Raw genomic sequence first — 72089 nt, 5'->3', positions numbered from 1 at the left:
GCTGTACACGGACGGACCATAGACTGTATAAAAAGAATGGATAGCGTTACGCCTCTAGACTCTACAGACCGTAAATGAAGCCAATTGTTCAGCAATCTCAAATTCAATTTAAAATTGATTTAAAAAAAAGATTTGTATCACTTTTAAAATAAATGGGACCATAATTTACCAAAACACATATCATGGTGATTCAAAGAAGACTTTAAACTAGTGACTGGAAGCATATCGTATTTATGACAATGCAGATTACGGTAATAAAATCCAGTGTAAAGTTTGGCAACAACCCATCCGCTTGAATGGAGCTTAATTGCTTCTGACACCAGCAAGGGTGGAACAGCGAGACTACAGGCCATTCATATGAACTGTCACTTCCTATACAATCTGGGAACCCATCGCCAACTGAAAATGAAAAACAGCGCCCTCTGCTGTTTGTTCTATGTCTGTTGGCTCTGGGAGGACGAAAACGTAGAGCCAGAGCGCAAGGAAACCGGTGTTTTGTGTATGCCTTCAGCGCATCACTTCCGGTTGGTGCGACTATGTTTTCATTCCCACTAACAATATTTCTACACGGAACACTAACACCACTTCTCCCAGAGAACATGGATCGTTTTGGTTATAAGCCCACTTGTTTCTATGATGAAAGAGTAAGTTAAAATGTAAATATCTTTCCGTGGTTTTGTCTGCTCCGCGGACGCTATTGTTAAATTAGTTTCGGTTTGTTTCGAGGGGGGAAGGATAGACGGACACGTGAATCCCGCCCACTACATTTGATTGGGTAAAGCGCGGCCCGCTTCCTGATCTGAAGGCACGCCCATGCGCACTTGTTATGACGAACCTCCCCGACAGATTCCAACGCAGTGCAGAATCTGTTCTTGAGAGATTACTTCCTATATAGCCTCAATTTACAACTCGGGTGCTAGACGGACGGACGGACCAGCAAACCAATTGGGGGGGAAAATAACCCACAAAGTTTTAGATTGCCTAAAGTGAGTTTGCCACAGAGTAGATAGTAGACATGAAGCAATGCTAAAACAGAAAAGGGAACGTTTACTCAAAGTTAAACATACCTATATTATACATTAAAAAATACAGGTTGTCAAAACATTGTATTGTAGGCTAACTATCAGCAATGCAGCCAGTCAGGGTGTAACTGTGCAGTGTTCACTCATCTGTGTCCACAGAATAATTGAAGCCCACTTTGTAAAAAATGGTAAAACATTTATAAGTATCTCCCCATTGGGGACCTCCCACATTGCATGAATGCAGGTATAAGGATTTGGCACATTCTGGAGCTAATCAATATATATATATATATATATATATATATATATATATATATATATATATATAGTAGATATATATATATATAGTAGATATATATATATATATATAGTAGGGGTCCCGGCTTCCTCTGTCCCTCTTGAGAAGCCCATGGAATAAATGAAATGGCATAGACCCCTTGTATATTGTCGTTGTGGAGTGGAAACTTTATACGTCCAAACGGTTCCTTTTTTTGATAATTATATAAAATGAATAAACATTTCAAATTAGTGAAAAAACAAGATCAAAATGCAACACTTGTTGAGCTTGTATATCTGCTATTTTCACTACTTTTTTGTCACACTCTTGTATCATGGAATGTGTCTCCCTCCCCTCTCCTCTGTGGACTTAATTGAGTGAGTGCTTCCACCTGGGCAGCCAGCTGTGGTGCATCTAAGTTGACGAGACTCTGTGAGTATATAAAGAGAGGGTTTCACTAAGTTTGGTGGCTGTATCCTCACCAGCATGTTCTGTTCTGCCTTGTTTAGGAGATTTGCTCCTGTTTGTGTACTATCCCTGTTCAGTGAATTGTCAAAAGAACGGAATTTCGGATAACTGCAATGAACAGTGTTCATTAAAGTTATGAGATTACATTTTCCCCCTCTGTAGGAGGGTTAGGCCTATCTTTGTACATTACTGGTATAGAGTTGTCATTTTCTGTAGGGTCCTACTCTTTCCTCCCCGGGTGTGAGAGACGTGCCATGTTCATAGATTGTTTCCCATGCTGGGTATTCTTTTTTTTTTTCTTTATTCAGAAATGTAAACGGCATGAGGTACAGCCAGACAATTAAGGCTAAAAGGATAAAACAAAACAAAACTGGTGGCTTGTTTCCATTGTGGTCCCATGTAATTCAATTCATCAACAAAATAACAATACATGTCATCAACAAATACAATAACACTATGTATATAGGAGAATGGAAAAGGGGGGGGGGGGGAAGTCAGCAGTGAATGACACCTTTCTATGGGAAATTACGTTTGCGTCCCCTTTAGGTCTTCTACAGATAGTTTCTCAGGCTAGTTTTTAAAGAAACCAGTGATTAATACCTTTTAATGGGTGGTGTAGGGGAATTCCACATTCTGCATGGCAGAGCAGTAGACCCATGTTTGTTCTATATTTGGGCAGTATCAGATCTACAAGCTTTGTTTGCTGCACATTTCCAAAACACTCTGGAGAGGGATTAGACAGTGTAGTGAGTCTAAGGGAGGGCAGTGGTTGTCAAACTTTCATGTCAAGCTCTCTGAAATTAATGTCTGCAGACCCTCATCTGAAAATATGATGTGCCAGGGACCCCCCATAAGAGATTTGCCTTAAAATGTTTCAAACATATTCCAATGTGTTTTAAATGACGTCATTCCCGGGTCTATTCTCCTCTGAAAGTCAAAGCACATTCATAGGTTGGTGAAGAGCGTAATCGCTGAAAACACCAAGATGAACTTAAAGTAGCTGATCTACAAGCTCACAACTATTTTCTTTTTAATTAGTGTATTTCAGGGAAGGTGTGACTGCATAAGTCAGCCATCACCCACCCTAGACAGTTTAAATCAATGGTTTCCAAACTTTTCAGCTCGAGTATGTGTCCTGGGAGCCAAACAAAAACAATGAGAACCCATAAATGAACTACTTCAGCCTACTACTTAATTTACTACTACTGTATTTAATTGTGAAAAGCTCACAATGTGTCACATTACGACTCGTTGAGCCTGTAGATCTGAAGCCATGTTATCGTCACTCTCTGTCAAATAAGCAATCTTGCCAACTGTAATCACATAAACCACAAATGTGGCTGAAGAAAGACTAGACTTACAGTACAAACCACAATGAGGTGACATTATGTTTGACAGTGTACTGTAACTACATGTGTAACCCAGGCTTGAAATGTTCCTGCCTGTGGTTAATCAGTTTGAATTTTTTTTTCTCTTCTTGGGGGTCCCTGGCACAAAACATATTCAGATTGGAGGGTCCAGGGCCAAATATATATATATATATATATATCAATTTAGAAAGAATCAGGCCTCAGGTCTTAATGGGTTAAAGGTCAGAATAAGCTCACTCAGTGCCACATGAGAACAGCTGATCGCCGCGGTGCGTACATGAGGCACGTATCGCAGTCAAATGTTCAATGTCCCTCTGATGTTCAAGGTCTTTATTAGTGTCCCAAGAGGGCAATTAGGTTTACAGCAAAGAGGTAGTGGTTTAAACATACAAACAGTACAGGACAACAACAGACGTGAAACACCATAGCATAAACAGAGACCTGGGCGCATCTAGTGCAAATAGAATAGACAATAAAAATATAAAAAAATAAAAATAAAGGCTACATCCAGAAAAAGTGCTACGATATAAATATAAAGTGCCGGCATAAAGTGCTTATTCGTCCACCATCATCATCAATATATCATCATTTACCTGTTACTGGCAGCATTGGCAGCACGAATCGAGGCAGAGACAAAAGAGTAGAGATGGTCCGATCAATCGGCCATGGATCGGAACGGCCCGATATCAATGAAATTAATTTAATCGGTCATACAGATAAAAAGGTGAATTAACCGATCCGATCATGACGTATATATATATATATATATCAAGGGTTTGATACCACTCCGGATCCGAAGGTGGCGGTGAAACGCTGGCTGAAAACCAGCCGCCTTAAAAAAAAAGGAAAACGTGTGTTTGTTTGTTATGCTGTCGCAGCGCTGCTCTGCTGCACGCACGCTGGTTTGAAAATGTCCGCGGTGTGGAAATTCTTTAAAGTTTGTGAGACCGATGTGACACAGGCTATCTGCAACATATGCGAGGGTAAAGTACCTCGTGGGGCAGGGGTGGCGAACTGGGTCGAACCTAGTGTTGGCGGATGTGAATTCGGAGCAGCGGAGGAATCCGTAGAACGCCAGGAGGAATAGGGACTCGAGCGTGGAGTTGGTGAGTGGGTCTGAGTGACCGGAATGGAGGACGGTGATGCAGTCGGCGAGGATGTTGTCTGTGAGGGGTTGGCGGCTAGGAGGGTGGTGAGGCTCGTGGCGTTTGATGCCTTTGAGCAGCAGTGTGACGTGCGGGTGCGCGTGAAAGGGGTGAGCGGCGCCGGTGATGAGTTTGACAACGAAATTGATGCCGGATAGGTAAACTCGGATGGTGGATGAGTGCATGGACTGGCAGTAGTGGCAGTGGCTGACGTATGAGGTGAGAGTGGCCAGGTCTAGTGACGGGAAGTGCAGGGTGAAGGTGGCATGGAACAGCTGGAAGTTCTTCCAGGCAGTCCAGTAGGTGGACAGTGAGGATGGGGCAAGAGACTGGAGGATGGCTTGTTGTGCGTGGTGGATGAGATGGCCGAGCGGGTGATTCAGGGGAAGGTCATGTGCGAATATGGAGGTACCGGAGTGGGATGAGAGTCTGCTTCTGGAGCCAAGTGCCTGAATTTCTGTAAGAGAAAACGAGAGAGTGAGTCAGCGATGGTATTGAGGTGACCGGGGACGTGGGCGGCGCGGATGATAAAATTGTGAGTGACAGTGATCCAGGTGAGTCGACGGAGGAGTGCCATGATGGGGAGTGAGGAGGAGCGACCTTTATTTATGATGTTGACGGTGGCAACTATTTTTAACAAACATCAACAGACAAAAAACAGATGAAAATCTAAACAGCATTTCAGTGATATGCTTCACTTCACCGTCCAACTGAGCAGTAAACGGTGACTTTAAATGCACCATGCAGCATTAAATGATGTGTATATCATCCTAATGATATCAATATATACACAGAGCTGGAAATATGAATCAGCAACTTTGTGGAGAGTGGGAAAGGCAAATAAAAAGGAACGTACATTTCTGATTAATCATCTGTAACGCCTGTGGCCTGTGATTTCTGCACTGGGAGGAGACTGAAAGCTGTGAAGACTCGTCTTCAGTGTCTGGTCTCTCACTATCCTCACTATCAATCTCCTGACTTTAAGAAACACAAGCTGGTCAAAGCGAGCTTCAGGAGAACATCTGCTCTCATCACAACAAGTTGAGTGAGCTTTTCTGTCGTACCGATCAGCAGTGTATCTGTTCTCTGTGCTCCGTGGAAGAACACAAAGGTCACGATACGATCTCCGCTGCAGCAGGACGTACTGAGAGACAGCATCCAGCAGAGAATCCAGGAGAGAGAGAGAAAGACATGAAGATGCTTCACCAGGAGGTGAGGACAGTGACACCATCTTTACTGAGCTCATCTCTTCCATGGAGAGAAGACGATCTGAGGTGAGGGAGCAGATCAGAGACCAGCAGGAACGTGAAGTGAGTCGTGCTGAAGAACTGAGGAGGCGTGTGGAGCAGGAGGTCACTGAGCTGAGGAGGGGACACACTGAGCTGGAGCAGCTCTCGCTCACAGAGGATCACATCCATTTTCTACAGCGTTACCCCTCCTCCCTCTCAACGATCAGTGATACACTGGATGTGTAAATGTCCGTCCTCTGAGATACTTCGAAGATGTGACCAGCCGTCCGGGCCATATCTGCAAGACAAATGGTACCAAGAAGGTGTATGAATACAAGAGGAAAACAACATATTAATATAGATTATTAACCACTTTAAGACCCTGTTATACTTCATCATACGAAGAAAAAAATAGCTGATCTACAAGCTCACAAAGCAGGCTGAGAGAAAAACAATAAAGAAACGATTCTGGACTTGTGACATGAGAGACAGAACAGAAGTGTGATCTACTTGAGGTCACACAACTCAGCAGTGTGTCCAGTTGAATATGGAAGCCTAAATCCAACATGGAGGTTGTGTGAGAACATGGTGTGGACTGTGTGGAGGAGAGTCATGGTGTCAGACACACTGTAGAAGGACAGAGTACCTGCACTGTGGTCCAGGTATACTCCTACAGTGGAAGCGAGCGGCTGCGGACCCTCGTGCTGGGGTGAGGCGAGCGGCTGCCTCTGGCGCAAATGGTCTGGCGCAAATGGTCTTTTAAGTCCTTTAGAATGTCCCTCATCTTGGACATGGTCCTGGTCTCATCTACAAAGCAACTCTGAGGACGGTCATTGCTCCTGACTGGGTGTGTAGAGTCACTTGAGGGGAAGGAGGTGTAACTCCGTAGAAAATCGATGTGATCCTCTGTGAATTTGAGCTGCTCCAGCTCAGCGCCTCTCCTCTTCAGTTCAGTGACTTCCTGCTTCACCAGCATAGTTTGTTGTGCAGTACGACTCACTTTACGTTCCTGCTGCTCTATGATCAGCGCCCTCAGCTCAGAAAAGATGGTTTCACCTTCCTCCACTGTTTTGCCAGCACAGTGGTTGATGCACTCCACCTCCTTTTGAAGCACCTTCAGGTCTTTCTCCCTCTCCTGGATTCTCTGCTGGATGTTCTGCTGACTCGTATCGAGGTCTTTCTGTCTCTCAGTACGTGCTGCTGCAACTGAGATCATATCGTGACCTTCGTGTTCTTCCTTGAAGCACAGAGAACAGATAAACTGCTTATCTGTACGACATAAAAACTCAGTCAACTTGTTGTGACGAGAGCAGATGTGATCCTGGTGAAGCTTGCTGGAGGCTTTGATCAGCGTGTGGTTCATTAAGGAAGGAAATTGATTGTGACTCAGGATGTGAGTGTCACAGTATGAGGCCAGACACTGAAGACAGGTTTTCACAGCTTTCCTCCTCCCAGTGCAGAGAGCACAGGCCAAATCTCCATCTCCAGGTTCAGCGCCAGGAGGAACAGCTTGGTTTTCTGTTGATAGATTGATACATATGTATTTATCAATCTGATAAACATGCATTTCATTTGTATGTGCCTGTATATACCCTCATATTTGGTAGTCTATAGGGCATACCATCAAGGGTCATGATGAAATGGACATACTCTGTCCTGCCAGAGAGATAGGACTTGAACCAGTCCAATGCTGAATCACTGAGTCCGATGGTGGAGTGAAGGAGGGTGAGAGGGATGCCATGGTCGACGGTGTCAAACGCCGCGGAAAGGTCCAGGAGGATGAGCAGAGAGGGGGAGCCATCATCGGCTGCCATTAGGAGGTCATTTGTGACCCTAACCAGGGCGGTTTCCGTACTGTGGGCGGAGCGAAAACCAGATTGAAATGTTTCATAAAGATTGTTGAGGTTGAGATGGTTTTGCAATTGTATGGATACTACTTTCTCCAGAATGTTAGAGAGGAATGGGAGATTTGAGATGGGCCTGTAGTTGGTCAGAATGTCTGGGTCTAGGGAGGGCTTTTTGAGGAGGGGTGTTAGAATGGCAGTTTTAAGAGTGGGTGGAATGTGGCCGGTCCGGAGAGAGAGGTTGATGGTTTTGGTGATCAGGGGACTTATTGCAGAGATGCTGAATTTGACTAGGGCGGTGGGAATGGGATCCAGGGCACAGCTAGAGGGCTTCATCCTTCCAACAATATCCTCAACCTCCTGCTGCGTGGTGTTGGAGAAGCAGGAGAGCAGGTGGGAAATCCCAGACTGTGGGACAGCAGTTGGGACAGGTGGAGTGACGGGGCCGGAGAGGAGAGAGCGGATGTTTTCTACCTTGGTCCTGAAGAAGTTGAGGTAGGTATTGCACTGTTCCTCTGTGGTGTTGGTGTGTTTAGGCAATGTCCGTCCTCTGAGATACTTCGAAGATGTGACCAGCCGTCCGGGCCATATCTGCAAGACAAATGGTACCAAGAAGGTGTATGAATACAAGAGGAAAACAACATATTAATATAGATTATTAACCACTTTAAGACCCTGTTATACTTCATCATACGAAGAAAAAAATAGCTGATCTACAAGCTCACAAAGCAGGCTGAGAGAAAAACAATAAAGAAACGATTCTGGACTTGTGACATGAGAGACAGAACAGAAGTGTGATCTACTTGAGGTCACACAACTCAGCAGTGTGTCCAGTTGAATATGGAAGCCTAAATCCAACATGGAGGTTGTGTGAGAACATGGTGTGGACTGTGTGGAGGAGAGTCATGGTGTCAGACACACTGTAGAAGGACAGAGTACCTGCACTGTGGTCCAGGTATACTCCTACAGTGGAAGCGAGCGGCTGCGGACCCTCGTGCTGGGGTGAGGCGAGCGGCTGCCTCTGGCGCAAATGGTCTGGCGCAAATGGTCTTTTAAGTCCTTTAGAATGTCCCTCATCTTGGACATGGTCCTGGTCTCATCTACAAAGCAACTCTGAGGACGGTCATTGCTCCTGACTGGGTGTGTAGAGTCACTTGAGGGGAAGGAGGTGTAACTCCGTAGAAAATCGATGTGATCCTCTGTGAATTTGAGCTGCTCCAGCTCAGCGCCTCTCCTCTTCAGTTCAGTGACTTCCTGCTTCACCAGCATAGTTTGTTGTGCAGTACGACTCACTTTACGTTCCTGCTGCTCTATGATCAGCGCCCTCAGCTCAGAAAAGATGGTTTCACCTTCCTCCACTGTTTTGCCAGCACAGTGGTTGATGCACTCCACCTCCTTTTGAAGCACCTTCAGGTCTTTCTCCCTCTCCTGGATTCTCTGCTGGATGTTCTGCTGACTCGTATCGAGGTCTTTCTGTCTCTCAGTACGTGCTGCTGCAACTGAGATCATATCGTGACCTTCGTGTTCTTCCTTGAAGCACAGAGAACAGATAAACTGCTTATCTGTACGACATAAAAACTCAGTCAACTTGTTGTGACGAGAGCAGATGTGATCCTGGTGAAGCTTGCTGGAGGCTTTGATCAGCGTGTGGTTCATTAAGGAAGGAAATTGATTGTGACTCAGGATGTGAGTGTCACAGTATGAGGCCAGACACTGAAGACAGGTTTTCACAGCTTTCCTCCTCCCAGTGCAGAGAGCACAGGCCAAATCTCCATCTCCAGGTTCAGCGCCAGGAGGAACAGCTTGGTTTTCTGTTGATAGATTGATACATATGTATTTATCAATCTGATAAACATGCATTTCATTTGTATGTGCCTGTATATACCCTCATATTTGGTAGTCTATAGGGCATACCATCAAGGGTCATGATGAAATGGACATACTCTGTCCTGCCAGAGAGATAGGACTTGAACCAGTCCAATGCTGAATCACTGAGTCCGATGGTGGAGTGAAGGAGGGTGAGAAGGATGCCATGGTCGACGGTGTCAAACGCCGCGGAAAGGTCCAGGAGGATGAGCAGAGAGGGGGAGCCATCATCGGCTGCCATTAGGAGGTCATTTGTGACCCTAACCAGGGCGGTTTCCGTACTGTGGGCGGAGCGAAAACCAGATTGAAATGTTTCATAAAGATTGTTGAGGTTGAGATGGTTTTGCAATTGTATGGATACTACTTTCTCCAGAATTTTAGAGAGGAATGGGAGATTTGAGATGGGCCTGTAGTTGGTCAGAATGTCTGGGTCTAGGGAGGGCTTTTTGAGGAGGGGTGTTAGAATGGCAGTTTTAAGAGTGGGTGGAATGTGGCCGGTCCGGAGAGAGAGGTTGATGGTTTTGGTGATCAGGGGACTTATTGCAGAGATGCTGAATTTGACTAGGGCGGTGGGAATGGGATCCAGGGCACAGCTAGAGGGCTTCATCCTTCCAACAATATCCTCAACCTCCTGCTGCGTGGTGTTGGAGAAGCAGGAGAGCAGGTGGGAAATCCCAGACTGTGGGACAGCAGTTGGGACAGGTGGAGTGACGGGGCCGGAGAGGAGAGAGCGGATGTTTTCTACCTTGGTCCTGAAGAAGTTGAGGTAGGTATTGCACTGTTCCTCTGTGGTGTTGGTGTGTTTAGGCAATGTCCGTCCTCTGAGATACTTCGAAGATGTGACCAGCCGTCCGGGCCATATCTGCAAGACAAATGGTACCAAGAAGGTGTATGAATACAAGAGGAAAACAACATATTAATATAGATTATTAACCACTTTAAGACCCTGTTATACTTCATCATACGAAGAAAAAAATAGCTGATCTACAAGCTCACAAAGCAGGCTGAGAGAAAAACAATAAAGAAACGATTCTGGACTTGTGACATGAGAGACAGAACAGAAGTGTGATCTACTTGAGGTCACACAACTCAGCAGTGTGTCCAGTTGAATATGGAAGCCTAAATCCAACATGGAGGTTGTGTGAGAACATGGTGTGGACTGTGTGGAGGAGAGTCATGGTGTCAGACACACTGTAGAAGGACAGAGTACCTGCACTGTGGTCCAGGTATACTCCTACAGTGGAAGCGAGCGGCTGCGGACCCTCGTGCTGGGGTGAGGCGAGCGGCTGCCTCTGGCGCAAATGGTCTGGCGCAAATGGTCTTTTAAGTCCTTTAGAATGTCCCTCATCTTGGACATGGTCCTGGTCTCATCTACAAAGCAACTCTGAGGACGGTCATTGCTCCTGACTGGGTGTGTAGAGTCACTTGAGGGGAAGGAGGTGTAACTCCGTAGAAAATCGATGTGATCCTCTGTGAATTTGAGCTGCTCCAGCTCAGCGCCTCTCCTCTTCAGTTCAGTGACTTCCTGCTTCACCAGCATAGTTTGTTGTGCAGTACGACTCACTTTACGTTCCTGCTGCTCTATGATCAGCGCCCTCAGCTCAGAAAAGATGGTTTCACCTTCCTCCACTGTTTTGCCAGCACAGTGGTTGATGCACTCCACCTCCTTTTGAAGCACCTTCAGGTCTTTCTCCCTCTCCTGGATTCTCTGCTGGATGTTCTGCTGACTCGTATCGAGGTCTTTCTGTCTCTCAGTACGTGCTGCTGCAACTGAGATCATATCGTGACCTTCGTGTTCTTCCTTGAAGCACAGAGAACAGATAAACTGCTTATCTGTACGACATAAAAACTCAGTCAACTTGTTGTGACGAGAGCAGATGTGATCCTGGTGAAGCTTGCTGGAGGCTTTGATCAGCGTGTGGTTCATTAAGGAAGGAAATTGATTGTGACTCAGGATGTGAGTGTCACAGTATGAGGCCAGACACTGAAGACAGGTTTTCACAGCTTTCCTCCTCCCAGTGCAGAGAGCACAGGCCAAATCTCCATCTCCAGGTTCAGCGCCAGGAGGAACAGCTTGGTTTTCTGTTGATAGATTGATACATATGTATTTATCAATCTGATAAACATGCATTTCATTTGTATGTGCCTGTATATACCCTCATATTTGGTAGTCTATAGGGCATACCATCAAGGGTCATGATGAAATGGACATACTCTGTCCTGCCAGAGAGATAGGACTTGAACCAGTCCAATGCTGAATCACTGAGTCCGATGGTGGAGTGAAGGAGGGTGAGAAGGATGCCATGGTCGACGGTGTCAAACGCCGCGGAAAGGTCCAGGAGGATGAGCAGAGAGGGGGAGCCATCATCGGCTGCCATTAGGAGGTCATTTGTGACCCTAACCAGGGCGGTTTCCGTACTGTGGGCGGAGCGAAAACCAGATTGAAATGTTTCATAAAGATTGTTGAGGTTGAGATGGTTTTGCAATTGTATGGATACTACTTTCTCCAGAATTTTAGAGAGGAATGGGAGATTTGAGATGGGCCTGTAGTTGGTCAGAATGTCTGGGTCTAGGGAGGGCTTTTTGAGGAGGGGTGTTAGAATGGCAGTTTTAAGAGTGGGTGGAATGTGGCCGGTCCGGAGAGAGAGGTTGATGGTTTTGGTGATCAGGGGACTTATTGCAGAGATGTTGAATTTGACTAGGGCGGTGGGAATGGGATCCAGGGCACAGCTAGAGGGCTTCATCCTTCCAACAATATCCTCAACCTCCTGCTGCGTGGTGTTGGAGAAGCAGGAGAGCAGGTGGGAAATCCCAGACTGTGGGACAGCAGTTGGGACAGGTGGAGTGACGGGGCCGGAGAGGAGAGAGCGGATGTTTTCTACCTTGGTCCTGAAGAAGTTGAGGTAGGTATTGCACTGTTCCTCTGTGGTGTTGGTGTGTTTAGGCAATGTCCGTCCTCTGAGATACTTCGAAGATGTGACCAGCCGTCCGGGCCATATCTGCAAGACAAATGGTACCAAGAAGGTGTATGAATACAAGAGGAAAACAACATATTAATATAGATTATTAACCACTTTAAGACCCTGTTATACTTCATCATACGAAGAAAAAAATAGCTGATCTACAAGCTCACAAAGCAGGCTGAGAGAAAAACAATAAAGAAACGATTCTGGACTTGTGACATGAGAGACAGAACAGAAGTGTGATCTACTTGAGGTCACACAACTCAGCAGTGTGTCCAGTTGAATATGGAAGCCTAAATCCAACATGGAGGTTGTGTGAGAACATGGTGTGGACTGTGTGGAGGAGAGTCATGGTGTCAGACACACTGTAGAAGGACAGAGTACCTGCACTGTGGTCCAGGTATACTCCTACAGTGGAAGCGAGCGGCTGCGGACCCTCGTGCTGGGGTGAGGCGAGCGGCTGCCTCTGGCGCAAATGGTCTGGCGCAAATGGTCTTTTAAGTCCTTTAGAATGTCCCTCATCTTGGACATGGTCCTGGTCTCATCTACAAAGCAACTCTGAGGACGGTCATTGCTCCTGACTGGGTGTGTAGAGTCACTTGAGGGGAAGGAGGTGTAACTCCGTAGAAAATCGATGTGATCCTCTGTGAATTTGAGCTGCTCCAGCTCAGCGCCTCTCCTCTTCAGTTCAGTGACTTCCTGCTTCACCAGCATAGTTTGTTGTGCAGTACGACTCACTTTACGTTCCTGCTGCTCTATGATCAGCGCCCTCAGCTCAGAAAAGATGGTTTCACCTTCCTCCACTGTTTTGCCAGCACAGTGGTTGATGCACTCCACCTCCTTTTGAAGCACCTTCAGGTCTTTCTCCCTCTCCTGGATTCTCTGCTGGATGTTCTGCTGACTCGTATCGAGGTCTTTCTGTCTCTCAGTACGTGCTGCTGCAACTGAGATCATATCGTGACCTTCGTGTTCTTCCTTGAAGCACAGAGAACAGATAAACTGCTTATCTGTACGACATAAAAACTCAGTCAACTTGTTGTGACGAGAGCAGATGTGATCCTGGTGAAGCTTGCTGGAGGCTTTGATCAGCGTGTGGTTCATTAACAACACATCCACTGCCAAGGGCTAATCTCATAATGTACTCACCAGTGCCAAGGTGTTTTTGTTGTTTTTTTGTTTTTTTCATGTCGCCATAGATCTTGTTAAAATCCTTAAGATTGAGCGCTACACAGTCTGTTTACATCCGCGAGATCTCCCTGTATCTCCCAGTGAAAACCACGTGTCAAACGGGGCATCCATGTTTGAGTTAGAGCGGATTACGTTAAACAGTGAAATGCGAGGAGAAAAAACTACAGGAAGAGAATTGAGTTTCAGTTTCGTCTGTAGAATGGGAGCGGGCGTGATCGTGAAAACCGGATCCCAAATAATTCTATTTCCTGTCATCAAACCGGAAACGGAAGTGGATCAAAAAAATTCCGAAAGTGCACCCGGACCGCGCATGCGCGAAAAGACCGCAGCCCGTAGGGCTACGGTCTCGGCGCTTAACAGTTGGATTTAACGGCCCGTAGGACTACGGTCTTGGCAGTTAATGTGTTAAGGAAGGAAATTGATTGTGACTCAGGATGTGAGTGTCACAGTATGAGGCCAGACACTGAAGACAGGTTTTCACAGCTTTCCTCCTCCCAGTGCAGAGAGCACAGGCCAAATCTCCATCTCCAGGTTCAGCGCCAGGAGGAACAGCTTGGTTTTCTGTTGATAGATTGATACATATGTATTTATCAATCTGATAAACATGCATTTCATTTGTATGTGCCTGTATATACCCTCATATTTGGTAGTCTATAGGGCATACCATCAAGGGTCATGATGAAATGGACATACTCTGTCCTGCCAGAGAGATAGGACTTGAACCAGTCCAATGCTGAATCACTGAGTCCGATGGTGGAGTGAAGGAGGGTGAGAAGGATGCCATGGTCGACGGTGTCAAACGCCGCGGAAAGGTCCAGGAGGATGAGCAGAGAGGGGGAGCCATCATCGGCTGCCATTAGGAGGTCATTTGTGACCCTAACCAGGGCGGTTTCCGTACTGTGGGCGGAGCGAAAACCAGATTGAAATGTTTCATAAAGATTGTTGAGGTTGAGATGGTTTTGCAATTGTATGGATACTACTTTCTCCAGAATTTTAGAGAGGAATGGGAGATTTGAGATGGGCCTGTAGTTGGTCAGAATGTCTGGGTCTAGGGAGGGCTTTTTGAGGAGGGGTGTTAGAATGGCAGTTTTAAGAGTGGGTGGAATGTGGCCGGTCCGGAGAGAGAGGTTGATGGTTTTGGTGATCAGGGGACTTATTGCAGAGATGTTGAATTTGACTAGGGCGGTGGGAATGGGATCCAGGGCACAGCTAGAGGGCTTCATCCTTCCAACAATATCCTCAACCTCCTGCTGCGTGGTGTTGGAGAAGCAGGAGAGCAGGTGGGAAATCCCAGACTGTGGGACAGCAGTTGGGACAGGTGGAGTGACGGGGCCGGAGAGGAGAGAGCGGATGTTTTCTACCTTGGTCCTGAAGAAGTTGAGGTAGGTATTGCACTGTTCCTCTGTGGTGTTGGTGTGTTTAGGCAATGTCCGTCCTCTGAGATACTTCGAAGATGTGACCAGCCGTCCGGGCCATATCTGCAAGACAAATGGTACCAAGAAGGTGTATGAATACAAGAGGAAAACAACATATTAATATAGATTATTAACCACTTTAAGACCCTGTTATACTTCATCATACGAAGAAAAAAATAGCTGATCTACAAGCTCACAAAGCAGGCTGAGAGAAAAACAATAAAGAAACGATTCTGGACTTGTGACATGAGAGACAGAACAGAAGTGTGATCTACTTGAGGTCACACAACTCAGCAGTATGTCCAGTTGAATATGGAAGCCTAAATCCAACATGGAGGTTGTGTGAGAACATGGTGTGGACTGTGTGGAGGAGAGTCATGGTGTCAGACACACTGTAGAAGGACAGAGTACCTGCACTGTGGTCCAGGTATACTCCTACAGTGGAAGCGAGCAGCTGCGGACCCTCGTGCTGGGGTGAGGCGAGCGGCTGCCTCTGGCGCAAATGGTCTGGCGCAAATGGTCTTTTAAGTCCTTTAGAATGTCCCTCATCTTGGACATGGTCCTGGTCTCATCTACAAAGCAACTCTGAGGACGGTCATTGCTCCTGACTGGGTGTGTAGAGTCACTTGAGGGGAAGGAGGTGTAACTCCGTAGAAAATCGATGTGATCCTCTGTGAATTTGAGCTGCTCCAGCTCAGCGCCTCTCCTCTTCAGTTCAGTGACTTCCTGCTTCACCAGCATAGTTTGTTGTGCAGTACGACTCACTTTACGTTCCTGCTGCTCTATGATCAGCGCCCTCAGCTCAGAAAAGATGGTTTCACCTTCCTCCACTGTTTTGCCAGCACAGTGGTTGATGCACTCCACCTCCTTTTGAAGCACCTTCAGGTCTTTCTCCCTCTCCTGGATTCTCTGCTGGATGTTCTGCTGACTCGTATCGAGGTCTTTCTGTCTCTCAGTACGTGCTGCTGCAACTGAGATCATATCGTGACCTTCGTGTTCTTCCTTGAAGCACAGAGAACAGATAAACTGCTTATCTGTACGACATAAAAACTCAGTCAACTTGTTGTGACGAGAGCAGATGTGATCCTGGTGAAGCTTGCTGGAGGCTTTGATCAGCGTGTGGTTCATTAAGGAAGGAAATTGATTGTGACTCAGGATGTGAGTGTCACAGTATGAGGCCAGACACTGAAGACAGGTTTTCACAGCTTTCCTCCTCCCAGTGCAGAGAGCACAGGCCAAATCTCCATCTCCAGGTTCAGCGCCAGGAGGAACAGCTTGGTTTTCTGTTGATAGATTGATACATATGTATTTATCAATCTGATAAACATGCATTTCATTTGTATGTGCCTGTATATACCCTCATATTTGGTAGTCTATAGGGCATACCATCAAGGGTCATGATGAAATGGACATACTCTGTCCTGCCAGAGAGATAGGACTTGAACCAGTCCAATGCTGAATCACTGAGTCCGATGGTGGAGTGAAGGAGGGTGAGAAGGATGCCATGGTCGACGGTGTCAAACGCCGCGGAAAGGTCCAGGAGGATGAGCAGAGAGGGGGAGCCATCATCGGCTGCCATTAGGAGGTCATTTGTGACCCTAACCAGGGCGGTTTCCGTACTGTGGGCGGAGCGAAAACCAGATTGAAATGTTTCATAAAGATTGTTGAGGTTGAGATGGTTTTGCAATTGTATGGATACTACTTTCTCCAGAATTTTAGAGAGGAATGGGAGATTTGAGATGGGCCTGTAGTTGGTCAGAATGTCTGGGTCTAGGGAGGGCTTTTTGAGGAGGGGTGTTAGAATGGCAGTTTTAAGAGTGGGTGGAATGTGGCCGGTCCGGAGAGAGAGGTTGATGGTTTTGGTGATCAGGGGACTTATTGCAGAGATGTTGAATTTGACTAGGGCGGTGGGAATGGGATCCAGGGCACAGCTAGAGGGCTTCATCCTTCCAACAATATCCTCAACCTCCTGCTGCGTGGTGTTGGAGAAGCAGGAGAGCAGGTGGGAAATCCCAGACTGTGGGACAGCAGTTGGGACAGGTGGAGTGACGGGGCCGGAGAGGAGAGAGCGGATGTTTTCTACCTTGGTCCTGAAGAAGTTGAGGTAGGTATTGCACTGTTCCTCTGTGGTGTTGGTGTGTTTAGGCAATGTCCGTCCTCTGAGATACTTCGAAGATGTGACCAGCCGTCCGGGCCATATCTGCAAGACAAATGGTACCAAGAAGGTGTATGAATACAAGAGGAAAACAACATATTAATATAGATTATTAACCACTTTAAGACCCTGTTATACTTCATCATACGAAGAAAAAAATAGCTGATCTACAAGCTCACAAAGCAGGCTGAGAGAAAAACAATAAAGAAACGATTCTGGACTTGTGACATGAGAGACAGAACAGAAGTGTGATCTACTTGAGGTCACACAACTCAGCAGTGTGTCCAGTTGAATATGGAAGCCTAAATCCAACATGGAGGTTGTGTGAGAACATGGTGTGGACTGTGTGGAGGAGAGTCATGGTGTCAGACACACTGTAGAAGGACAGAGTACCTGCACTGTGGTCCAGGTATACTCCTACAGTGGAAGCGAGCGGCTGCGGACCCTCGTGCTGGGGTGAGGCGAGCGGCTGCCTCTGGCGCAAATGGTCTGGCGCAAATGGTCTTTTAAGTCCTTTAGAATGTCCCTCATCTTGGACATGGTCCTGGTCTCATCTACAAAGCAACTCTGAGGACGGTCATTGCTCCTGACTGGGTGTGTAGAGTCACTTGAGGGGAAGGAGGTGTAACTCCGTAGAAAATCGATGTGATCCTCTGTGAATTTGAGCTGCTCCAGCTCAGCGCCTCTCCTCTTCAGTTCAGTGACTTCCTGCTTCACCAGCATAGTTTGTTGTGCAGTACGACTCACTTTACGTTCCTGCTGCTCTATGATCAGCGCCCTCAGCTCAGAAAAGATGGTTTCACCTTCCTCCACTGTTTTGCCAGCACAGTGGTTGATGCACTCCACCTCCTTTTGAAGCACCTTCAGGTCTTTCTCCCTCTCCTGGATTCTCTGCTGGATGTTCTGCTGACTCGTATCGAGGTCTTTCTGTCTCTCAGTACGTGCTGCTGCAACTGAGATCATATCGTGACCTTCGTGTTCTTCCTTGAAGCACAGAGAACAGATAAACTGCTTATCTGTACGACATAAAAACTCAGTCAACTTGTTGTGACGAGAGCAGATGTGATCCTGGTGAAGCTTGCTGGAGGCTTTGATCAGCGTGTGGTTCATTAAGGAAGGAAATTGATTGTGACTCAGGATGTGAGTGTCACAGTATGAGGCCAGACACTGAAGACAGGTTTTCACAGCTTTCCTCCTCCCAGTGCAGAGAGCACAGGCCAAATCTCCATCTCCAGGTTCAGCGCCAGGAGGAACAGCTTGGTTTTCTGTTGATAGATTGATACATATGTATTTATCAATCTGATAAACATGCATTTCATTTGTATGTGCCTGTATATACCCTCATATTTGGTAGTCTATAGGGCATACCATCAAGGGTCATGATGAAATGGACATACTCTGTCCTGCCAGAGAGATAGGACTTGAACCAGTCCAATGCTGAATCACTGAGTCCGATGGTGGAGTGAAGGAGGGTGAGAAGGATGCCATGGTCGACGGTGTCAAACGCCGCGGAAAGGTCCAGGAGGATGAGCAGAGAGGGGGAGCCATCATCGGCTGCCATTAGGAGGTCATTTGTGACCCTAACCAGGGCGGTTTCCGTACTGTGGGCGGAGCGAAAACCAGATTGAAATGTTTCATAAAGATTGTTGAGGTTGAGATGGTTTTGCAATTGTATGGATACTACTTTCTCCAGAATTTTAGAGAGGAATGGGAGATTTGAGATGGGCCTGTAGTTGGTCAGAATGTCTGGGTCTAGGGAGGGCTTTTTGAGGAGGGGTGTTAGAATGGCAGTTTTAAGAGTGGGTGGAATGTGGCCGGTCCGGAGAGAGAGGTTGATGGTTTTGGTGATCAGGGGACTTATTGCAGAGATGTTGAATTTGACTAGGGCGGTGGGAATGGGATCCAGGGCACAGCTAGAGGGCTTCATCCTTCCAACAATATCCTCAACCTCCTGCTGCGTGGTGTTGGAGAAGCAGGAGAGCAGGTGGGAAATCCCAGACTGTGGGACAGCAGTTGGGACAGGTGGAGTGACGGGGCCGGAGAGGAGAGAGCGGATGTTTTCTACCTTGGTCCTGAAGAAGTTGAGGTAGGTATTGCACTGTTCCTCTGTGGTGTTGGTGTGTTTAGGCAATGTCCGTCCTCTGAGATACTTCGAAGATGTGACCAGCCGTCCGGGCCATATCTGCAAGACAAATGGTACCAAGAAGGTGTATGAATACAAGAGGAAAACAACATATTAATATAGATTATTAACCACTTTAAGACCCTGTTATACTTCATCATACGAAGAAAAAAATAGCTGATCTACAAGCTCACAAAGCAGGCTGAGAGAAAAACAATAAAGAAACGATTCTGGACTTGTGACATGAGAGACAGAACAGAAGTGTGATCTACTTGAGGTCACACAACTCAGCAGTGTGTCCAGTTGAATATGGAAGCCTAAATCCAACATGGAGGTTGTGTGAGAACATGGTGTGGACTGTGTGGAGGAGAGTCATGGTGTCAGACACACTGTAGAAGGACAGAGTACCTGCACTGTGGTCCAGGTATACTCCTACAGTGGAAGCGAGCGGCTGCGGACCCTCGTGCTGGGGTGAGGCGAGCGGCTGCCTCTGGCGCAAATGGTCTGGCGCAAATGGTCTTTTAAGTCCTTTAGAATGTCCCTCATCTTGGACATGGTCCTGGTCTCATCTACAAAGCAACTCTGAGGACGGTCATTGCTCCTGACTGGGTGTGTAGAGTCACTTGAGGGGAAGGAGGTGTAACTCCGTAGAAAATCGATGTGATCCTCTGTGAATTTGAGCTGCTCCAGCTCAGCGCCTCTCCTCTTCAGTTCAGTGACTTCCTGCTTCACCAGCATAGTTTGTTGTGCAGTACGACTCACTTTACGTTCCTGCTGCTCTATGATCAGCGCCCTCAGCTCAGAAAAGATGGTTTCACCTTCCTCCACTGTTTTGCCAGCACAGTGGTTGATGCACTCCACCTCCTTTTGAAGCACCTTCAGGTCTTTCTCCCTCTCCTGGATTCTCTGCTGGATGTTCTGCTGACTTGTATCGAGGTCTTTCTGTCTCTCAGTACGTGCTGCTGCAACTGAGATCATATCGTGACCTTCGTGTTCTTCCTTGAAGCACAGAGAACAGATAAACTGCTTATCTGTACGACATAAAAACTCAGTCAACTTGTTGTGACGAGAGCAGATGTGATCCTGGTGAAGCTTGCTGGAGGCTTTGATCAGCGTGTGGTTCATTAAGGAAGGAAATTGATTGTGACTCAGGATGTGAGTGTCACAGTATGAGGCCAGACACTGAAGACAGGTTTTCACAGCTTTCCTCCTCCCAGTGCAGAGAGCACAGGCCAAATCTCCATCTCCAGGTTCAGCGCCAGGAGGAACAGCTTGGTTTTCTGTTGATAGATTGATACATATGTATTTATCAATCTGATAAACATGCATTTCATTTGTATGTGCCTGTATATACCCTCATATTTGGTAGTCTATAGGGCATACCATCAAGGGTCATGATGAAATGGACATACTCTGTCCTGCCAGAGAGATAGGACTTGAACCAGTCCAATGCTGAATCACTGAGTCCGATGGTGGAGTGAAGGAGGGTGAGAAGGATGCCATGGTCGACGGTGTCAAACGCCGCGGAAAGGTCCAGGAGGATGAGCAGAGAGGGGGAGCCATCATCGGCTGCCATTAGGAGGTCATTTGTGACCCTAACCAGGGCGGTTTCCGTACTGTGGGCGGAGCGAAAACCAGATTGAAATGTTTCATAAAGATTGTTGAGGTTGAGATGGTTTTGCAATTGTATGGATACTACTTTCTCCAGAATTTTAGAGAGGAATGGGAGATTTGAGATGGGCCTGTAGTTGGTCAGAATGTCTGGGTCTAGGGAGGGCTTTTTGAGGAGGGGTGTTAGAATGGCAGTTTTAAGAGTGGGTGGAATGTGGCCGGTCCGGAGAGAGAGGTTGATGGTTTTGGTGATCAGGGGACTTATTGCAGAGATGTTGAATTTGACTAGGGCGGTGGGAATGGGATCCAGGGCACAGCTAGAGGGCTTCATCCTTCCAACAATATCCTCAACCTCCTGCTGCGTGGTGTTGGAGAAGCAGGAGAGCAGGTGGGAAATCCCAGACTGTGGGACAGCAGTTGGGACAGGTGGAGTGACGGGGCCGGAGAGGAGAGAGCGGATGTTTTCTACCTTGGTCCTGAAGAAGTTGAGGTAGGTATTGCACTGTTCCTCTGTGGTGTTGGTGTGTTTAGGCAATGTCCGTCCTCTGAGATACTTCGAAGATGTGACCAGCCGTCCGGGCCATATGTGCAAGACAAATGGTACCAAGAAGGTGTATGAATACAAGAGGAAAACAACATATTAATATAGATTATTAACCACTTTAAGACCCTGTTATACTTCATCATACGAAGAAAAAAATAGCTGATCTACAAGCTCACAAAGCAGGCTGAGAGAAAAACAATAAAGAAACGATTCTGGACTTGTGACATGAGAGACAGAACAGAAGTGTGATCTACTTGAGGTCACACAACTCAGCAGTGTGTCCAGTTGAATATGGAAGCCTAAATCCAACATGGAGGTTGTGTGAGAACATGGTGTGGACTGTGTGGAGGAGAGTCATGGTGTCAGACACACTGTAGAAGGACAGAGTACCTGCACTGTGGTCCAGGTATACTCCTACAGTGGAAGCGAGCGGCTGCGGACCCTCGTGCTGGGGTGAGGCGAGCGGCTGCCTCTGGCGCAAATGGTCTGGCGCAAATGGTCTTTTAAGTCCTTTAGAATGTCCCTCATCTTGGACATGGTCCTGGTCTCATCTACAAAGCAACTCTGAGGACGGTCATTGCTCCTGACTGGGTGTGTAGAGTCACTTGAGGGGAAGGAGGTGTAACTCCGTAGAAAATCGATGTGATCCTCTGTGAATTTGAGCTGCTCCAGCTCAGCGCCTCTCCTCTTCAGTTCAGTGACTTCCTGCTTCACCAGCATAGTTTGTTGTGCAGTACGACTCACTTTACGTTCCTGCTGCTCTATGATCAGCGCCCTCAGCTCAGAAAAGATGGTTTCACCTTCCTCCACTGTTTTGCCAGCACAGTGGTTGATGCACTCCACCTCCTTTTGAAGCACCTTCAGGTCTTTCTCCCTCTCCTGGATTCTCTGCTGGATGTTCTGCTGACTCGTATCGAGGTCTTTCTGTCTCTCAGTACGTGCTGCTGCAACTGAGATCATATCGTGACCTTCGTGTTCTTCCTTGAAGCACAGAGAACAGATAAACTGCTTATCTGTACGACATAAAAACTCAGTCAACTTGTTGTGACGAGAGCAGATGTGATCCTGGTGAAGCTTGCTGGAGGCTTTGATCAGCGTGTGGTTCATTAAGGAAGGAAATTGATTGTGACTCAGGATGTGAGTGTCACAGTATGAGGCCAGACACTGAAGACAGGTTTTCACAGCTTTCCTCCTCCCAGTGCAGAGAGCACAGGCCAAATCTCCATCTCCAGGTTCAGCGCCAGGAGGAACAGCTTGGTTTTCTGTTGATAGATTGATACATATGTATTTATCAATCTGATAAACATGCATTTCATTTGTATGTGCCTGTATATACCCTCATATTTGGTAGTCTATAGGGCATACCATCAAGGGTCATGATGAAATGGACATACTCTGTCCTGCCAGGGAGATAGGACTTGAACCAGTCCAATGCTGAATCACTGAGTCCGATGGTGGAGTGAAGGAGGGTGAGAAGGATGCCATGGTCGACGGTGTCAAACGCCGCGGAAAGGTCCAGGAGGATGAGCAGAGAGGGGGAGCCATCATCGGCTGCCATTAGGAGGTCATTTGTGACCCTAACCAGGGCGGTTTCCGTACTGTGGGCGGAGCGAAAACCAGATTGAAATGTTTCATAAAGATTGTTGAGGTTGAGATGGTTTTGCAATTGTATGGATACTACTTTCTCCAGAATTTTAGAGAGGAATGGGAGATTTGAGATGGGCCTGTAGTTGGTCAGAATGTCTGGGTCTAGGGAGGGCTTTTTGAGGAGGGGTGTTAGAATGGCAGTTTTAAGAGTGGGTGGAATGTGGCCGGTCCGGAGAGAGAGGTTGATGGTTTTGGTGATCAGGGGACTTATTGCAGAGATGTTGAATTTGACTAGGGCGGTGGGAATGGGATCCAGGGCACAGCTAGAGGGCTTCATCCTTCCAACAATATCCTCAACCTCCTGCTGCGTGGTGTTGGAGAAGCAGGAGAGCAGGTGGGAAATCCCAGACTGTGGGACAGCAGTTGGGACAGGTGGAGTGACGGGGCCGGAGAGGAGAGAGCGGATGTTTTCTACCTTGGTCCTGAAGAAGTTGAGGTAGGTATTGCACTGTTCCTCTGTGGTGTTGGTGTGTTTAGGCAATGTCCGTCCTCTGAGATACTTCGAAGATGTGACCAGCCGTCCGGGCCATATCTGCAAGACAAATGGTACCAAGAAGGTGTATGAATACAAGAGGAAAACAACATATTAATATAGATTATTAACCACTTTAAGACCCTGTTATACTTCATCATACGAAGAAAAAAATAGCTGATCTACAAGCTCACAAAGCAGGCTGAGAGAAAAACAATAAAGAAACGATTCTGGACTTGTGACATGAGAGACAGAACAGAAGTGTGATCTACTTGAGGTCACACAACTCAGCAGTGTGTCCAGTTGAATATGGAAGCCTAAATCCAACATGGAGGTTGTGTGAGAACATGGTGTGGACTGTGTGGAGGAGAGTCATGGTGTCAGACACACTGTAGAAGGACAGAGTACCTGCACTGTGGTCCAGGTATACTCCTACAGTGGAAGCGAGCGGCTGCGGACCCTCGTGCTGGGGTGAGGCGAGCGGCTGCCTCTGGCGCAAATGGCCTGGTCTTTTAAGTCCTTTAGAATGTCCCTCATCTTGGACATGGCCCTGGTCTCATCTACAAAGAATCTCTGAGGACAGTCATTGCTGCTGACTGGGTGTGTAGAGTCACTTGAGGGGAAGGAGGTGTAACTCCGTAGAAAATCGATGTGATCCTCTGTGAATTTGAGCTGCTCCAGCTCAGCGCCTCTCCTCCTCAGTTCAGTGACTTCCTGCTCCACCAGCATAGTTTGTTGTGCAGTACGACTCACTTTACGTTTCTTCTGCTCTCTGATCAGCTCCCTCAGCTCAGAAAAGATGGTTTCACCTTCCGCCACTGCTTTGCCATGATGGGGAGTGAGGAGGAGCGACCTTTATTTATGATGTTGACGGTGGAGGAGCGGCAGTCGCGGAACTGCCGGTGGAGGAGCGGCAGTCAACTTCTTTTTCCGCCGATAAAGTATAGTTTTGGACCATGACGGAGCCGCGCCGAATCAGCAGACCTTGAGGCCAAGGAGTCGCGCCCGAGCGCCTCCAGGCGCGAGTGCCCGCGACGACCGGCCGATGGTCTGCTATTCGACTAAGCGGCGTCCGAGTTATGTACCGATAGGCACAGAATCGTAAATAATATTAGTGGGGACTGCGTTACACAAACGCAGCACACTCCCAAAGCTGACGCCACCGGCAGCTCCAGCCGGCGCCGCAGCAGCCGCTGCCGGAAAATGCACTCGCTGTCCCTCCATTCCTCAGCGAACCATCTGCCTTGATAATACCCTCCGTAGCCTACGGAGGGGGCGGCGTCTGTGAACAGTTGGAGGTCCTCTGGTGAGGAGTGGAAATCGTCATAAAAGAAACTGATTCCGTTCCAATTCTGCAGTAAGTTGTGCCAGAGGCGGAGCTCCATTTTGCATTCCGGGGTGATGGTGACTTGGTTATGGAGGGCTGGAACGGAGGAGGCTAGTGAGAGGAGGTGAGAGATGAATGAACGGCCTTGGGGGATGATGCGGGTGGCGAAATAGAGGTGACCTAGAAGTGAGAGGAGTTGCTGCTTGGTGCACGAGTAGGTGTCTGCGAAGTTGGCAATGATACGGGTGATCTTGTGTAATTTTTCCAGGGGGAGTGAGGCTTGGAAGGTGATGGTATCTATGTTAATGCCGAGGAACTCGAGGCTAGTGGCGGAGCCCTCCTTTTTGTCCTCGGCAAGGGGAACGCCGAGCGCCGTGAAGGCTGTTCTGATTGCGAGCAGAGTGCGTGCAGATGATGGGAAATCGACGGATAGGAAGTCGTCTAGGATGTGGACGAGGAATGGGATTTTGTAGTTGTTCAGGAGAATCCAGCAGAGCAGCTATGACAGGTTGTCGAACAGCTTAGGGCTGCTTTTGCAGCCGAAGGTGAGTCTGACGGCGAAGTAGTACTTCCCCCTCCAGCAGACTCCGAATAGGTGCCAGGAGTCTGGGTGGAGGGGGAGCACTTTGAAAGCCGACGTAATGTCGGCTTTGGCAAGCCAGGCCCCGCGGCCGGCTAGACGGATGAGGGAGATGGCGTGAGCGACTGTGGAATATTGGAGGGAGAAATCTGAACTGGGGATGAGGCTGTTGATACTGGGGACTGAGGAACCGTGGGGGGATGAGAGGTCTATGATTAGCCTTTTGTTGTTGTTTCTGTTGGTTTCTTTCGTGATTAGGGTGTTGACGGTGTCCGGGTCGGTTATGGCGGATTGTAGGTTATTACAGGTGTGGGATGTGTCTGGGAGTGTGATGAGGCCGGGGGAGAAACCGTGGTTGAGGCCGTCTATGAAGAGCCGGATGAAGGTGGGATCTGGGTTGGTGGGAGGCAGCAGAGGGTTTAAGCAGAGAGGCTAGGTCTATATCCATACCCTGGAGGATCTGGTTGCGGAGTGAAGCGGAGACTGGAATGGGGTTGGCGGCGATCCAATCCAATCCAATTTATTTATAGAGCACATTTAAAACAACAGTGTTGACCAAAGTGCTTCACAAAAAATGAACAAACAATAAAAACACAGTAATCACAATAACTCACAGTCATAATACAGCAATAAAAACAGAAATAGGCATAAAGGGTTAAAATATAGCATTAAAAAAAAGGGGAAAAATTCGAGCTTAAATAAAAACTCACTCCGGATTAAAAGCTTGAGAATAAAAAAGTGTTTTAAGACGTGTTTTAAAAACAGAAAGAGAGGGAGCCTGTTTGATGTAGAGGGGAAGTTGAATCCAGAGCTTCGGGGCAGCTACGGAGAAGGCTCGATCCCCCCTATGAACCAATTTGGATCTAGGGACCACAAGTAGTAATTTATCTGCTGATCTCAATGATCGTGTGGGGACATAAGGTTTGAGAAGGTCAGAGATATATGATGGAGCTAACCCATGACGAGATTTAAAAACAAACAATAAAATCTTAAAAGTAATCCTAAAACGCACAGGGAGCCAATGGAGTGTGGAGAGAACAGGGGTAATGTGGTCACGCCTTCTAGTGCCTGTCAGAAGGCGCGCAGCAGCATTTTGCACCAGCTGTAATCTGTGGAGGCCACTCTGGCTAACCCCCAAATAAAGTGCATTGCAGTAGTCAAGGCGGGTGGTGATAAAAGCATGAATAACTTTTTCAAAATCAACTAACGATAAAAAAGGCTTAACCTTTGATAAAATCCTAAGTTGGAAGAAAGCTGATTTTAAAACAGTTTATTTGCTTGTCCATTAAAAAGTCGCTGTCCATTTTTACGCCTAAGTTGGTTACAGTGGGTTTCAGATAAGGTATCAGAGGGCCCAGGTCTAAATCGGAAGGATTTGTTGCAGCACTGGGTCTAAAGATAATAATTTCTGTTTTGTTTTCATTTAAGTTTAAAAGATTTAAGGACATCCAGGCTTTAATATCAGCAAGACATTTTAGTAGCTGACTCACAGGGGTAGTGCTGTTTCGCTTTATGGGAAAGTATATTTGGGAGTCATCCGCATAAAAATGGTAGGACATGCCATGCTGTCTTAAAATTGATCCGAAGGGAAATAAATACAGTGCAAAAAGTATGGGCCCCAATATTGAACCCTGGGGGACTCCAGAAAGGAGGGGGGCAGAGGATGACGTGGAGCCACCAATGTTTACTGTGAAGCTTCTCCCAGTGACATAAGACCTAAACCATTCCAGTGCTGTGCCCTTAATACCTACACCGTGCTCAAGACGTGAGATTAGGATAGAGTAATCGATTGTGTCAAAGGCAGCTGTAAGGTCTAAAAGCAATAAAATGGCAAAGTCGCCAGTGTCTGTCGTTGTTAAAAGGTCATTAAAAACTCTTAAAAGTGCTGATTCTGTGCTGTGGAGTGCTTTAAAACCAGATTGGAATTTCTCAAATATACTGTTATTATCTAAAAAGTCCTGTAATTGTAAAAGTACAACTTTCTCTAAAATCTTTGAGATAAAAGGAAGTTTAGAAATGGGTCTAAAATTTGAGAGGACTGCTGTGTCTAGATTAGATTTTTTAATTAGAGGCTGTACTACTGCCTGTTTAAAATGTGTGGGTACAATACCAGAGGCAAGACTGCTGTTTAAAATACACTGAATTTTGGGTCCAACAGTGTCCCAAACTTCTTTAAGAAGGCGTGGTGGAATTATATATTATATATATTATATATACAGGCTGACGGTTTTCGCTTGGAGACAATGGTATTGAGGGAGGCAAGGGATACAGCTTCGAAATGATTAAAAACAGCGGTGGAGGTAAAAGTGGTGGAGGGGTTAAAAGAAGGTGGCGTGATATTTGCTCTAATTGTTGTGATTTTATCAACAAAAAAATTTAAAAAGGCTTCGGCGGTCTCAGACGAGGACTCAGTACAGTTTGCTTGGGGTGGATTTAAAAATAAATTGATTGTGCTAAAAAGTACACAGGTTTTATGACTGTTATTTGCAATGATTCCCGAAAAGTGCTTTGTTTTCTCCACCTTAACTATCGACTGGTAACAGCGCCAGCTTTTCTTTAAAATAGTATATGACACTTTTTTCCATTTACGCTCGGCTCTCCTGCACTCCTGCCTTGCAGCTCGAGTGGTGGCATTTAACCATGGTTCTGATTGGGGTTTGGGACGCATGATTTTTAAGGGGGCAACTGTGTCAAGAATGGTTTGACAGGTAGACAGAAATGAGGAGGCTAGCTCCTCAGCGCCAAGAGGGGAGGAGTTTAATGGCCCTGGGGGGCCAGTATCCCAGGCCCTAGTAAAAGCAGCACAGAACCGCCTGCGCGCAGGAGGACGCTGTTTTAAGATTTTACATGGGAGAGATAACTCAAATAAAATAGGCATATGATCTGAATAGGTGGCATCATAAATCTTAACATTGGAAACAGGTAAACCACAAGTTAAAACCAGGTCGAGTGTGTGCCCATGTTCATGAGTGGGACCAGATACTGACTGTACAAAATTAAAAGCCTCAATAACATTTAAAAATTCTTTCACTTGTGGGTTTGTAGGGCAACAGACATGTAAATTCAGATCTCCTGTAATTAAAACCATGCCATATTTGGGCATAATCTCGGCCAGGAGCTCAGAAAACTCATTTATAAAGTCCTTATTGTATTGAGGAGGGCGATATATGACTACACACAATAATGGATGAGAGTGGCCGAGCTCAAACATGTTTGCCTCAAAGCTGTTAAAAGAAATAGATGAAATTTGTTTACACTTAAAACTGTTCTTAAAAACTGTTGCGACTCCACCTCCTGTTTGGCCCGTAGTTCTTGGAGAGTTAAAATAGGTGCAGTTTGCTGGTAAAAGTTCGGAGAATGCGCTGGTGTCGCCATCACTGACCCATGTTTCGGTCAAAAATAAAAAATCTAGTTCATTTGAGCAGAAAAAGTCAAAATAAAAGTATTGTTTGCTACAGATCTGGCATTTACCAGAGCAAACCTAGTGGGGGGGTCGGGAGGGGGGTGGGCATTATAACTTGGACAGTGGGCAATGACAACCTGAAGCAAGTTGGCATTAACTACCCCCCGGATTTGAGATGGGGCAATAGACCTCTGCCCCATAACAGTAGAAATTGGAAAAAGTGGCTCTGCAAGGTGATGTGTGAGTGTGTATGGGTGATCAGGGGGCATGGAAAGACTAATATTTATTTGGCGTCAAGTGTCAATGTTGGTGAGGTGGCAGGAGATTTTACTGGCCAGGGTTTTTAAACCCTCATCATTAGGGTGTAAATTGTCACGGTATACAGTAGGTTGTTTCTTCCAGAACAAGTCAAAGTGGTTTATGAAACCATAGCCACAGGCGATACAGAAATTACATAGCCACTTATCAATGTTGTATATGCGGCTGAAAGATTCAGAACTACGGTAAAGGGTTTTTTGATTGATTGATTGATTGAAATTTTTATTAGGCAAAAGAATGTAAAACAACACAGTTACATTTATAATGCTTTTGTCTAAAAGGTCCGGCCAAAAAAGTCCTTGCGGACTTGTTTCCGTTGGGGTCCTTGAGTTAATTTCATAGACCAAGGGTGGGAATCAAGCCTGAGAAAATGCAATTCTTTCCAAGCTCTTCGATTGAGTCAGCCAGGGCCATGTAGTCTGACCTCATCTTTATTGATTGTTTACACCTAATGTCATTCACTCCTGCGTGAATGATCACAGTGTGAACAGAGGGGTATTGCTGTAGTATGTTTGGGATGCGAGACAGAAGATCCAGGATTTTTGCACCAGAAAATGAATATGTAATGCAGTTTGGGATTGAAAGAAATCTGATTATGGAGTCGCCTATAAGGAGATATTCAGGTGGAGGAATGCGAAAAGTTTTACTGCTGTTTTGGGAGATGGACGCTTCTGACCTTGTTTGATATGATGCCGAAATCGATTGCAGTGGGGGAGGAGACGTGGGGTCAGGTACGGTGTTGGTGGTGGCAGTGGTGGCTGGGTTCAGTACGTCCATGGGGGAACCCCCAGCAGGGATTTCCTCAGTGACGTCAGTGCAGTTGATAACGTCATGATTGTCTGCAGCTGTGTCCAGTGGGGGAGAGCGGAGAGGGTTAATGATGAGAACACGGGCTGACCGCGGGGCAGCAGGAGGTGAAGGGGTGTGCTTTCGTGAGCGTTTATGATGGATTATTGTTGTTGGGGACGAGGGGGGACAGGAGCGCTTTCTGTTGGGACGGACCCGTCAGCTGTACACTCCGTCGTAGCAGAGGCTAGCGACCCATTAGCCACAGTTAGCATGCTGCTAGCAGCTGGGCTAGCCTCTGATGCTTGTGGCTCATGTAGTGAAGCCAGTGGAGTTAGCACCCCGTTAGCCAAGGCTAACTTGCTAATAGCCCTAGGCTCCGGGGTAGCTTCTAGCTTACGCAAAGGAGCCAGTGGGGAAAATAAGTTGGCCATTGGGATTGTATTTATGGAACTATCCGGGGAGAAAAAGGGAAGATGGCGTTTTCTCCCTTTTTTGGTAACTTTCCCGTTCTTGACCACGGACGACCAGGATGTGTCTGGAGTGGAGCAACCGGGTCCATTTGGTTCTAGTTGATCCAGCCTGGATTGCACTAAAGTCTTCCTCCGAAGAACGTCGCTTAGGAGCCCCTCGATGGTTCGCAGTTCGGACCTCAAGTCGTCCAGCTCGGACTCTTCTTTGGTGAGTGGAGGCATCTATGAAGATAAAAAATAACTGCCAGTACACAGTACACAGGATAGATACTGGTGATGTTGTTAGCACAGGGCTAAACAGACAGCAGCTAGCAACGGCTACTTACACACACGGACTCCAAGGAGGAGTCCAGTGCGTTGATCAGACGATATAGATTTTACAGATGTACAGATGTGCAGATGAGATGAGATGCGATCCAACGGTACTTACACACAAGGGTCCCAAAAAAGAGACCCGCTGCGTTGACCCGGCGTTTCAAGATAGCCAGCGATCACCTCTCTGTCCTTCTCTCCTCCTTCTCCATTCTCTCACCTAGTCATGAAGTGTCAGAATCTCCGTCTATTCTGTGTAACTTGATAACTGGTCTCAACATAGCGGTATCTTGGGTTCTTGGGGTTTTCCCTGTGTGTCGCTCCTCAGCCCTCTGGCTGTCAGGATGGATCACTGACATCTTCTTATTCATGGTCTTTCTCCGAGTGGCTCCATTGCCCTTTTCTGTTGCTTCATTCATTATCTGGCGATGGCTGTGGGTGGCATGGTTGCCGGTGTGACAGTTCAAGTGGCGTCCATATCAAGTGGTCGCTCGCTCGCTCCCGACAGCAGATGTTGTTTGCGGAAGTGGGTGGAGCTCACTTCGTCCAAGCTTAACGTCGTTTATATCAATGAATAAAGCATTACATCCATCCCATTGTTTGTGGAATCTTATTTGTATGAAACAGTAAAGACATGCACCCATGAAAAACAGTTTGAATAATGAAGCAAAGAAAATCTATAAAAACACCTGAAAGCATCAAGCGGGATTCGAGCCCGCCTCATCAGTTGTCAAAAATCCGTAATCCTGCGCCTAACTTGTCACGCTATGAGACACCGATAAGATTCATAGGAAACAATGTATATATACTTTGGTGTGTGTCCAGATATGAACCGTCAGATACAATTTGAACTACCTTGACTCATTTCATCTGGTTGCTCATATAAGCAGATAATATTGACTGATATAAGCGCTCCGTTCACATGATAGTTTCATAGCTGTAGAAACAAGTCAATGATGTTGGTAGTCACACCATAAATGTTACATAGCTCTGCCAGTAACAACAAATACATGACATGACAAAGACAAACAAATAACATCCGTAATACCAAGAAAAACCTACTACCAGGGAGGCTCAGAGAGATTCTAAATAGCTAACCATTAACAGACTAATAAAAAAAACTAATAAGAACAATATATCATAATGATAATTATGACCATAATGGCCACATGGATGGAAGTACAAGGAGGACAAATAAGCTCTGATAGTCATTTGTTTATTAAGGGTTGTTACATCCTCAAGATACTATGCTAAATATCACAATCAAAATCAGCTATTCAACAAGCATGTACAGTGTACACATACAAGGAGACAGTCTTCAAACATTGTTCTCTTGCAGTAGGCTACACAACAATCACATGGAAGAAACCAAAAAAGAAACCTGAGTGCCACACAGGCTGTATATGGGACAAGTGCATGGAAGCATATTGCACATAACTGAATATTGCACATTTGAGTAGACCATGCAGATTGTCCTAGCACCATTACTACATGGCCATTTAGCAGACAATTTATCCAGAGTGGCTGAATTAAGTAGTAGCCGTGGAAACCAACGGAGCAGGAGGCTCCTGTTGTTGTAGCGTGAGGCAGCTTGATGTACAAGTGGGATCAGCACAGCTGAATGGATAGAGAGGCTGCTTGCTTGGGTCGCAGTAGATACTAGTTTCAATTCTTGGCTTTAGCTGTGTTTTTGTGTTCCATGAGCAAGACCTTAACCCATCCAACCCTTGATGTTTGGTGCCAAGCAGGGCACTGGGGGGTACCATTTTTATAGTCTTTGGCATGACTGATGATGGATTGAATCCTGACGTGACCTCCCAATCTCAGGGCAGACACTCTAGAAAGTAAAAGAACATAATAAGGGTATTATTATTACAAGGGTAAATGAGTGCAAAGAAAAACAACTGAGTGTCCCAAATGATCCAGGTAAACATCAAACCTGTAGCATCTGTATGCATGATCATCAGGTGGTGAGGCTAGCTGGTGGCCTCCTCCTCACTCCTCCTCCTCCTCCTCCACTCCTCACATCAGATGATGATGAGGTGAGGCGTGAGGCTAACTGGTGGCTAGCCTCCACCAGGTTATTTTTCTTGCCTTTTGTGTCCGTGTAGACCCCCGACACATTCTGCCCCGTCAGCACAGCCACAAGGAGCATGTCGTTCCAGGAACGCAGGTTCAACTTCATCATTGTATAAGGGAGACGGAGGTTCTGCAAGCAGGACAGAAGAAATCCTCGGCAATGGGGGGATTGGCTACACAGCCCATGTGGAACCAAAATGCACATGTTGTGCATTCAATCTGAAAGAAATCATGAACTTCATTTAACAAAACATTATCACAACACAGTTAAAATGGAAAGACCTTTTCATAAAAGTACGTTTTTGAAATGTAACGCATGTTTCCATGAAAGATTATGTGCTCCCCATGTAAAACAATCAAAATCCTCATACCCAATCACTGACTTGGTCTCCTTCCTCTCCTCCTCCTTCCTTCTCCCCACAGGCACGGCACAGCTCTGACATGTCATCTATTGAAGATATGTCTATTTAATACAGTACATTTAATTGTTTGGTTAGGCTGATACAAAGTGGCATTGCAGCCTACCAGAGCTGTTTAGGAGAAATTGGCCAATTTCTCGTCTCATCATGTTGACTCCCAGGATGTCCGTTGGGAAGTCCAGTGTCTGTGTGTTCCCCTTCAATATCAGTTCTGCTGCCTTGAACAAAGAACTTGAACTACATTGTTCTCTTTAACTACTACAGTATATTATATGTTTGTTGACTATAGGCTTCATGACATGTACACAAGTTGCTCTGGGTGAGAGCATCTGCTAAATGCCTAAATTGGAAATTGTAATCTTACTTTGCATACGAGTACCCCACAGGATGAGGTGTCCACTTGGGCAGGATGTTGGGGTGTTACACATTTCCAACGGGAAATATTGCCCCTTTTCTGCCTCATGAAGGCTCTAAAGCATGAGGATAAATCAAAATCATCATGTGTTGATCTAGTTTTCACATATGCCTAGATTTGTTTGGCAACTAAATCCATATCACTGGAAAATACCTACATGAGCAAACCATTCCTAGCAATGCTTTAAATACACATAAGAAGTGTTGGATTTGCTTACCTGGTGGAATCCTCGCACATCTTTATTTGTGTTGGAGATGCTCCAAATGGGTCAAAATAATCGACAGAGTTGGCCTTTGGATACATCACCTTTAAGAACAAATAGGATTAAGGTTGTGTCATGTAGCCTACGCAAAGCTTAAGTGGTGGTAAATATAATGTGTGTGTATTTGGACAAAATACATACAACTAGGGTCCAGTGACCATGCAAGCCAACGGCTCCCACTATGGTGTCGAAGTCCATCACCTCCACCTGCATATAATCATTCCATGTGTTAAGTTAAGCCTATAAGCATTAAGCATAACTATGGTGATCCTTACCTTTTTCAGAACGTTTTTGTTTTTGCCAGTAACAATATCAGTCATGGTAAAGGAATCTACCATGAGGCTGGTAGCGGCAGTGGTCAGTCTGTAAATATAGGCGTTCAGGACCTGCACATATAAAAAACTTGGGTTAACTCCAATCATTCATTATACTGTATTTCATATGAGGAAACAGCTGAGGTCCTTTAATGAAAATGAAGGGAGTTATACCTCACTCTCCAACCACTGTAGAGGTCGAAGCCTCTTCAGGTCCATCGTGAATATTTTATATGGCCCTATTTTGGCCCAAATTACTTCTCCGTGCTTAGACCATATGTCATCAATGACTGGAAATACACAGAATTTCAGTCATTTGTACAGAGCAGAATCTGACAACTGAATATTTCATGTCACATACTGGAAGGTAAATACCGTTGGATAGGGCTCGGCAGGACTGGGGCCTCAGAGGAGTGGATGGTCGGAAGGAGGTGGTGTGGTGAGGGGACTGGTGAGGGAGCAGAGGGAGCAGGGGAAGGGGATTTGGCACGAAGGGAAGGTGAAGGGGTAGAAGGGGAACACGAAGCCAGAGGAAAAGAGCAACCAAGCTTCTGCAGCGTGGCTGGAATCCTTTCCTCTGGCTCAATGTATCGTGTTATCTGGTCAAAGTTGGCAACTCTGGTGCCCAGTTTGTGGACCAGGGTAACACACTTCCCTTCAATTGAGCTTATTTTCATAGGACCCAACATGTCACTCTCCATCTTCCCTCCCTTGCGCTGCTCCTGCCGGATGTTTTTGACAAGTACCAAATCCCCAACCCTGAAAAGGTCATCCACACCATGCAAAAGTTTCCTCTTACGGATCTTGTCCTGGGACTTTTGCATGTTGCGGATGACCTTTTCGTACACCTCCCCCTGCTCCTTCAGTCCCTCACTCACCACCTCCTTCTCAGCCACTCCTTCCACCCTCTCATGTGTTATCTAAAAGTACAGAAATGCAAGTGTTCATTACAATTTATTAAGCAAATGATGACCACCACATCTAACCACCTGCAAGAATTAGAGCCTCTAATCTCCTCTAGGCTGAAGGATGTGCAGGGAGAACTCGGGGCCGGGCAGACCACCAAAAGGCTACAGCAAGATGTTTCAACACGGTGGAACAGCACCTATTACATGCTGCAAAGCCTTCTCGAGCAGAAACGCGCTCTAGGTGCTTATGCAGCTGACTTCGAGCTACCGGCTACGTTCACTGCTAACCAGTGGGGACTGATCGAGAACATGCTGTCTCTTCTGCGACCCTTTGAAGAGCTAACGAATGAAATAAGCGCATCCTCTGCATCTACCGCCGACGTCATACCATCGGTGATGGCTTTAAAACGTTACCTGGCCAAATAAGTGGAAACGGATCATGGTGTGAAGACGACTAAATCATCCCTGCTGGAAGCTGTGACCAAAAGATTTGCCAACATCGAAAATGAGCCCCTCTACACGTTGGCAACTATAATGAACCCAAGGTGAGGAAAAAACGCATTTAGCCTAGAATATTATAAGTAAAATATAATTATTAATATGAATTAACATTATAAAGGTTATTTAGATTATCCTAACACCACAATTTAGCATAGAAAACATGTTATTTTTAGCTTAGTTCTATTTAGCTTGGGTCTATTATTACACACAGTAAAATAGTCAGTGTTGACTTAACTCAAGAGTATACAAATGGAACCAAATGGACCCTTTCACCCTTATGGTGCACATACTGTACAGTCCATGTCTAAAACAACAAATGGCAATGCTAAACAAATTAATGTGATATTTTATCACTTTTTTTTTTTTTTTTTTTTTAACACATTGGGTGCCAGAGGTTTATTAAAATATTATACGTTGAGTGCCAGCATTTCTTCCATCCACTTGCGTTATAAGTTTCGTGCTGTGAGAAGCCCCGACGCAGAAGTGCATGTAAACAAAGCGTGCGTGCGAGACGGCGGAGGGTCCCGACTAACGCCTGGAACAATAATATTTCTAACGCGACCCTCCATTGCAGCGTGATCGCCGATCGAAAACGGCTCGTTTCCACCACATTAAAAAGAAATGGAGATATTAAGCTTTTAGTCAAGGAGATAACATTGAAAACGCCGACCGGAAGGATTTTTGACATGGAGCCAGATCCAGCCTCTTCTTCTCAGAAAATGCTTGGGTGATGTCAAAGTTTCGTTTTAGCGCCCCACGTGGCCCACATGTATAAAAATAGAATTGGGTCAAAAACGGTCCGGACCGTTTTCGGCACTTCTCGTTTGGACCCTCAAAAACGGTCCGGACCGTTTTTGGCATTCAATGTGTTAATAAAAGGTACAAGGACAGATTTTATTCTGCAGAGCTGAAGACAAAAACACGGGGACTGCTTTTGGATCTGCTGAGCAGACAGGCAGGCCCAGACCAAGGACCCAGTGCCAACGACACAGGTGAGCCAGCTGAGAAGGTGCCACGACCTGGTTCCTTGTCATCAATGTTTGGTGAATTCATGGAAGAAACCCCACAGGCCCATAACGACATCAGTGCGACATCACAGCTGAATCTCTACCTCTCAGACCCACCCATCCCTCGTAGTGCAAAGCCTCTGGAGTACTGGAGCACATGCAAGGATCGCTTTCCTGCCCTGGTCACTGTCGCAAGATCTTACCTCTCTGCACCCAGCACGAGTGTGGATAGTGAGCGCTTGTTCAGTGCTGCCGCCAACATCCTGAATGAGCGCAGGAACAGACTCTCTGCCGAAAAGACTGAGAAGCTGCTCTTTGTTAAAAAGAATCTGCCAACAATGATTAGAAGGCGTAGGCCTTCCGCCTAAACAATACTGCAACTTAGCTTAGTTAGTTTTTCCAGTTTATTTTTTTTTTTCAAGCAAAAAATTATGCACTCGTCTTTTATTGTGCCTACGTGCTTTCCCCCCCAGGTCTTTCAGACCCTGTTTAAGCCACAATAGAGGCTACTTAAGTTTACATCCTAGGCCTAAGAGTGACATGTTCAAGTTCAGTGTACAATAATAGCACTATGGCAAATGTTCAGCAGAAGCATTTTATTGTCAGTTGCCTTTGCCTGTATGCCATCTTTATTTTCAGGTCTTTTTTTACCCTGTTTAAACCACAATAGAGGCTCCTTTTGTTAACATCCTTAAGGCCTTAGAAATGTTAGAGATTTAACAATGTGTGCACTAATAATATGCCAGTTCAATGTGCAATAATGCAACTATGATGCCAATGTTCAGAGGCATTTTATTACACTGTGTAGCCTATTAAATAGGCTCAGTCAATATTTGAATTATTTAAATTCATATTTCTTATGTTGGCAAACTTTGCGATAATGCAACTGCACTGCTGCAGCAAGCCATTTTCTGTATTAAATGGCTATCTTTTCAGTCTGTTAATAAATGACTGAACTTTGAACCTCCAGCTCTTGCCAGTTCTTGAGTGCCCACTGCCCACTAGAGGTCATTTTGGTGTATTGTTTTCCACGGTGCTGCTGTGAAGGAAAGTTACAGCTATATGCAATAAATAAATAAATAAATAGTAATACTAGTAAATAATTCTACAAGGTAAATATATACATTAATGAATACATGCATGAGTGAATGAATTAATAAATAAAAAAGTTCAATAAAATACTAAGTTAAAAAATATTTAAAATTATATTGCGCAACATGATCGGATCGGTGATCGGTATCGGATGATCAGACTTGATCGGACCGGTGATCGGTTTAAAAAAACCTGATATAATATTGCGCAACATGATCGGATCGGTATCGGATGATCAGATTTGAAAATGATCGGATCGGTTTCAAAAAACCTGATCGGACCATCTCTACAAAAGAGTGCTTGTATCTGTTATTACTAACACCAGGGGCTCCCAGACGACGGCCAGATGGCAACAGCCTGTACTCTGACTTGAGTGGATGGGCAATATCCTGCCGAATGGACCTGGCCTTCATTCAGCTGTCTGTTGTAAAAAGGTTTGAGGCTCTCCAACTGGATGCCAGTAATTTTGGAGGCAGTTTTCACAATCCTTCTAAGAGAATTGTTATCTTTAATGGCGAGGTTACCATACCAACAAATGATGCAGAAGGAGATGACAGAATGTACATAGGCACTGTAAAACAGTTTCATCAGGTCTCTGACGACATTAAATCTGGCTAATTTCCTTAGGCAGAAAAGACGTTGCTGGCCCTTTTTACACAGCATCTCAGTGTTAACATCAAATTTCAATTTGCTGTCAATAATCGTGCCCAGGTATTTATAACTGGGTACGATTTCTACTGGCTGGCCACAGATATCAGTGTTCTGGGTGGGATGGGGACCACGTCTGAAGTCAATACAGAGCTCTTTTGTTTTTGAGATGTTCAATTCAAGGAACGCATCACTACAGCAGGACAAAAGGTCCTCTGTGACCTGGCCATGCCCGACCTCGTCATTGTCGAGAAGGCTGACAATGACTGAGTCATCTGCGTATTTTATGATGAAACGGTTGTCGTGATTACTGCGACAGTCGTCCGTGTACAAAATAAACAAGAAAGCAGAAAGAACACAGCCCTATGGCGAACCAGTGGACGTGGACAGAAGGCTAGACACTGTCTCATTCACCCTTACACATTGAGATCTGTTGGTTAAGAAGTCAAGGATCCAGCCCGCCAGGCAGATGTGAACCACGTGATGGGGGGGTGATGTTGATGTGTCTCAGTGTTAAAACCAGCAAGCAGGTGAAGTGCGTCTGATCCAATCAATGTTTCAAAGCAGCTGAGCATTTTTAGCGCTGATGAATGTTTTAAACCTGCCGTTCTGCGCGAGCGATGATTCCCTGGTCGTTGATTGGTCAGCTGTTGTACACAACTCTCTACGACGTCCTGTGTCTTCTGTTCCCGTGTCTCGCGAGAATTGCCTGTGAACTGGCTAACCGCTCCCTGGCCGTTTTTCATTGGCTGCACGAAAGCACCGTAGCCAATGAGAACAAGTGTGTTGAGAGCAGTCGCGAGCCGTTAGTGTGAGCCTGGAGGAACTGTTCCAGTGGACAGTTGAAGTCCCCAGGGCAGTGTAGTGTACGTCCCTTGGGGACCTCGGACCCAATGGTTGCCGTGGCCCCACAGCACCACCTTAGGCAAAAACTAATAATGAAGTCCTGCCTTGATTGACTCCAGTCGGCTGAGCTCAACCACCATCCCGTCTATGTCCTTCTCGAAACGGAAAAGGGAACGGCTGTCCGTGATCGGGACATAGACGGGATGGATGGCGACTGGCTCTGTAGTCTCTCTGTGCACTGGGTACCCCTGCACATTTTCTGGAAACTCCCTTAATGGGGCAAGTAAGTTTGTAGTGTTTTCTTTGACCACTTGGTGGAAGAGTGCTTGCTGTGACTGCACAGGGGGCTTCAGGGACCTTAGCCCGGCCAGCTCCACCACCAATCCGTCCATGTCCGTTTCCATGTCGAATCTATAATTCTGGACATGGATTGGGACATGGGTGGGGCTGACCGGGATAAAGTCCCACATACCTGGCTCTACGTCCTCCTCCCTTTCCTGGGTGTCCGGAAGGGTAGGCGTAGGGCCAGGCACAGGGGCAGGGAGAGGGTGAGGCACAGGGGGAGTCTCGGCCACTGGCACTGGACCAGAATTTGGGCCAATTCTTAGCGGCACGTACATCCGCACGCGCAGTGCAGCCTCTTCCCTCAGTAGATCATCATCTAACTCTTGCGCCCAGAGGAGCCCAATCTTTTCCTCCTCTGTTCCACTCTGTGTTCCACTCTTTCTCCCCTCTCCCCCCTCCCCTCCTGCTAAGCCGGGGCTCCCGCCCCTGCCGCCTCCCGATTGGCCGAAGGAGTGAAACTGGGAAAGAGGAGAAGAAATTCTACCTATTTCATTGGCCGGTTTCAGTTCTCTCCCCATGCTCTGATTGGCCCTCGCCCTCAAACAGTAGCTCACCGGCGGCCATGACAGTTCTGCACTGCAGTGGAGATGGAGAAGAGGAGGAGAAGGAGAAATTAATTTAATCCTACTAAATCACAGGGCGCCTCAAATTAATTAAAGTTTGCATCTGCCTCTGGTGTCGGCGGGGGGGCAGCCGGACGCGGCTGCAGAGGCACTGCAGCTCCAATGGCTGCACATTAAAGCAAAACTAATCAATCACTTGGACCTAAATGACACATTTTCAAATTCAAGACGACAAACAAGAACTCTCAACATCCTTGGCAGGGATGTACTTACAGCGCTCCGTCTCTGACAACGCTGCCAGGAACAGCTCATCATCACCACGCTCATCATCATGGTGTGATGGCATAGCTGGACGGTCAGCTGACCGACCAGGTTAGGGATGACACACATTGACACACATTGACACACATTATGAAGAGATAAATAAAATTAAGAGATTAAGGGCACACTTTCCAGGGCGTTATAGCAGTAAACATTTAAATGCTCTCCATGAAATGACCATTGAAACATGTTTGTCTTAGATCACAGCTCACCGGAGTACAAGTGTGAATGTTCCACCCAAAGAGCGGTTTGTCACATGTGTGAAGTGCGAGATACATGAATGTCATCACAGTGATGAACAGAGTGATGATTACCTGGAACTGCAGGCTTCACCAGCTTCTTCACCCTGGCCTGCAGGTCCTGGGTGGTCAGGTGCCGCTTCCCAAGCAACGCCGCCACCTTTGGAACCAGAGGCCTTTGACAACATTTAGAAGATACATCGAGACATCAAGCAATGCTATTCTACTTCCTGTGTGTACTGGTACTGACACCTACATTAAATGTAATACTTACGCTGGGCTAGCAGTCCTCGCAAAGCGGGTAGAAGGCTGGCCGGGCTTCTGGCGGGACGGGAGCTGTCTGTCCAGCCAATTGGAGGGAGCTGGGAGATGAATTAACATTTATATGTTTAGCACTTTTCACATAACCCTGCAAAGCGGCTCTACTCTGTGAGCAGAGGGTCAAGTGATCGGTACAGGGTTATTACTGTTTAAAATTCTAGGTGGATCCATGAGCAATGGAAAAGCTGTTTGTGTATAGTGCATTAATGCCCCAGGAAGCACAGACAGGTTGCACAGCTACAATTGAATCAGCTATTAATTCACATACATACACATACATACATACATACATACTTACATACATACAGATTATTAGTGGATCTAAACGCTATGTAAAAGACATGCAAGCACTACAGCGGTCGACATGGCCATAGATCGGATGTATCGATGGGCTTTGTTACCTACCTTACTTGCTTGATACTTACTGCTTCAAAGCTTATCCAGTTTAAGCTAATGAATAACAGAACAGTCACAACAGGTTACTTTTCAGTTTACATCTATTGTGGTTAAGTAAGTCTGGAGAGTAGACTGCCATTAAGTACATTTCCCTGGCTATACCTTGAGTGTCCATGGCCACGGCTGCTGGCGTGGAGATGGTGGCTGGAGCAGCAGCAGTCCGGGAGGAGGGTACACCTACATGGGCAGGCGGGCGTGGAGACAGGGAGGGAGGTAGGCAGGCAGGCAGGCAGGCAGGCAGGCAGACAGACAGACAGACAGACACTTTAATATCTATTACACACCACATAATTAAATGTTTGTATAGTAAGTGCATGTTTACCAGAGCCTGGAGATAGCATTCGTGGGCGCTTAGGGTCAGGAGGCTGACTGGAGGACCCTGCCGAGTCCCTCCTCTCCTGATCCCTAAGCGCTATGTACCTTTGAAGTACATCCATACTTGATCCCTTCTTCCGGGTCGTCAGCGTCCTAATGGACTGGACGTAGCTAAAAATACAAAGTTAACCAAACAAATATATACAATCATTAGGCAAAAATAAACTATTAAAGTATAACTCCTCACAAAATACTAACCTCTTACGGTCAGCACTGTCATACAGCTCCTTGCAGGAGGACGTGGCATGCGGGCCGAAGCCCACCACCTTCGCGTCAGCCTCCTGGCGCGAAGCTGTGCCGTCCCTGACCCGGCGAGCACTGATGGCTCTCTGCACAGCGGGGTACCGCTGTACATACCGGGTCAGGGCGTCCTTATTGTCCATGCAAGGAGACGTGCTTTGGTCTCCACCGTCACGCTCACCCTGCACAGATGTTTTGATAAGAACAAAGACAGTCAGGGAAAATATGCTACAGGTTTACAAAGACATGAAGTAACACAGTGATATGAACAGAGGATGAGCCTGACCTGATGTGACACCAGGATATTAATGGTGTACCCCACATCGTTCTCCAGCAGCCACTTGAAGGTGTGACCCCGATAATTACCAAACTGGACCACACTCTCACTGAGGACCAGTTGGCCATCATCGGGGTCTCCACCTCCCTCTCGAACCCTCTCCTGGGCATCACTCTCGACCCTCGCTACCTTCTTCACGCGGAAGGGAGGTGCAAGGGCCACCTTCAAGCTTTCCGCTTCTGGGGTGAGCTGGAGGACCAGCTCCCCCCACGATGTTAGGCGAAAGGCCGGTGTGCTGTCCATGCTATGTAGAAACAAAAGCAAAAACAGATGCCCTTAATGATTTCATCAATTGGTCAGTCAAAAGCATGACTTCCAAGCAAAATCTATAATAAAAAACAACATGAAGCCATCTATACATTGACAATACCTAAGATAATGCAGAGTTTATCAACCAATGACAATGTACAGGCAACATATACAAATAAATATATATATAGGGACCAAGTGGTACACTCAGGTAAAAGCAGGGACAAATATACATTCAACACGGTCAGAAAACAATGTAAATATAAATGCTCTGGTTTGAACACTGTGCCTACTGTGGGTATAAGTAAGGTCCTATTTTGTACATACCAAATGTACATAAAAGAAGTTCAGACACACTGCTGGCTAATAAAATGTGGCATACATGATTGAATCACAATTTAGGGTCTGTGCAGTACCATGTCTACATTAAATATGCTCTGTCATTCAGATTTGATGGGCTTCATCATTATGATCTATGGGTGTTTAAAATTGGAACAATACAGAGAGGATTTGTGGGCTACAATAGCCCATTTCTTTCATCAGATGAACAAACAAAAACGTTGTGCCTATTAAACACTGAATGTGCTATCAAACACAACATGACATAGCTCAATAAACACCTTATATTGTGATGTTAACTACAGCAATGATGTGTGAGGCTCGTTTGATAATGCATGCTTACACAGCCTGGGGTCTGCTTTCACTGCATGGCAGTGGTGGAAAGTAACTAAGTACATTTAGTTAAGTACTGTACTTAAGTACAATTTTGAGGTATTTGTACCTTAGTTGAGTATTTCCAATTTCCAATACTTTCACTTCTACTCCACTACATCTGAGGCAAATATTTTACTTTTTCTCCACTACAATTATTTGAAAACTTTAGTTAATAGTTACTTTTCAGATATAAACTATGATATAATTAAACATACATTAACCACTTTAGCCCTATTTCATACATAGGCTATTTGAAAATTGCAGATCTACAAAATCACAACGCGTCACGTTGTGAGCTTCAAATATTTAGTAGGCTACTTTTTCTTTTGGTACTTGAAGTACATTTTGATGCCAATACTTTTGTACTTTTACTCAAGTACATTTTTTATTTTGGATTATTACTTGTAACAGAGTATTTTTAGATTGCAGTATTGGTACTTTTACTTAAGTAAAGAATTTGAGTACTTTTTCCATCACTGCTGCATGGCACAGTTGTACATAATTCTCACTTCCACTTCCACTTTTCGACTTAATCATTAATCCAATGTGCTGACTAACATAACAAGAGACAGGACAACAAAAACGATGCATTGTGATGTTTTATGCAGATTAAACACACAATGCTAGACACGTTTTTTGTAGTGTTTTCCTCCAGATCTGTGGGTAAAAAGAGACTCTGTTTTCTAAGCCTGGAGCCTGCTTTCACTGCAGGAAACAGCTTAACATAAAAACACTTTTTGAAAAAAACGCTGAAAAAACATGCAGATTAAACACACAATGCTAGACACGTTCTTTTTCGACATCTGTGGTTAAAAAGAGCCATTTTCCATCGGTTTTATTTATCTTAAATCTGCTGTAGTCTCCACTGTTAAACTTCAACGCACTGAACGATGTCTGTCTGAAGCAGACAGAGTGATGGGGGAGGGGTGGCTCCTGCTTTGGACATGCTGTGAGTGGAAACGCCCACCCCAGCAGACAGACAGAAGACTGCATGTACTTTCACAGCCAGCGAATCATACAATTGTAATAATAATATTACACTTTATTTATATAGCACTTTCATGACATGAATGCAGCTCAAATTGCTTTACAGAGAAAAAATACAATGAGGAAAAATTAAGGCAGAGGTCATTTACAGAAAAGCAATAACTAACACTTTAACAAAAGAGCCTATCTTCACAGGTTTATTTAAAATCAATTCACATGACTATACACTGACATGACATAAATAATACATTTTAAGAAGGAACTGATTGGGTGATTTTGTTAAAAGCCCCCCACACTCGACTCCGAGTGAGTGAGTGAGTGAGTGATGATGATGATGATGATGATGATGATGCTGCTGCTGCTCGAGCCAGAAGGCGGAAGGGAAGGCAGGGTGAAATGTCTGTAAGCACGGACGGACGGACGGACGGACGGACGGACAGAAAGAAAGGATCTCACGGAGAAAGGTAAAGTAAAGTCATTTAAACCCTTTTCAAACAATACATAGATGGACCTTGAGACGGAGAAACGGTCACAGGACTCTGGCAACCTTTGAGTTGCTTTGTGCCCTTTCCATGCGTTTTGGATAAAGCTTGGTTTTGACATGTGTGCCTTCAATGCGCGTAGTTAAAGTGGGGTTGCAGGACATGACACGGTCACACAACAGAACTCAGTCAACAGCGCTTAGCTGGCTGGGGGAAAAGGTGTTTTTTTGGTATAAAGACTTTCTTGGTACTGTTGTTGTTGTTTACTGTGGATGCTACTTTGTCGTCACAATTGTTTTATTGTTTTTCCTATGGCGGTGGTTTATATATGCACTGTATGTTGGTATTTATAAATGCGGGACATGTGCAATGCATTCATAATGATTTATGTGAAGTCGATTGACGCGATGATGTAGATTATTATTATTATATTATTTTAATGATGATTTATGCTTTGCTTTTCTTTTTATTTGGTATTGTTAAATTGGTTGTAACTGTAATTGTATTCTTGCTCTGTAAAGCACTGTGAGCTGCATTTCATGTCATGAACGGTGCTATACAAATAATGTTTATTATTAATATTATTATTATTATTAATTGACTTCTGACGTATCGTGCATTGTGTGTTTTCATCACAGCAGCATCAGTTGAGAGCAGCAGTTGAGAGCAGCAGCATCAGCACCACAGAGCAGCATCAGCACCACAGAGCAGCATCAGCACCACAGAGCAGCATCAGCACCACAGAGCAGCATCAGCACCACAGAGCAGCATCAGCACCACAGAGCAGCATCAGCACCACAGAGCAGCATCAGCACCACAGAGCAGCATCAGCACCACAGAGCAGCATCAACACCACAGAGCAGCATCAGCACCACAGAGCAGCATCAGCACCACAGAGCAGCATCAGCACCACAGAGCAGCATCAACACCACAGAGGATGAGCGCAGCATCAGCACCACGGACGAGAGCAGAGAGACCGCATGGCTACTTCGCATAAGCCCGGCCCTCGCGCGCCTCCCTCGGCGGAGGGCACGGCCACGCCAGCGGGGTCGCCTGGAGTTCGGTTCCACTCCTGGGGCCCTTTTTGGGTTCGGGGGGGTTCCCGGGAGCCCAGGCGGACGGGGGGTCTGTTTCGGCAGAGGCGGGGGACCCCGGGGAGCGGATCGGAGCCCCGGGCCGGATCGCGAAAAGGGGGACGGCGGAACAGAGAAGATCGGTCCCCATCTTCACAGAAGCCATATTGCCAATATACTGTGCTAATGTCCCAATGTTAAAAAGCTACCTACAATCTTAGCTGAATTAATAAAAAACTAGCATTCAAGAGTCCCACAAAGTTGCCAAAAGCATTAAGTCCACAGCCTTCACACTGCAACATGTCTGCTACACATTCCACAGCCTCTGTAGCTCTTTGTTATGCGGAGTGTCTTCTAGACCAGGGGCAGCGGCCAGAAAAGGGGAGGGGCTGTAACTAATCCTTGTGTAACTGAGCACCAATCCTGACTCACTAGACGGTGTTCCCCCCACTTACCCAGCATGCAACAGTGCTCCCAAACAAATATTTTAACAACATTTATATTCTAAAGTAATGTGGCCAATCTTCTCCACGCCGCGCGTGGAAAAAAAACCCTTTTGGCGCCGCCGGCCCCCGGGGCCGCGGGGCTGGGGGATCACGGGGAGTATTTTTCCCCATTATCCCCGCGGGATAAGCGAACGATACGGCAGGTTGAGGTATTGGAACATTACAGCGGAGGGAGCCCTCCCCTCGCCCGTTCACGGAGGAGATGCAAATTAGCCATGCGTTCGGAGCTCCGCCGCATGCAAATCCTATGCAAATTAGCCATGCGGTCGGTCTCCCCTCACCTCCCCTCCCTTCCCTCCCTCCACCGACAGCAAGCGCGCACGCACAACGACAAGTGAACGGTGCGGCCGCGGTGCTCGCTCTCCTTTTACGCACGGCGCAGCTGGCACATGCGGCCACTTTGCGTTCTATGTCTATGTCATCCGATCTGCCACTCTGCCACTTCAAGAATTCATTCCATAAACACTCTTCTCTCCTCTGTTATTTCTCCCCTGCTCCAAAGTCCAATAATGGCTTTGTCAGTCTGTTACTTGTCATGTTCAGAGAGTCCCGTTTTCGACTCTGTGCTTTTCCCTGCTGTGAAAGCCAAATTAGAATGCATGAGACCCTGACGGGTCCATTTGGTTCCACCATTACATTGCCACCTTTCAATTGTCATCGATTTTACATTGCAGTCTATATTTGGCTCTCAGAGATATATTACTGAATATTCTCCAGTATGTAGTGGCATCTCTTCTGCTTATTCTTGGCCTTTTCCTTTATTTATTGTATCCATTAACCCATTAAGACCTGGAACTGTGTCATTTTTAGATTTTAGCTAAAAAGCATTATTTTACACTTTGGGCTATTCAAAAATAGCAGATATACAAGCTCATAGCGCGGCACCGAGTGCCGCGCTACGAGCTTGTAGATCTGCTATTTTTGAAAAATCGTGAAAATGTGTGCAAATCTTTGAATATATATATTTTTAAAGCGAAAATTTTTAACTCAAATCTTTGCTTATGGGGGGTCCCTGGAACATAATATTTTGATGGGGGTCCGCGGCCAAATACATATAATTTTGGGGGTCCTTGAAATGAAAAAGATTGAGCACCACTGACATAGAAACATGCGTTTTTCAGAAAACTGTTGAGATTTAGGAGACATGTAGAATCGGCTTCAGGTCTCAATGGGTTAACCACATGCTTATCTCTCTCTTCAACCTGTCAATACTCTGCGTCTATGAAACAGAATCGCCGTTATAATTGTAACAATATAAGCCCCTGTTTTAGCTGTACACAAGAAGTTGTGGTTTATGTTCACCTCCTCCCAGGGTGCAAACATCGGTCATGTTGTTGGTAAAAGCCAAGGCAACTCCCTCCCTTATTGTATCCACACAGCAGGAGGGCTCCTCTGCAGCACGGTGTTATCTCTCCAGCAAGCCTTAAAATCTGTGGCACTGACTGCCTGAGTGACCTCTAGACCTGTTGCACATATACACAGAGCTAAACACATTTAAACGTTTTTTTGTGTAGCGTTTAAGGAAAAAAAGCATGTTTTTGTCCAAAACCAAATGTAATGACTACTTTATAGGCTGTATGCTTAATATGTACACAAGGACAAAATGTGAGGTAGCTCTGCTTACACAATGCTGTACCCCCTCAAGCTGTATATGTTTGATCACTTTTTTCTACTGTTTATTATTGTATTTTGATACTTGCTATTGGCATAAAGCTCATTTGAATTGAATTGACTGGGCACTCGCCCAAGAGCATTATACGATATATGCTGATCCTTGAAGCGGATGATTTGATTTATTTAATTATCTTCACAATGTCAAACCTTTCATTCTAAATCTCACGACTGGTATAGCTATTGTTTCATATTGTGATGATTGTGTTGTGTTGTGTTGATTAAACAAATCTCAGAGAAAATAGAGTGTAAGACGATGACAATTAAAAAAGCTGTATACTGAACATATAGTAGTGTCATTATTGCGTGATAGGGAATGTATTACATTTGTTTCATGTCTATTAATCTGAACACAGCTTATTTACAACCTGCCCTTTTTTGTCACTAAGAAGTCAAATTATTTAAAAGGTCATATAAGGTCCTATTCTTAACTCACTTCTATTAAAAGTGGGACAGCAGACATAGTGTGTAAAAACATGCTGTGCACATTTCACTATGTATTACAGTATAATAACACTTCATCATTAAAGACGGGACATGAGACATACTTTTAGATATATATATTTTTTATTCACATCTATTCTGTTGTTAAACATGCACACACATTGATTATTTATATTTTCAGGTATTAATAATACAACAACAACAACACTAATAATAATAATAATAATAATGATGAAAAAGAAAATGTTACATTAGAGCTAAGCTAAAAAACACACCCACACACACACAAAAATCTTAAAAGTCTCTTTCAGGTTCGATCTTTTTCTCTTTTTTCTGACAGCCACAGCTCCGGGCTTTTGCAGTTGTACTGCGCACAGAAATGTTCTGTGTTATACTGACAATGCCCAAAATCTTTCTGTTGAGGTTGACCACATAGTTGACATATTCTGAGCTTGTAAGGTTTTCTCTTGCTCTTTCTCCCCTCCTCATCTCTCTTCACGTTGCTCCACACCGTGGTCCTGGGCACCTCATATGGCTGGTCTGGGTGGATCTGGCTGTTTACCCACTGGCTCACCCCTAATGCTCCCGGGCCGTGTTCAATCTCACAATAAAAAACGCCCCGGAAGTAGCTGTGGCCTGTGTCCGTGTGTCTCCTTTTACCGCAGACCCCACATGCCTGGCCAGGCTCACCCCATTTCAAGGTGCCCTCCTGCCTGAGCAGCTCTCTGTCCCTTGCTTGGTCCCTCTTCTTCCTCCACTGGGTCATTCTAGACCCTTTTGGGCGCTCTGTGGAGGTGGAAGGGACGTCTGGATCAGAATCTGCTGTTGTCACGGGCACAGGTTTCGTCTTTGGCCCAACAGCTCCAGGTTTCCTCTTAGCCGGCCCAACAGCTCCAGCGGTTCCTTCCTTTCTTTTTTGTTTGCGCTTGGCAGGTGGGGAGGGTGAAGGGCTGGAGTCACCAGGTGCAGGACTGAGACTGGATATAGGAGAAACAGACATCTTTGGCTTTTGGTGGACCCCATTCCTCGCCAGAGCTGCAAGATGTGTCCTTGTAGTCCTCGGAGCTCTCGGTCTCTCTCTTTCCCTCCATGTTTGGATGCAATTGTGGTTATACGTTTTTCAGTTGCAGCCTTTATACTTTTTTGTCTGGAAAATCCCGCTCTGACCCTCATCCAATGAGATGAGACCTGTATCCCCCCAGTCCCAGTGTGTGTGTGTGTGTGTGTGTGTGTGTGTGTGTGTGTGTGTGTGTGTGTGTGTGAGTGAGAGAGAGGGTGCCCTGTGGCCTGTGACCTAGCTGATCAGGGCTATAAAACCTTGCAAACCAACCCCACATAAACCCCACATAATTACCACATCCCAATGAAGCTATTAGTTGTGACTCTGATTTAGTTTAGTAGTCTGTGTCACTGGATATTTAGTTATACGGTGGGTAGGCAGGTGAGTGGTTTTCATTAAACTTTGCCCTTTCTAAAAACAACAATGTTCACAATTGTGTGCCACACAAGCATAGCACTAGTGCCACACAAGCATAGCACTAGAGAGCAGCAAAGTAGAATGCATTATCACTATCAACATATCTTCTATTAGTATTAAGCTTCTACAGTATTAACAAAACTAACAAAAACAGTCCATCCCTTCCTGACCTGTCCAGTGCTCCCACCACCCTCTCCCCCCTCATGTCCCCTTGTGTGTGTGTGTGTGTGTGTGTGTGTGTGTGTGTGTGTGTGTGTGTGTGTGTGTGTGTGTGCGTGCGTGCGTGCGTGCGTGCGTGCGTGCGTGCGTGCGTGCACGTGTGTGTTGTAAAGCTGTAAGTTAATCTAATTCTGGCACCACAATGTCTACCAACCCTTGAGCATACTAGAGACCCTCTTCACATAAACAGAGCATCAGTGTTTTAACATCTAAATCCTTTTAATTATTCTATTCTACAGATTTTAATTATTTACTTCTACTGTGAAAAATGGACAATGCATATACAAAAAGCAGCCTTTCCCCCACATTTTGTTTATCTGACATGTATTGTGTGACATTGCTCCTCTTATGAAATGCAGTCACCCCTCCAAATCTATCCCTTTTTACCATATGTTTACCATATCCTTTTTTTCACATGGCTTGTTTTTGTAAGCTTAATAAACTTGATATAATTCAAAACTAATTGTGTTTATTTTTACTTACATTACTTTTATTTACACGGTTAATTATTCTAAACTTACGTATGTGGATAAAGTCCCACATACCTGGCTCTACGTCCTCCTCCCTTTCCTGGGTGTCCGGAAGGGTAGGCGTAGGGCCAGGCACAGGGGCAGGGAGAGGGTGAGGCACAGGGGGAGTCTCGGCAGTTGGCACTGGACCAGAATTTGGGCCAATTCTTAGCGGCACGTACATCCGCACGCGCAGTGCAGCCTCTTCCCTCAGTAGATCATCATCTAACCCAGTCACAGGGGGAGGGACAGGGGCAGGGCTTAGGGTGTGGCGTGTGCATGGGGTTGGTGGCAGAGGCCACACGTGGAGTGCGGCCTCTTCCCTTCGTAGATCATCCATTGGGGGGCAAGTAATATAATGTACTTGTTTGTATGTGCACTGTGTATGTTACTTGAAAAGAAATTGACAGGGCTCCCGCAGGGAATTTGTGTGTAGAACTGTTGGACGATCACTGCATCTCTCCATCTCTGCTGTCTGGTTGTAACTGTAACGAACTGTCTTCATCCAACGGGGCGGGGGTGGGGGGTGGGGGGCGGGGGGCGGCAGTACTGCTGTGCTCCTCCATGACCCGGTTTAAATAGTTGAGGAGTCTAGCACACGTGGATCAGGTGTCACGTGTCGTCACTTTGGTCCTTTGGCACACAAAGAGAAACAGTTGTACAATGTGGTCACTTAGCAGACGCTCTTTATCCAGAGTCACTTTGGTCATTAAAAGGAAGAGAAAACATTCCACAACACTGGAAATTCTAGCTTTCATACAATCTTACAATAAATGCACGGAATCTCTGTACCTACGCATGACTGTTAAACACTTTATCCATTTATTCGTTGGCCATTCAAAAATAGCAGCTCTACAAGCTCACTGCGCAACACTTAGTGCCGCGCTGTGAGCTTGTACATCTGCTATTTTAGATATTTTGCTTTAATTTTTTTAAATAATGGAACATATTTGGAATGTTTTTTTCAGATGGGCATACAAATACATATAATTTAGGGGGTCCTTGACATAAAAAAGTCTGAGAACCACTGATATAGCAACATATTTTATTTTCAGGAAACTATGAGGATTTAGAAGACATTAAAATAATCGACCTCAGGTCTTAATGGGTTAATAGAAGCGTGTTTTACTCACTTCTCGCACGGCACAGTCGATATCCTTCTCACCCGGCTCCATCTTGCCCTTGGGGAATCCCCACCCTGACTTCACTCACTTCTCGCATGGTGCAGTAGATAGGCTCCATAGTTGACCTTTCCCTTGGGGAATCCCCACCCAGACCCTCGACCCTCAACCAGCACACACTAAAATGGAGTGACATCATAGTTAGTGGGGGTGACATCATATGGCTCTTCTTGACTACAAAGGGTATCCCAGAAAATTCCAGAACCGGAGACGTTTGTCGTTTTGTTTTGGTGTCCATTACAACTAGAACAAACTAAATTGACCATTTGGGTCCACGTAAGGGTCCAAATGGTCAGCCTAAGAGTGGAAATGGTTCATCAGGTTCCATTTGTACACTCTCAGGAGTTACCCGTACAGGTCATAACTATCAATCATTTATCAACAGTTTCGTTAACGAAATTGTCAATATATTTAGTCTTAGGTGCCGTTTACACGAGGACCGTCTCTACAGAAAACGGCAAAATAAAGTATCAGATGTGCCGTCCGTTTACACGGGAACGGTGTTATCAGGGGTTGAAAACGCAATTAAGTGAAACCTCCTTCCAGTGTGGAATTCTTTTAAAACGCTGTGCCTGTCGTCTCCATGTGAACGGGCAAGACGGTGTCGGCTAGTGTTGCCAGATTCTGCGAGTGAAATAAGCAACCAAGTCTATGAAAACTCAAAAGAAGCGATTAGGCTACGGCTATTTTAAAATAGCAGATCTACAAGCTCACAACGAGTAGCGTATGCGACGCGTTGTGAGCTTGTAGATCTGCTATTTTCAAAAAAGAAAGGAGAGCAATATTGAGAAAATAAAAAGGTCATTCTGGAACATTTTTGAAACATTTTAACAATTTTAACAACACAAATCTTGTATGGGGGTCCCTGACACAAAATATTTTCAGAAGGGGGGGGGGGGCTGTGGACAAATACATCATTTGACAAGATGTTTAAGAACCACTGGTTTAAACAACATTAGGAAACAAGTCCAAGTCCAACAAGCCCAAAGTCGCTTATAAGTGGACATGGCAACCAAACAAACATAGGAAGAAGGAAGAAGACACGTCACTGCCACCTAGCCACCTGGCATGCACACTACAGCGTTAGAACTCACTGAAACGTCTCCATACATGTAGATAAGAAATAAAAGGTGATGACGGTACAGCACTTCGTTTTCTGTTCTGATCGTCCTCGTCTAAACGTAGCCTTAGTCATCATAGCTTAGTTTTTGTTACGTTTTCAAATCCCTGAGTGATTCTTTCATTTTCACCCTTTTCTTTGAATACAGCAGCGGCTTCCCACAGTATTGTATGATGGGACTGGAGTCCTTGAAGCCCCATCTTGTCCTCGCGAAATTGTCTTCGTAGTGCCAGTGTGCCCGCTCAACCTTGTGGCCGATGTGGTAGCCAAAGTGCTCCTTGGCCACCCTCTCATCCTTGGGCAGGTCCTCCATGAACCTGCATTGCATCCAGTGTTTTATGCATATTTTCTTTGTGCATATATATATATATTTTTTTCTCATATAAATGTTTATTTCACATGAATGTAAGGGAGGAAAAACAAAACATAGCTCCATAGTTCTGATGTATGAATTTCCCTTTACATTTCTTTGACAAAATGTTTAAAATAAAATAACAATTTTTTTTATAGCCTGGGCCATCATGCTTTGTGCATATTTTTAAATGAAAGGACCCTTATAAGCAAAGGACTCTCACTTAGGTAGGGAAAGGCCAAGGAGAAGTTGTCTCATAATTCGCAGACCTGGTTTCCTCGTCAGAGGCAGAAGGTGTTGGGTGAAAGACGTGGGTATGTACCCTGATCTCCTTGTCATCGCATTTGAATTTGGTCCTCTTTTACTCTCCATCGTTGTCATGGACAATGTATAGGCGGACTTGCCTGCCATCCGGGTCATCAATCAGCTCAATGTACCTGTCAGCCTTGATGTGCCATGTCAGGTCAAGTCCTGTCTCCTCCTTGACCTGTTAAGTACACGGTTAAAGTCACAGAGAAATGGTTGCTGTCGGGCAGAAACCTTTTATCTCCATATTCTAACTTTTTGTGTTTTACAAATGTCCTATCTAGATCTCATTATTATAATCTTTTTTAATTTGGTATTGTTGTACAATCCACGTGCATTGTGTACTATGGCACATCGTCCTTCCGGGTTAGCTTCCTTGTCGAGGTACTTATGAAGCTTGATCTGCCAGCTGATATCGATGCCTGTCTCCTCCTTAACCTGTTAAGTACACGGTCAAAGTCACAGAGAAATGGTTGCTGTCGGACAAAGTTTTTGCCCGACAGGAACAATATCACTGCACCACCCAAAACAAAAACAACAAAAAACGGTTTCTGTGGTGGACACAGACCCTTATGAGCGAAGGACTCTCACCTCATGTAGGGAAAGATCAAGGAGAACCTCTTCAGGTCTCCTAAGGTGGCAGACCAGATGGAGTTGTCAGGCAGCCTCCAAATGCGCAACGGGACCTATGTTCCCCAGGTTCTATGTTCCCCAGGTTCTATGTTCCCCGCTTTCCTAGGAGAGCGGGGAATATAGGACCTAACCTAAACCTAACCCTAACCATAACCTTAGTGGGGGAACATAGGTCCGGGGAACATAGGTATGACCCCATGCGCAACCACCGTGTTGACTTCTTGACTTAATAATCACTTGTGGTTTAGTTCAAGTAAGGTTTATTAACAACCATGTATCAAAGTATAGGAGGCAACTCTGTGTGGACAGCAACAGCTAAACACATACACAACACTGTCTTTACGTTCACGTCCCAGTGGTCTTGCGGGACTACCGCAGGTACGGCAACACTCAATAACCAAAACAGTGTAGGGACACAACTGTCTACATCCCCCTTTTTAAGCTCTGCTCATCAACCAACAATTTTAGAACATTTCAAAACAAAACTTCTTCTGGTACTCAATATGAAAAATAAGAAAAACATAACATGTGAATAAAGTTATTACCAGAAACCTTTTTTCCAATGTGTTGTCCTCTTTTAAAAAATGTTTTTAACATAAATGAAATACATTTAGTTGGCATCATTGAGAGACGCAGAACTAAGATTTGTATGACTCAAAATTATGAATCATTGAAAGGGAGGAGGGGGGTGAAATGGATGGAGAGTGAAGCTTTATCTTTAGTGAGACTGTTCTTGGAAACTCTTTAAGAGTTGGATCCAATACAGAAGTCCTTGAGGTAGGAGTGCATGACGGATACGATATGCATGCGCTCGGTAAGTCGTAAGTGACAATTAGCGGCCGGGAGTGCATTATTCCCAAACGGGGTTGTCCTGTAGGAAACGCGTCATGGCATCTGCTGGGGTAGGTCCATGGATGTAGGCTTTGATGGCTCGCGTGTGGGCGGCATCGTTGACGGCCGTTAAGACCATCGCTCGTCCATCGCAGTCGCGCGGAGACGGATACTCCTTAACAACAAAGGGATGTTGTATTCTGTTCATCAACAGAATCCACTGAGTGAGGATTTGTTGTGAGACATCCCACCATTCTGCATAATCAGCGTTGGGTTTGTCAGGAGGGGTCAGTTGGTACTGAACACCATTTTCCTTACAGCTGTAGTTACCTAGTGAGGCTAGGAGGGGCGCGGGGCAGGGAACGGTGTTTGAAATGCGTACGTAGTTTGCAGCTCGTACTCTATCGGCGGATTCAAACACGTCCTGTGTTCTCTTGAGTATCAGGGTTTTCCATTGTCGTATAAAGTCGACTTCTGTAATTGGAAGCTGACCAGTACATAACTGTTCGATTTGAGCATAGACTGCTGCAGACAGTTTATCTTGGTTGGCGATAGAGACTGTCACGTTTTGAACCGTGTAGTCAGATTGCACTCGACCGAAGTCAAGCGTGAATCTTGATGGTACCACCCACCGTGTGGTGGCGTCCCTGTTGCTTGTGAAGCTATGCGAGACGGGAGCTAGGGTAGGCGCCGGGGGAGCAGCGTGTCCTTCAGCCATCTTCGCAGGGGCGTGATACAGTGAGCGAACCTAAATTCCCTATCCGTAGGCCGGAAGGCCAACGGCAATTGAAGGTGTCGAATCTAGTAGCTACAAACGTCAAGTTATATAAAATGTAAAGCTGTTAGCGTGGATTTGTGGATTAGCTCTTAGTCTTGTATAAAATCGCTGTAATCTCTCAAGTCGCTCGGAGGCAATTGCAAATAAAAATATTTTAGTAATATTTTACAGTGTAGGGACACAACTGTCTACACACCGGACGTTCTACAAGAGAAAAACACCAACACAATGAATGATGGGGAACCACTCCATGTTCTGCAAGAGGAACAACGCTAACACAATGAAAGCTAGTGCCTGCTCAACCTTGTGGCCGATGTGGTAGCCGAAGTGCTCCGTGGCCACCCTATTGTCCTCGGGCAGGTCCTCTATGAACCTACAGAAAATTGTAGCAAAGTCCTTGAAGCCACATCTTGTCCTTGTGAGATCGTCATTGTATTGTCAGTGTGCCCGCTCTTGTGGCCGATGTGGTAGCCGAAGTGCTCCGTGGCCACCCTATCGTCCTCAGGCAGGTCTTCTATGAACCTGCATTACATCTAGTATTTGATCAATACTGCATATTTTTTAAATGAAAGGACTCTCACCTTCGGTAGAGAATGGCCAAGGAGAAGTTGTCTCTTATTTCGGCAGACCTGGTGGACTCATCCGGCAGCTCCACAATGGAGAACCGCTTGTTTCATACTCTCATCCAGGTTAATGGCGCCGTAGGTGGGGATTTTAATCTTCTCCCTATGCCACAGTTGCCACTCCTTCAGGACATAATATCCTCATCAAGCCCCTTCAAAAAGGTCCTGACGATGTTTGAAAAATATTGCTGTCAAGGAGAGCACAAGCAATACTGGACAACAAGGACAATGGAAGAAGGCAGATCACAACCAGTGGTGGACAATGAGGAACTATTGCACTGTAAACACTTTGAACCTGGCGTCCCTATTTTGGGCATCCCATTATAGGTGAAAATGTAGAGAAATAGCTATAATAGCAAGAGCTCACAATGCATCTTTCTTCTCTTTTATTTTTTCGGCTTTTAAAATAGCCTTTACAATTTTTTTATTTTTGGGCGGTAAAACCGCCCCTATATGTGAGGTTTGGATATTTGCACCCCCCCAACCCTGCGCTGTGATTGGCCACCAGTGTACCCCCCTAACCCTGCACCGTGATTGGCCAATCACAGTCTATTCAGGACTGTGATTGGCTAATGAAACATGACACATGTGCATAGCCCTATAAATAGGACTATGCACTTTTTTTTATTTTAAGTTAGGGGTGTACAATGGTTGGTCCACAATATTACTTTTCTTTAAGTGAACTTCCATCACTGTGATGACCACTGTGACCACACCGCCCACTTCACACTGGGTGTGATTTTTTCTATTTTAATAAGCTATCACAATCAAGCAATAAACAATCATATCTGTCTCCAAGCCAAGAACAAACCACAACTAAAACAGACCGTTACAGACTCTTAAATGTCAAGGAGCCGATCATCACTTCTTGGCCTCCGTTGAGCTGACAGAAGAACTGAGAGGGTCATTGCTGCTGCTGGCGTCACCGGGAGGTGTTCCCACCTCAAACACAAAGGTATATTTCAATAGAGAAAACTGCCAATCTACAAGCTCAGAAGCGCAAGTATAAAATAACTTAATCAGTTAATCCAGTCTAACATCTCTAACCTAACAAGCTAACCTGTGTCACTTGTCCAGCTCCACCCAAGGGCGGTGCCTTTCTCTCCCGGGAGGGACACACTATCACGGCCTGCCAGACACAGCGGTTGGACCCTGTCAGTATACTCAAACCAGTCAGTCGACACCAAGGCACAGTCGTTTTCATTGGTTCGGGTGTTGTAGTTGAGACAGAGAAAGATTTCCTTCACGGCTACTCCGTCGATGTCGTCCTCTTCCACCACCCGGGGTTTCTCCTCCACTGCCTGCCGCCTGTCCTGCTTCTCCCTGATATTCCCATTTGATGTCCTCGGCCCGGCCATTTCTGGTGGTGACCTCGCACAGCTTTTAGTTTAGTTTAGTTTATTACGGATCCCCATTAGTCCTCACCACAGTGAAGACTATTCTTCCTGGGGTCCAAACATTCACACTTTACAATACAATTAAAACATAATACAATGTAATTCTCCCATTGCATAGTTAAAAACAAACAACAAAAAAATTATTGAAGATTTTGATCTTCACAAATTCTATAAATGATTACATAGTATAGCACTGGTTATAGTTAGTATAGTATAGTATAGTTAGTATAGTTGCTAGTTTGCAAATCAAGAAATTAAACAAAACAAAAATAATTTAATTTTTTTTTAAATAAAATAGTATATACAATGAATCATAATTCAAACATTAAACAACTAACTAAATCTAACTGTTTGACTAATCACGGCTTCCTTCAATTTATTTTTGAAGCTTGATTTATTGTCTATCCTTAATATATGTGGTGGTAGCCCATTCCAATATGTTCCTGCTCTATACATTACTGTTTTTTTAAGTGCATTAGTTCTAGGTATTAAAGCCAAAGTAAATTGACCACCCATAGCCTGTCTTGTGTCATAGCCATGTCTAGTATTGGTGGGTTGTATCTGTGACAACAAATGTGCAGGTTTACCAGTATGATAGATGTTAAATAAAAATGTCACAGCGTGAACACTTGCAGGATCCCCAGCTCCCTCAGGGTTTTCTGCGTGCAGGCCATGTCCTCCATCAGGGGGACAAAGAAATTGTAGCGGACATACCCGGTGTTTTTCTTAATGCCCAGCAGGGACAGGAAGAGCATCAAGTTGAGGAGCTTCCTCTGCACGTTCGGGTTAGGGGACGAAAGGATACTGTCAGGGAGCCTGTCGATTCGAAGATCTGGGGCAACCAGGGCATCCCCTTCTCCTCATAGAGGCTCGCCGTCGTCTTGAAGAGGATGCCCCGCTTGTCCAGCTCCTTTAGTATGATTGACGTCCAGCCGGCCAATGGGGGTACACGGACGACAGGAAGGGCCGACGCCGCTTGGATGACCACCATGTCTGGTGTATCCCATCCAGATCCGTCTGACCCAGGAGGACTGAGTACTTCCGTGGGTCTGTGCCTCCGAGGGAGAAAATATGAAATATTAGGGGTGCAACAGTGAATCCAACTAATTATCCATTTGATAGATTATAAAGAGAACAATCGATAATTTAATAAAACAATGTATTAAACACCTAGGAATCCAAAAGCTAATACTTTAATTCACACCAATTATTCCAGACCTGACCTCCTGACCTCCAGACCTCTGTGGATAACCACCATATTTGGTGCGTCCCAGAAGGCATCGTACCTTGTACGATTGTTCCGATATCGAATGGAAGGGAACCATACAAGACTCCAGGCCAGCCAGCAACAATCTGGACGGATCATGCCCGCCTGCCCGGACAATCTCCAACGCCCAAAGGCCGTTCCAAAGATCGATCTGAAATGGTGGCCGTGTTGGATAACCTGTTGGACCAGCGCGGGATAGGTCAGGCTGTCCTTCAGGGTGTGTTGGGGGGGGATCGGCTGGCCGAGTCCGCAAGGACGTTGATGTCGTAACCCCCTGGAGGAGGACCTCCAGCAGTGCGCCACCAAGAACATGGTCAGGGGCTGCGAGGAGGTTCGACAGGCGCCAGATCCTCCTGACCATGTTCTTGATGGCGGTGGAGTAGTTCCATCGCTCCATGGGGGGTCGGCAAACCCTGCGGACCGGGGCGTAAGGGCGAGCAGCCCAAATCGTGACCAGAGCAGGTCCACCGACCCCTGTTTGTCCGTCACGGACACAACAGGCGCCACAGGCAGATTCTGAAAAAGCCTTTGGAGGGCCTTGGCTATTCCCTTCTGCACTGTGACGGTGCACATTTTTGCCGCATCATAGGAGTGCAGGTCGGCTTTGTGTTTGACCTCGGCACGAGGGCCCAATGCAGCTGCCAACCCCCATCAGGGTCACCTCGGCAGTGAGGCCCAATATTGGCACATGCTTTTTTAATATGTGCCATTTGAGCTGGTGGCCCCCCAACACCAGCTCTGGCATGAGTATGTAGTGCATTTCACTCTTTATTGAACTGGCCTTGGCCAGTTCCACCACCACCACGTCAATGTCCTGGGAGAGTTCAAATATCTCCGAACTCTCCCTGACAGGCACATAGACGGGGTGGATGGCTGGAGGCTGCCCATCCCTCCTCAGAAACCCCTCCGGGTCTTGTTGTTAGGCATAGGCCTGGAAGGTCCCCAGCATATTTCTCCCATTTCACAGGCCCACGTCCCTGTATAGGCCGTATTGTCTAGCTCCTTTTCCTTCAGTTTCGTGTGTTTCGTGTGCTTACCGCATGGCCATTGATGTTACAATTCTGTATGGTCTCGCAGAAATACCCGTATATTCCGTATTGTTCAATAAAGAGTATTCTTAACCGATCGGTGGCCATTTTCTCATAGATTTATAATGTATCAGAGTGCAATACACCTCCCATCCGATAGGGTCGCGTGGTTGAAAGGATATGGTGAAAATGGCCACCGATCGGATTAACAGGCCTTTTTATTGAACAACACGGAAGATACAGGTACTTCTCTGGGCCCGTACATAATTGTAACATTCATGGCCATGGGTAAGCATTTTAAATCTGAAATATGAACGTTTATGTAGATGTACGGGCCGTTAATGGAGAAAGTGCAAACACCTGGTTAAATGTTTCAGAATGTTTCGTCCTGAGGACGCTGGATTTCACGCAACATTCTACCAGCGTTTTATTGACAAAAATACATTAATGTGATTAATGTGAGAGGAAAACGGCAGAAGGATCAACTCTCTCAAACAGAAACGTCAGCAGGTGAGACACACACACACACACACACACACACACGGGGGGGGGGGGCGGGGGGCTCACATTTTAACATGAGACTGAAATAATTTATTGTGTTATCAGATAAAAGCATTGAAAATAGTAGATCTACAAGCTCACAACACATCACAACGCGTTGTGAGCTTGTAGATCTGCTATTTTCAATAGATTTATTTGGGGGGAGAGGGAGACACATTTTTAACCTGACACCGTCAAATGGAAGAAGCTTGCGACACACATTTGTTTCACAGCCTACTTCCCATCTGAGACTCCGGTCGCAGAATCGATGACAGACAGTTTTTCTTTTTTTCAAGCTACTAGGCAGGTGATTGGATGATCCCGCCCCTAGCAGCCGCTGATTGGTTCGAACACGCAGTGTTCGGGCATCTCTACTCCCTGCGCAATCCCAGACCTCCCTGAAATCAAATGCAAATGAGATTTCCGGAGGGAGGGGGTTTACCAGGCTAACACATTTTAACATGAGACTGAAATCATTTTTTATGTTATCACATGAAAAAAATCAATTGAAAATAGCAAGCTCACAACACGTCCATTAAATACCAACCACTCCTACATACCATCTCAGAGCTGGGCTATTAGGTGCAGACTATTTGTTTTTATATTTGGCAGCCTATAGGACATACCCACATACTGGCTGTTAGAGGGTTTCAAAAACTTTGGATGCCCAAAAAGGAGGCAAAAAGGTTGGCAAAGTATTGTGCTGTAATTGGCAGCCGCCATATATGGCGGAGACGGTGTTACTTATACCCATAGAGTACTGAGTGACATGTTTATTGTATCGTGAAGACATATGCCAGGATTATGTGAACGTAACCTTACTGCACCTATAATATTTGTGTCCCTGTATGTTTCTCCTTTATGTGAACATAAATAAATGGTTAAAATGTGTGTGTGTGTGTGTGTGTGTGTGTGTGTGTGTGTGTGTGTGTGTGTGTGTGTGTCTGTCTGTGTGTGTGCGTGTGTGTGTGTGTGTGTGTGTGTGTAAATGAACCACCCTTCGCTGACCGCTACAAGATCTTCTGTGAGAGTCATCAGCCATGGCTTGTAGTTGACCAAGAGGTGCTGAAAATAAACCAGCTACGAAGGATGTTCGTAAACACAGTGAAGAAGCATGAGGATCTTGATGCTTCAAACTACAGGTAACTCAACTACTATGTTTGTCTTTGACAGTTCTGGGAAACAAAACAAAAACCTTTATGCTGAAAAGTATATTATAGATGTATTCCCTCACAAAAACGTCTATGAGAGTATATTTAAACTAAATTGGCGATCATTGTTAATACATCTTTATTTATACACTTGTGCTCATCTTTCCCTAACATTTTATGTTGCAGGCAGGATAAATTGAAGCGGAGGTTGACCCCTGATTTCCCCCAGCTGGTTTTTCACTGCCCTACCAAGTGCAACATCTCTGAACATACATACATGTCCTTCCTAGGTATTGTAGGAAAAAGGTTTGGTGATGCAGGGCTGCAAGACATACTCATTGAGTCAAGTTGGTGCCCCAAATCCATCAATGGTGTGATCAGTGGTCATCCACAGCAGTCTGCACTTTCATATTTTGTCATATTTGTATACTATTTTGCTGCCGTTGCACTGTCAACCAACATTTCTCTGTTCATACCTGTGAGGGGGTCATGTCTATGTTCCCCGGGTTCTATGTTCCCCACTACGATCCCCCTGTGAGTGACACAGAAGGCCTGATCTGGGGGGTGGGTGGGAGGGTTGATGTACAAATGACACATGCTGTGACACACTGTGGTATTTTAATAAATATTTCATACCATATGTTGTAATAATTTGGAGCTTTAGTGTATTTATTTTACTCTAGTCCATTTTTGGCATTATTCCAATCTAGGGGGCTGATTTTCAGCCATTTTGGGCCAAGGAGTGCTGCTTTTTTTCTCCTACCTTTCAGTAAGCTACACAGTAGGTTGTGACATTTTCTATGTATGAAATATAAGCTTTTAGCTAAATGTACTATGTGTATGTTTCATTGTGCTGGGCACCAATCACTTCAGTAGAAGCGTTTTCTTTCTACATTTCAAGATCAAAATTCAAACATGAGTACACTAAGGCACCAATACTTGTTTCAGATGTTAGGTACATGTATTTATGACATTTGAGAAAGATTTTGTGTTGCCAAAATCAGTTTTCAAAAGCAAAAATAGCAGCACAAGATTTTCGTTTTTTTAATTTTGGTTATTCACACATTTCTGGCTTGTGAAAAAATACTGCAGGATTTTGTGCGGAGGTATTTTAACCCAAAGTCCACAAGAGTATTGTCTATGCAAAAATGCATTGAAAAAGTAGATCCAAGACGTGGGAACGAAATTCATTTTCTACTTCACTTTTTGTAGGGTCACCACACAGCCTAGTAGGGCTCCAGGTTTTCTTGGAAGGTTTTCTTGGAAGCCAAGAGCTTCGCCTGTTATTTATAATTTTTTGAACAATAACAAACAAAAAGAGCAATGAAATGAAAAAAGATTTGGCCAGGGCTTCGCCAGTATTTTTGTATTTTTTCCCCCCAAATCAAATAAAAGTTCCCAAAATAAATCTCAAAATAAATGTAAAGGGTCAGATGGCAATCAGCAATCACTTAAACAGTAGCACTTGGTAGTGGGACAGAATTCGGCATAGCATACGCCATCTATTCCAAGGCCAGCATGCGTCTCAGATGGTCCCATTTTATTGCATGAATTTGGTTTATTTTTTAACTATTAAATCTACAATGGCTCACCTACTCCTTCTCCCTGATCGTTGCAGTGATAGTGAGACTGCCAATCTGTTGTAACTACCCAAACTAGTTCGACTGCTGTGATTGCTCAGATGTTCCGCATTTTTTCGCATTCAGTCAGCCCAGCTTCAACTTAATTCTGTCAGCACTAGCAAGTGGAAAAGCAGCAGTAGTTTGGAAGGGATACGAGCCAACTTCCAGGAGGTATAAACACTTCTGAAATCACGACCATTCATAAACACAACCTAGAAAGGGGAAAAATTCCCCACAGCGTGTCACGATAACCATGTGTTACTTCATCTGTTCCACTTCCAGCGCAGTGCTGCTGGCTGCAGTGCAGCCTACACACTGCTTAAGCGAGTCTCCACTCGCCACCTGCAGCGCAAGGCGTGAGCGCGAGCAGTATGAAATGACACGTGTCTGTCCACCGTTTGTTTGGTTCGGGGAGCTCAGCCGAACAGAACTTTCGTTGGATATTCTAGTGTAGAATGCAATTACCTTAAGAAATGACTGACCTTTTCAAAGCTCTGCCTGCGTGTAGGATACTTCATCAACCACACCATGGTTGGCCTCAAACACCATGTTCTCCTGACCATTGAGATGGTCACTGGAAAGAATTGCTGTCAAGACAGATAAAAAAAACCTCTCACTGTTTCTCTCAGGAAGGGACCACACACTCCAATGACGATGGACATGACTCACAAAGAGTCATGCACCACCCTTGGCTCCAGGCTATGTCAAACCAGAGATATGGTCAGTTGAAGGGCCGAAGCGGCCACATTGGACATTTCTGAAAATGACCAAAATGACCATATTTGATGATTGTAAAATCAATATCTATGTGAAAACAAACACTATTTCACTCGGTTCACAAAAAAACAAAAATTTGGTTAACTCAAGACCTACAAGTTCATGTCAACCCTTTTTCAAATGGATGACCACACAAGGAACCAACCCTAAAAGGGCATCTCTAAAAGTTAAAATCTACAAAAGCAGTCACCTGGGTCCACACGCTGCAGCTCCCAGACTATTTCAGCTCGATCAAAGTGTCCGATCAAACTAGACCCTTGGGCGAATCCAATGGTACCACTCACGACACTGTCGACCTACACAGGACATATATACTGCCAAAAATGTTTGAAGTTTCACTGCTATGTACGTTTTCTGGGGGTTTCTGGGGTCAGGGTTTGGTGTCTTTCTAGGCATTATAGGGAAAACTGTCCAATACAAAAGTTGTTCACAGTGCCCTGTTTGGGGGGGGGGGGGGGGGGTAGGCAAGTTTGGGGGACTTTTGGACACCTTTGACTACTAAACTTGGAGATCTGTGATTTTTTACAACTTCAACCCTTGATTTAACCACTTTACAAAGGTCGTAGAAGGTCAGGTATTGATTAATTTTTAAAACAGCAGTATGTAGCTCTTAACAATTAGACCATTTATGTGAGAGAGGAACTCATCTGTAATCCCCTTGCATACTTACTATTTAATGCTCTACCAAAGGTTATTAAAGCACAATTTTGACAGCTCAGAACCAGAACCAACATTTTGTTTATTAGGGTTACATGTCACAGGATGAAAATTAAACTGTGATTCACAATGGAAGCAAGCTTGTTCCACAAAGCAAAAATAAAAACTTCAAAATGTAACAGAGCTCCAACCAGTTATCTTTCTATTGTCCTATTCACAACATACACAGTATCTTTTTGAAACACGTCTCTTGCGGGTTGAGGAACGTCTGGCCCTGACTTCACCAGGGGGCACTGCATCGAGGAGTGATTCTGTATCAGAATCGATGTCTGAAATGGGACATTGCCATGGTTCTGGCAGAAATGGCCGCTCTTCAAGGACAGCGCTCGAACCACCATCTAAGACAAAAAAACATAATAAAAAATTGTGATCAGACATTATATTATGAACAATCACTGTTTCGTTGTTCATCATTTATAGAAGGCAGTGGTGGAAAAAGTACTCAAATGTTTAACTTAAGTAAAAGTATCAATACTGCAATATAGAAGTACTCTGTTACAAGTTAAAGGAGCTACACCATGAATTAAAAAAAAATATTTGATATTTAATATCATATGGTGTATGTCCCTCAAACCTTTTTCAAAAGGTTTGAGCCTAAATCATCACTCAGATATACTCATCCCAAGTCAATTGTCTCTGGCTTATACAGCACTTTCAGCTGCAATACCAAAACGTCCTCTTGGGCAGGGGGGGGCTACTGAGCAATTCTGTCTGTTAATAAAAAAAAATATTTAAAAAAATTATAAAAAAAAGGAAAAATTCTGCATAAAAAGAAGCATCTAAGAAAAATACAAAATCGAAAAAAAAACACTTTGAACATTTTTGAACAATTCCACCAAGTGTTTGAGGTGCCTGTTTCACCCACTTCCGGGGGGCGAAGCCAAAATCCGAGCCCAAAGTATTTGTTCGTAGACCCCCACTTAGGGGGGGTAGAAAAAGTTTCGGAGCAATTCGGGCACTTTTCATTTAACATTGGGTTTGCCATCATTAATGTTTGTGACATCATAAACATTTCCATTCTGAGATCGCCTGTTCAGACACGCCCATTCTGGAAATCCATGAAATGAGAAGGAATGACTGAATTAAAAAAAAAACATTTTTTTGGGTACAAGAGACACTGGGGACCCCAAAAAATACAAAAAACCAAGAAAAAAATTGATTTTCATGGTGTAGACCCTTTAAAGTCCGAAATTCAAAATTTACTTGAGTTAAAGTACAAAAGTATTGTTATCCAAATTTACTTAAAGTACCAAAAGTAAAAGTAATAAAATGTTTGAAAATAGCAGATCTACAACCTCACAATGTGTCAGCAGATGTGTCTCCACGTGTTGCCCAGCAGAGCTCTGTCTTACACAGACATTCCATCCAGTCACATGCATCGTCGTCTTTCTGCACAATGACATCGCAGCAAGATCCCTTTCGCCACCAAACCCTCCAACATGTCCATGGTTTTCTTTGCTCTCCTCTGCTCGGCTGCGCAGGTGACTTTGGTACTGCTGACAGTCCATGTCCTCATCAATGGCCTCGCAGCGGGTGCCGTTGAGTCGACCGCACAGCTCACAGTAGAACTCAATGGCGTTCTGGTCATTGATGCACCAGCCAGCGCACTGGATTGCCTTGCAATGGTAGCTGTCCCGGGTTGCTGTCTCCGCAATGGTTAGTCGATTATACAGGAACTTCTCAAACTCCAGTGGTGATAGACCTTCTCTGATCTCTCTGTCCTCTAGCACCAGTAGACAAATAGGACAGGTCAGCCCAACTGGGTTGTTCGTCTTTGTGTACTGTACATGCTACATTAATAACTGATTAATAACTAAAGTCTAAAAAGTTAGGTAATGCAATACATTAACACCTTTAGCCCTATTGTATACATAGGCTATTTGAAAATAGCCGATCTACAAGCTCACAACGCGTCTGTGAGCTTGTAGATCAGCTATTTTCAAACATGTTGACAGTAGGATGATAAAAGCTCGCAAAAGTGTTGCCGTGAGGGCGAGAGCTGGTTCGAGAGCTGCCTCGGGAGCTCGTTCGCATGCGACTGATCATGTCGGCGACTAGACTAGATGAGGTTAACCAACAGAGACGTTCCAGAAAGCAATAGGGTCAGATAAATAACAAAAGCGATATGATTTCTTCAGTTTTTACAGATTTCTTGCGTTTCACCTTGCTTCCAGCTTCAGTCCAACACGAACACGGTCAAGTCTGTCGGTTAAGTGAAAGAGAGACGACCGCTCTTTGAATAGAATATATAGAACATAGAGCATTTCATTTGGTTTTTGGTCATTCTTGTCCCCCGAGTGGCAAAGCATTTGAAATGAGAACAAAGGAAATTTGTGACCAGGAATGAGATTAAATTTATACGACGTTTGTAAGACGTTTATAAGACGTTTGCCACCCGTTTTTTTTTTGATGCTCATAACACCAGGCGTGATACAATTGGTCGCCATGAACAAAACCGGCCTCCACCCTTTCCCTCTTGGTGTCTTCACCTTCACCCTCATTGCCAGTCTTTGCTCTGCAAGATTGATGAAAGTTTTCCTGGATATTACACACTGACGGCAACACCTTTGGTAGCAGTATTTGTGGATTTATTTTCAGAGAAAAATGATACACATACCCTGTCAAGGTGCTGATGAGCTCGGCCGTGCAGCAAAGAGTGGCTGTCGTTGCTTGCGAAGAATCTCCCAGGTACACCATGATGTCACGCGTCTGCTCCTCTGTGAATTCACCGCTGAAACCTCTCTTCAACGCCTTTCTAACGCAATTACTGGTCACCGGTTTACACGTGTTGTGTTTCAGCAGAGCAACTGTGTCCGCCGAGGCATCAACTTTATCTCCTCCGGACCCGATGAAGAATCGTCCATGGTTTGGAACTTTGTCCTTGACAAGTTGTGGGCGGATAAACGTGTAGTATGCCTCAAGGAACTGCAGAGCAAACATGGTTCCAGTTTGTTCACGGGTTACACTTTGGGGGAAAAGATGAAATAGGAACGAGCCAAGTCCCTATGAACTGTCATTGTAATTCCACCCTCAAAAATAAAAAAAATTATAACCTACGTTCTTGTCCCCCTCATTGAGGACGAAGGCAGCTTGTCTCTGTTGATCTCGGGCACACACCCTGAACGTCCACACACCTGCCTCTCCCCCTTCTCGTATACCAGTATCCCACTCGGTCACCTTGGAATCAATAAAGAAGCAGAATCTTGTATTATTATAATGACACTTACTATTACAATGATTGTTGCTATAAATGGCAAAGACGGGGAAAGTAGGCCAGTTTGATAAATATATCTTACTGTGAATGCCTCGACTGATACCGGCTTCCTCATGTGCTTCAGGAGCAGAAAACGTCGGTAGTGTTGGCGTCTCCATCCCCCAGTCGGTTGCGTATCTGCTCCATGCGGGACGCAACTTTTGCAAAGACTTTGAGTTGATCGGACAGACAAGGAGCTTCCTCTGGTTGGAGATCAGATGATCAGGTGACTGAGGTCAAGTCCTGTCTCCTACTGTGCTCCTCCATGACCCGGTTCAAATAGTTGAGGAGTCTGTAGCACTCGTGGATCAGGTGCCACGTGTCGTCACTTTGGTCCTTTGGAACACACAGAGAAACAGCTGTACAATGTAGTCATTTAGCAGACGCTCTTTATCCAGAGTCACTTTGGTCCTTAAAAGACAGAGATAACATTCCACAACACCGGAAATTCTAGCTTTCATACAATCCTACAATAAATGCACAGAATCTCTGTACCTACGCATGACTGTTAACCACTTTATCCATTTATACTTTGGCTATTCAAAAATAGTAGATCAATACAAGCTCACATTGCAACACTTAGTGCCGTGCTGCGAGCTTGTACATCTGCAATTTTTTTACTTTCTTTTTTGAAATAATGGAACATATTTGGAATGTTTTTTCCAGATGCGGATCCGCGACCAGATACATATCAATTTAGGGGTCGTCCACAAGAAAAAGTTTGAGAACCAATGCTGTCAAAGCAATGACACTTTAGTTGACAATGAATTGGCATACAAAATAATTGTAAAATTAATAATATTTAAATAGATAATTGATAATGACTTAATTGTGATTTTGGCATTAGACAATGTTGTTTGCCTTAGGCCTTGTGAACAAAATGTTTGAGCAGATATGACAAATAAATACCTTATATATACATACAAAGAAATGACTGACAATGACAAAAATTGATTTTGTGGCTGAACTATATAAAAAAGTATGGCTGTGTATAATAAACTAAAATGCGATGAACTCAAGCAAACAACGAACAACTTCAGCCCATCCACAAAGTGGCCCTCACGACTCGTCTTCTTTGGGTTCTTCAGCTGGTTTATCTTTTTTGGATTCCCATTTCAGCGTCAACACAGGCTTCACCTCGACCTCGAACTTGAACTCCACGACTGTCTCTACCGTCGGTAGGGGGATCAATTTGGTTCCATTTGTACACTCTGTATTTTTTTGTTTTGTATTTTTAGAGTTTTATTTTTTTTAAGACGCACACACACACCCACACACATACACACACAAACACATAAAAATAAAGACCTGTCTCAGGTGACGATTTTTATTTTATTTTGTTAAACAAAAACGCAAATTAAATTAAACTAAATCGGCCAGGGCTTCCATTTTGTTTTTTTACCCAAAAGTCTTGATTTGATCAGTGTGCCATATATTAAGACGATACTGCACCATTGTCCCGCTCAACTGGAATGTATTTTGATGGTCTTGATGTCGGTTCAGATACTCTTGCTGTCGGTTCCGATCATCTTGCTGTCGCTCCCGAGCATCCTGTTGTCTCTCCTTGATGTAACATCTTAGGTTCCATAATATTCCCAGAGCCCCGGTAGAAAGTACAGTTGTTCCGCAAATTTTCAGAAATTTGAGAAGCCCCTGACGGGAGCGTAGTTGTGTGAACATCCACATCTTGGCGATAATCTACTACATATTTTTAAATGAAATATTTGTATTGTCATCCTAACTTATTTTTTTATTATTGCGTACAATGACATTGTCCGAATATTATGTAAAGTTATTATGCATTTCAAACAAACAAAATGAAAAAAATTAAAAAGAACTATGAATTACTTACTCTTCTTTTTGTAGATGACAACACCTAAAAAAGAAAAAAATAGGACCATTGATATTATTTAAATTATGGAGAGATATGGTTCAGTTTAATAGATAGAGCGAGGGAAATAACGAGAGAGAGAGAGAGAGAGAGAGAGAGAGAAAGAGAGAGACACAGAGAGAGAGAGAGAGACAGACAGAGAGAGAGACAGAGAGAGACAGAGAGAGAGAGAGAGAGAGAGAGAGAGCACAAAATAGCTATTGTTACACTTACCATGTTTTTGTTGCATGTGTGCCTTGAACGGACTGAATTTTGAAATAGCTTGATACGAGCATATTTCACAATGATAATGGGATCTTCGTTCTTTATTGTTTTTACCACTTTGCTCGCAGTGACAGCCCAAAACAAAATGCTCTGAAAAATACAAAGAACATAAGGTACTTCATTATTGAATATATACACATTATTTGAGTCATTATGTGTCATATTTAGTTTTTGAGCAGTGCAACGCGACCGCTCCTAGGCATGACCTGTGCATGACCTAGGCATGACCTGAGCAAACCAGATCCAGGGTTTGCTCTGGGACCTCAAAGAACACATAGAACACAAATTATTAAGCACAACCTGCTATTGGGTGAACAACAACATTATTATAATAATCATACATAGTACCAGCAAGAACCATATAGATATTAAGCATGTATAGGACAGTAGGCACTATTCTAGCAACTACCTTGCGTTTAGAAGTCCCCAGACGTATCCATATAGGTAGAGACCTCCAAACATCTGGCAACGTGAGACTAAAGCTAGGCTCATAATGCTTTTTTTTCTTCCCAGTTTTTTAGCGATTTTGAAGTCTAGTTGCATCACACACTACAGGATAATCTTCTAAGATTAGTTGGAGACCGCCGATCTGTTGTAACTACCCAAACTAGTTAAGACTACTGTGATTGCTCAGATGTTCCGCATTGTTTCCGCATTCAGTCAGCCCAGCTTCAACTTAATTCTATCAGCACTAGCAAGTGGAAAAGCAGCAGTAGTTTGGAAGGGATATATACGAGCCAACTTCCAGGAGGTATAAACACTTCTGAAATCATGACCATTCGTAAACACAACCTATGGCTAGAAAGGGGAAAAATTCCCCACTGCGTGTCACGATAACCATGTGTTACTTCATCTGTTCCACTTCCAGCGCAGTGCAGCCTACACACTGCTTAAGCGAGTCTCCACTCGCCACCTGCAGCGCAAGGCGTGAGCGCGAGCAGTATGAAATGACATGTGTCTGTCCACCGTTTGTTTGGTTCGGGGAGCTCGGCCGAACGGAACTTTTGTCGGATATTCTAGTGTAGAATGCAATTACCTTTAGAAATGACTGACCTTTTCAAAGCTCTGCCTGCGTGTAGGACAATTCATCAACCACACCATGGTTGGCCTCAAACACCATATTCTCCTGACCATTGAGATGGTCACTGGAAAGAATTGCTGTCAAGACAGGAAAAAATAACTTTCACTGTTTCTCTCAGGAAGGGACCACGCACTCCAATGACGATGGACATGACTCACTTAATGCTTCATTTTTATTTTATTTTCTGCACAACGTGTTTCGCCATGTTGGCTTCATCAGGTGCTGCTATACACAGCCCACTGAGCATTTTTCGGTCTAATAGACGTATAAAACACGTCTAAATCGTCCCCATACGGCTAGGCTAAAACAGGTTTATAATTGGTCTACTGGTGAAAGTTTTTTAGCGGTATAGGCTTAGCCTAGATGTTGAAAAGACGTCTATTCAACGTCTATATATATACCTCTTAGACGTGTAAATAACAGCTAATATACGTCTAAAGCTATATTTAGACGTTTGCTAAACGTTCATTTTTATATCAAATGTATACCCCATAGACGTTGTTTAGACGTCATTTAAACGTCTATTTAATTATAAGGATATGAATACTTATAATTAAATCCAGCCGTTTAAATAACATCCAAACTTATTAGCATTACATAGACTACCTTTACAAGACATATATTCATTTAAAAGCCTCAATATTTAATGCAGATCCAGCTTCTATATTTAAAAAATATATAAAAGGGACCAAATTTAACCTGTTATGCTTATCTTACCTTG

At 44.9% G+C, this 72089-nt stretch overlaps 1 protein-coding gene across 1 annotated transcript; it reads right to left on the bottom strand.

The window, feature by feature from the left end:
* Positions 1–21633: 21633 nt before the first annotated feature.
* Positions 21634–53715, bottom strand: LOC308075727 (tripartite motif-containing protein 16-like; the record flags this gene model as incomplete). Its single annotated transcript, XM_080415673.1, has 2 exons — positions 53710–53715; positions 21634–22472 (listed from the first exon to the last, which is right to left on the bottom strand). The coding sequence occupies exon 2, from the start codon at positions 22324–22326 to the stop codon at positions 21634–21636; it is 693 nt and encodes a 230-aa protein (XP_080271799.1). The 5' UTR covers positions 22327–22472; positions 53710–53715.
* Positions 53716–72089: the final 18374 nt, after the last annotated feature.

The sequence above is a fragment of the Gymnoscopelus braueri genome, assembly GCF_963280865.1.
Source record: "Gymnoscopelus braueri genome assembly, chromosome: 20".
Lineage (NCBI taxonomy): Eukaryota > Metazoa > Chordata > Actinopteri > Myctophiformes > Myctophidae > Gymnoscopelus > Gymnoscopelus braueri.
This window is presented reverse-complemented; position numbering and strand designations above follow the sequence as displayed.